The sequence below is a fragment of the Bidens hawaiensis genome, unplaced genomic scaffold, assembly GCF_021521415.1.
Source record: "Bidens hawaiensis isolate Kalapana, Puna unplaced genomic scaffold, B.hawaiensis_p1.1 tig00014849_1, whole genome shotgun sequence".
NCBI classification, from domain to species: domain Eukaryota; kingdom Viridiplantae; phylum Streptophyta; class Magnoliopsida; order Asterales; family Asteraceae; genus Bidens; species Bidens hawaiensis.
In genome coordinates, this window is record NW_027492314.1 from 301,993 (window position 1) to 373,573 (window position 71,581).

Here is a 71,581-nt window from a genome sequence, read left to right on the forward strand (position 1 = left end):
ATAGGTGCGATTTCGAAATACACGAATATATAACACTATGTTTTTTTGTACAAGTTTAACCGAACTCGTTCCCCTACGCATAGTATTGCAAAAATCCGACTAGGTGTCGATTAACCCCTATTAATCGCTACTCCCAATTTCATTGTTTAATTTTGGGCTAATCGGCCAATTAATGAGTCAATGATAAAATCCGACAAAAATAAAGATTAATTTGACTTAATCGGCTTTTTCTGATGAGGTTCTAGCCCAAATCGGCAGTTTCCGGCAGAAACTAACGGTTTACACCGAGATTCCAGCCACTTTCCGGGCAACATATGTTTGTGTATGTATAAAACTGGAAATTACATATAAACACGCGCGCGCATATATAAAACTGAAAAACATACATTAAAGTTCGATCTAATTAATCGCTAGTCCCCATCTTACTGCTAGACTTGCGATATTTACAACACCGACTATGCCTATGTGAGCAACCACCGATCACAGTATGATATGTTTCATTTTCTTCTTTGCTTTATCAATTTGAGTCTTGTTTAAATTTCATTCCCCATAAAAAATTTTAAAAGTTAGCAAAGCAAGCGCACGCTTAGTATAGTTAATAAAAGAAGAAGCAAAGTCAAGTCACGTTCAAAACTACTGCAAAAAAAAAATAAATTATAATAATAATAATATTTCTCGAAGATCGTATATTAACGTACACGCGTAGGTCTATGATTCGTTTGACTTTTCCAGACCAGTGAATGTGTGAATTTACAATAAGACCCTCGGCCTAATAAGCAAGCGGTATGATTATGATTTATGAATGACTGACTCCGGATCTCCGGTCCATTTCTATTTCAACGTCAAATTAGGGCTTTAATTTCTCCCCCAAATTCCCGGAGCCGCCATCTTAATCTGCACCAATATTCCACTCCGCCGTCAATTGGCGGCCGATCAGTTCTCCACATCACTACCTCAACAAGGTATTCTATACTCTATTCATGTTTTTTATTCAAATTATTATTTTTCTCTATAACCTGATCTCTGTATCTGTGGAGTGTGTTCAGCTGGAATGAATTTCAATCGATTAGTTAGTTTGATACTGTTGTTTTTTATGCATATAAGATACTATCTCAAATTTCTTGGGTTAAGTATTTGTGATTTTCAGAATAAGTAGGATTTTAGTGTTGTTAATTTTATGGACATAAGGTGATTTACTAATTGTAATAAGTTAGATTAGGAGAGCAAAAAACGAGATTTAGAAATAGTTATAGAATCTAATCATCTATCGCCATCACAGAAAGGGATTGGCCATGAGAGTTAGGTCACAAGTATACGCATGATCTTAAAATACCTGTGATTTGACTGGTTTTTTTCTCACGTTCTTTAGAACTTCTGTGTAAATACTTTTCTTTCGTTTACTAAGTCGAGTCTAAAAGGAAATGATAGATGCATGCTAAGGTGTTCACAGTTTGATAAATTATGGGGTGAATCGGTAACTATGGTTTCGGGGATTGGGTGGTCAAACGGACCGTTTGGTTTTACCTGTTTTGCAGTTGAACCGATTTTTTTTTCTTTCGAAATCATCAGTTTGTAACTTTGTATAAAAAGTTTGAAGTGTTGAAGTTGGTTTTTGATTATAAATACGTACACATAATCACATGTTTCAAAAGTGAAAAAAATATTAATAAAGGTTAAACGGCCGGTTCGGTTTACATAGTGTCAAGTTCCAAACTGGATCAAGTGTTAAACTGTTAAACTGAACAGTGAACTGAAGGGTTTGGATCTCAAACAACCCTACCTGCTTTGGTTTGGGGGGGGGGGGGTTGGTCAGTTTCAGCAGTTTGTTAAGACCCTTTTATAATTAAGAACACATTAAGGACACACACTGGGCACTTGAGCACATCTATGAGACACTTTGTCGAGGGCATGTTCCAAAAGAAATTGTTAACAACCATCATACTGTATGTATTGAAATATATATTTTTTTATTTTTTCTCTATTAATTACTATCATCATCATGAAAGATTGAAAGCGATTGCAGACATTTTCTATCCAAAAGTCAGAGCAAAGGAATGAGATTTAAACTTGCACGCTTGTCACAATCTTAACAACCATCATACTGTATGCTATAGAATTATATATTTTTTATTTTCTTCTCCTTTGCTATTACTGCATCATCATGAAAGATTTAAAGCGATTACAGACATTTTCTATCAAAAAGTTAGAGCAAAGGAATGAGATTTAAACTGCACGTTTATCACAATCGTAATTCCAAAATTTGTTTCTAGTGCTTGACTAGTCTGCACTCTTATATATTTCTATTTTTTAACTCGATTGTTACTTCAGCAGTAAGTGCAAAACTGTTTTTCGAGCCAGGTTTTTGTGTATATGTTGATGAAATTGATTGGATTGAATCTGACAGATAAATGTGCATGAAGTTATGAGATTATCCCTCGAATGCTGTGAGACTGCAAGGGCAAGATGCCATACATGTATTTCTCAAAACTGAGAGGTATATTCAAACAGGGGATTCAAAGAACCAGTATTGGCCCAGAAGCTATCTTTCAGGACTCATTGGAAGTTCTAATTGGTCATGGGAAACTTTTGTTTGGTAAACCTAAGTTCTACTATAGTGATCTGAATATTCTACTCCAGCAATATTCCCCATGTGCTGCTCAATTGAACTTACAACCCGCTAGTAAAAAGAAGAATCTTTCTGTTATGGGAGCTGTTTCACGTACATTTTCCACTCCGTCTGTGTCAGGACCATCATTTCAAGTTTGTGGGTATCATGTTGGTAATCTGCTGTCCGGGTCTGGTCAAATATACTCTGGTAATAGCAATCTTAAGATGCCTATGGCTCTTTGCAGCTCTAAAGCGTTAATCAGAGGAAGTTATTTAAGTAACAATATCATAACCTCCACACGTGAGAACCTTATGGGCTATATTGATAATTTTTGTAGGAGTTTCCATAGTTTTGGGAAGATTAGTATGAATTCAAGAAATAAGGAACAATCGGATAGTAATTCTATGTATGGATACTTTATTTATCATGTTGCCAAGACAAACAATGGTTTCAATCCGTTTCTAGGGTTTCAATGGAAGAGCTTTCTTATGTCAGTTCAAGCATGCTTAACTGCTGGAACAGCCTCTGATGTGTTCTCAGATAATCGTGTTCATGATGATCAGATAACAAAATCTGCAGGCTCTTCTGATAGGTAATATTTATAGTGTCTTAGTTCGTTTTGGAGATCGTTAAAACTTAAAAGTATCTAAAATCTTTTATTTTGTTGACTACAGTAAAATTTTATCAGACCGACCATTGAAGCTGCTTTCAGGATCATGTTATCTGCCTCATCCTGATAAGGAGGACACAGGCGGTGAAGATGCACATTTTATCTGTTCTGATGAACAAGCTATAGGTGTGGCAGATGGTGTAGGCGGTTGGGCTGATCTTGGTATTGATGCTGGGAAATATGCACGTGAACTCATGTCTAATTCAGTAAGTGCGGTTCAAGATGAGCCTAAGGGTTCTGTTGATCCTGCTAGGGTTTTGGAGAAAGCTTACATCAAAACTAAAGCCAAAGGATCCTCTACTGCTTGCATTATTGCACTCACAAATCAAGTAATAATAATTTGTTAATTTAATTACCCATTTTTGGGGCTGTTAGCAATTCATGTTCTTTTTGCAGGGTCTTAATGCCATTAATTTGGGTGATAGTGGGTTCATGGTAGTTAGAGATGGATGTACTGTTTTCCGGTCTCCTGCTCAACAACATGATTTTAATTTCACATACCAACTTGAGAATGGAAGCAATAGTGATCTGCCCAGTTCTGGCCAGGTATTATATATAATTGTATTATATAATTTATTGATTAGAGATGTATGATGAAAAAGGTGGTTTAAATAGGCATGTGATACAATGATGCAGGTGTTTTCAATTCCTGTTGCACCAGGAGATGTGATAATAGCGGGCACTGATGGACTGTTTGATAATTTGTACAACAATGATATCACTGCGATTGTGGTTCATGCGGTGCGAGCTGGTTTGGAACCGCAGGTGACGGCTCAAAAGATAGCGGCTTTGGCTCGACAACGAGCACAGGAAAAGGATAGACAGACACCTTTTTCTGCTGCAGCTCAAGAAGCCGGGTTTAGGTATTATGGTGGGAAACTTGACGATATTACTGTTGTTGTCTCATACATCACCACTTCAAAAGATGTAAGCATCTCTCTCTCACACACACAGCAAGTGATTTTTGTAAATTGGACAGGTTTTCTGACACATGGTCTGTATCTGTGATGCAGGAGGACCCTTCGTCATCGAGCTCTTCATAGGTGATTTCGTGGATCAGTTTAGTCATACGTGATGGCGTTTCTGTTTGGTGCTTGTGTGGTCTCGTGTTTTGATAAAATACGAACGGGATAGTGAAGTCTGTACATAGCAGGACATTAGTATTTTGTATGTGAAGGCATGATAATGTGCTCTTGGAAGGATAAAGCAAACTGGGAGTTCTTTTTGTTAAAATATCTTATTTGACGCTCCTTAGTCCTTACTAAAAAAAAATTGGTCAATAAATTCTCATATATTATTTTGGGGGTACCTGCTAAATAATATATTAAAAAGTTAAATTATTTTTATGAAAACAAGCCAAATATTTTTTAAACGTTTAATCTCTTATACTTCTGTTAAATTTAGCTACCATCTTGGGCATACGTTCATCTTTCTGTGTTGAAGATGCAGATTGGGATGAAAAGTTGGTAAATCAAACTACTTGTGTCATGAGTTTATGATTGTGGTAAAAATATAATAAAAGAATATTTTTCTGTTTAGAAGATATTTTTTCGTTAGAAGCAATCTTACAGATTTAATCATAGTTATGTATCTTTTAATTTTTTTTTCTAACGGTAATATTCCTAATGACGGGCTCTAGCAAATAACTAGACTCAAATTAAAGAGGCGATTAACAACACAATCAACAAATTTAAAATACGGTGCTCATTGCCAACTAAGGCCAAGAACAATTAAATATACACCAGCTAGACCACTCTAAACTTTCCATTTTAGCATGGTGTTTGATCCACGAGGACGAGCCAACTTCAATTTGTTTAGAGTTTTCTCCACTCTAGTCGTTTCACTTATGAATATCTTTGCATTTCTAGCCTTTCATGTCCACCAACAAGTAGAAAGAATCACTGCATAAACTGTGTTCCTCAACTTTCCATTAAAATCGCATTCAAGCATAATAAAAACCACCTGACTGAGCGAGTTACGCTCAGCCACCCTGTGCTTGATCCACTGCTGGATATCAAGCCAAACTCTTCTCGCCATTCCACACTCAAAACAGTCCTAAGTCCTCATTCGGTCTCCCACAAAATTTGCACAATTTCACCAAAAAATTTCAAATTTTTTGATTAGTCCGGCCAAACGCTCACTAACTCCCGTTATCCCCGATGAATCAACGAGCAACAACACGTAGAAAGGGTTGAAGGTCAAGACAACTGACAACCGGCTCTGTTTTTTTGTTTCTGTTTTTGCGCTAGATCAATCTATCCTAGCAAGTTTACGGGATTAAATAACTAATCATAGTTAACCATACATTGCCATTCCAGCCTTCGCGGCTCTTGCCTTTGGGAGTGAAGACCTGGGGTCAAAACCTATTATGAAAGTAGATTTTATCTTGGAGTAATTTAAAAGTATAAGTAAAAATAGATGAGTGTGTATAGACATTAAAGAAAAAAAATAGTTAACTATAGATTAAATAAAGGTATACTTTTATATCTTTTAGTTACCTTCGTGAGTCCTAACCTCTTTAACGGTATTAATAGATATTAAAGTACCAAAAGACTTTTAACACAATTGTAGTAACATGTATTAAAGTTTATTTACGATCATTCTTCTATGAATTTAAAAATGCTTGAAATTCATGCCCCTTAATAGTAAGTTATCAACTTATTAGAGTTAATTGTTTGGTTAGTCATTGCGTTTTTCAGATGTTACACAATTACTTAATAATTAAAGAATTGGTCCTAATGGTTGTAAACTTATTACTTTAGTAACTAGGCTGCATAAATATTGTAACTACGGTGGCCGTTGCCCCTAAAAGTCGTGAAATTTCTTTGATAAGTGAGCTAGGATTAATCTATCCTAGCAATTTATAGGATTAAATATTTAATCGCTATTAACCATACATTGCCACTCCAATCATGAGGGCTCTTGCCTTTGGAGTGAAGACCAGATGTCAAAACCTAGCATGAAAGTAGATATTATCTTGTAGTAGTTTAGGAGTAGTAGTATGAGTAGATGCGCTTGTATAACTAAAAAAAAGTTAAGCATACATTAAATTAAATTAAAGTATTTTTATGTATCATTTAGGCACCTTCGTAAGTCATGACCGCTTTAACGGTATTAATAGGTATTAAGTGACCAAAAGACTTTCAACCCAACTGGATTAATAGGTATTAAAGTTTGTTTACAATCATTCTTATATGAATTTAAAAATACTTGAAATCCATGCATCCTAAATAATAAGTTATTACTTCCTCCGTTTCATTAAAAGTGTCATGGTTTGAAAAATATAAAGTTTAAAGAAGATTAAATGATTACCTTTTTTGTTTACAAAATGACAATAATGCCCTTAAAAACTGGGTCCATCAACATTGATTATTAATGCTAGTTATTTGTGTTTAAGAGTAAACTTGGAAATTGACTAATAAATTTTGAAAGTGAACATTTATAATGGGACAACTAAAAATGAAAATATGAACACTTCTAATGAGATGAAGGAAGTAACTCATTAGAAAATCGTTTGGTTAGTCACTATGCTTTTCAGATATTGCACCATTGCTCCCCATTATTAAAAATTACACAAGTGATCCTAATGGTTATAAACTTATTATATAGTGGTCAAGTTGTATAAATTTTGTAATTACGATGGCCCTTTCCCTTAATAACCGTTAAATTTCATTTTTAAGTGAGCGCGTAGTGTATTAATGAAGAAATTTAACGATGCCAAGAACCCCCTTTGTACAATAGTTACCTATTGTACAAACTCATTTAATGAAGAAATTTAACGGTGTCAAAAACCCCATATTTACATAATTCATACATTGATTAGTGAGCATGCAATTTCTATTTTACACGCTCACTTAATGGCCGTTAAAGACAATAACCACCATAGTTATAAAATTCATACATCTTGGTCAACATAATACTAAGTTTATTACCATTAGATCAATTTTATAACTATTACACTATAGGGTTGGATAAAACACAAATGACTTCTATCGTGAGAATTGTATAAATAACTAAAGTAACTATGCTAACACTAAAGTAATTATTATTATAATATATTATTTATATATGATAGCTGATCACACGTTTAAACAATAAATAGCAGTAATACGAACACTTAACTCTTTAACTTATTATAAGAGTAGAAAAATCAAACATGAAAGAATCAGCCACCTCAAAAGTCAACAAGCACACCACCAACTACTACAAGCAGTCGTGGTTTATATATATCAAGTGACAGGCAATTATGCAGGCAAGTCAATAGATCGCAATGGCGGGTCCTGTGGGTCGCAGAGACAAGAACACAGCTCAATCCATACGCGGATCACGAATCGCAATCGCAATTGTCATCGGCATCTTATTCGGAGGCCTTTTTGCTTTTTTCTCCCCCCATGGTTTCTTCTCTAACACTAATGCTTCTCAGTTTCAAGGTCGTCGTCTTGCCAAATCCATTCTCCAGGTTAGGTTGATCTTCAATGTCTGTTATAGTTGCTTTATTGGGTTGTTACTTGTTAGGGTTTAACTTTTATTTGTTTATATTATGCCCACCATGTGTTCGACGTAATGTTTGTTGCATCAAATAAGAGTTTAGCTTTGTAGTTAAATATAATTGCGTTATGATTAATTGATTGATTGCTTATTACTTACTCATTTTGGTTGTCTAGTTTTAGAAGCTACCAAACATCATATTCTTGTCAAAGTCAAATACCAACTTTTTAATCACATGGTTTGCAAATTGAAATTAAGATTCTTTAGTTGCTTGACTTACGTTGTGTTACCGAGTTTAATAAATGGAAGAAAAGAAGGGAAAGAGTATGAAGAAACACTAATCGACCCCGGACAGATTACGGATAATCTGGGGGTTAAATAGATGTTTCCCACGAGGGGTTATGTTCGGCAAAGATGGTTCTTCTGGTGACCTGCAAAACAGACACCGTGAGCTCGTCACTTAGAAGGGGGGGTACCTCCTTGTGACCACCCTCCGGCGTGAGAATTAGACTAGATTGCTCTTGAATATAAGTGTATATTAAGAGATTGCTAGAACAGATAAGATGTGATCAGGTAATGTAATGTAATGTGATGTGTCCATACCATTTCAAGGTGTTGGAGTATTTATAGCCGAAGGTAGGTTTCCAAGCAGGTACAGCCGGCTGAATAGTATTCCTGTTCTGCCAACTGTGGCTATGCACGTGCCATGCTGGTGGTTGGTGGGTAGGCAGCGGCTGATAGTGACCAGGCTGGCTGTGTACTATTCCTGTTCCACCAACTGCAGGCTATGCACGTCCTCCGACAGGTTGGTGAGTAGGCAGCGGCTGATAGTGACATACAGTACAAGAGCGTGCTGCTCGTCATACTGTTGTCAGTGAGCTGTCGTATCTTTGGTCAGATCTTTTGTCCATACCTCGTCAGGTACAGTACAAAAGATCCTCCAGTATCGTACGGACTGGCTCATTTGTGCGGGAGTGTTCCCGGCTTGCTCACTCCTTCTTCAGGTGACATTACTGAATTATTTAAGAGTTAAGTGCCTTGTGCGTGTAGCCTTGCTGCGCGGGTAGCCTTCCCTGATGGCTAGTATCCGTTGCTGCGGGAACAGGCGGAGTACGTCGACCATTGGGAGGCTTTTCCTGCGGGAACAGCTTGCGTACTGCGCGTAAGGACGTCACGTCTCTGAGCATGGTGGGTCATGCGGATCCAGTTGGTTTCTGCGCAGACGTCTCTTCAAGGTGAGTCTTGCGAGTTTAGCCTTTGCGCAGACGTCCCTGTTGAAGGTGAGTCTTGCGGGTTTAACTGCGCAGACGTCCCTCTTTGAGGTGAGTCTTGCGGGTCCAACTGGGCTCTACTGGGACCTACCTCTTCAAGTCCCCCCAGTCCAATGTTCTTCTCATGAATTGTTAATAAGTGAGGTGAACTTTTGGATTTAAGCAAAGGGTTTTGAAAAGGGTTTAGTTTTAAGGTTTTCCATGAGGATTCTTCCCGCGGAAGTCCTAATGTCATGTGCAGAAATTCCCGACTTTTTTGCTTGATCTTTGGGTATGATGCGGGTAGATCTGTAACCTCCTCGCAAGTCAGGAGCGTTGAGTTCCACTTTTATAGATTCTCCATGAGGTTTTGGTAGTTTTGAACATAGTGATCAATTATGTTAAAACAACCAATTCCATCTTGGAGCTTCAAACAATCTAGTTCTCGACGTTCCCGCTATGCGGGGATGTTATTTCCGTTTCCGCAAGCATGGCCCAGAAGATCCTTCTTGGTTTCAATTCCCTGCGGAGTGCTAGGTATGTGAAGGGTTTCGCCTTGACACTGTACCCGCACTCGTCTTATAGTTACTTTACTTCCAAGGTATTCCTTGCTACAATTCCCTGCGGGTGCTAAGTATGTGAAGGGTTTTGCCTTGACACTGTACCCGCACCTGTGTTATAGTTACTTGGTCGCCGAGGTATTCTTGGCTTCAATTCCCTGCAGGTGCTAAGTATGTGAAGGGTTTTGCCTTAACACTATACTCGCACCTGTCTTATAGTTACTTGGTTGCCAAGGTAAGGGGTATAGTCCCGCTTACTTTTGAATCTTTTTGAATCTTTTTGAAATTCGAAGAGTTGGTGAAATGATAAGAACAGTCCAAACTGTTGAAACGTCGTCCGACGGTTTCTTCTGGCAGTGTCAGGACGTGCAGGAAGTTATGGCGACGTGACAGTATACGGTCATTCCAGACGCTTTTTCAGGCGCGTGGGCGCGAGTTTTCGGGCGCGTGGCCGCGAAGTTTACGGCACGCGTCCTGTCAACAGCTGTTGCCAGTTTGCTTTTTCCACGTGTCATAGTTTCATTGCACCAGTGTTTTCCTCTCTCTTCCGCATTAAATTCATCGCATTCATTGCGATGAGTATATAAAGGGAGGAGAGGTTGCATCTCAACTCACAGTTTCACCTCTCTTCTTCTTCTAAGCGATTTCCGGCGAATACTCTAACTTTTCTGTCGAGCATTCTCCTGAAATCGTTCTTCTTTACATCCAAAACATGTCTTCTCATGATCCTGAGGTTACTGTCGAGGAGTCCGATGTATACCTCGAGAATCCGTCGTCCACGTCGGACAAGGATGACAAGAGTATTGCTGGCGAGTGCCAGTGTGCTCTTCCGGTCGACCTCTATCAGTACGTCGTCAGGAAGTTCATGCTCGAGCCTTTCGAGCCTGAGTTTTCTGCACCTCATCAGACGGTATACGATGCCCCCAAGGGCAAGATAGGGGTGTACGCTGCATTCTTCGTCTATGGGAATCTCAGGTTCCCATTGACGAAGTTCGTATACCGTGTTCTGAAGAGACACGGTGTGCATCTGACTGAGGTACACCCAATGGCGATCGCCAAGATCCGCCATTTCGAGTGGGTGTGTCTCATTCTGGGTGTGGAGCCCCATGTTGACCGCCTGATGACCTTCTATTCCTGGAGGTGCATCCAGGGGTGGTATACCTTGGTCAATCGGATCAAGGGTTTGAAGATCTGCGCTACCGAGCGCAGTCTTCGATCTTGGAAGCGGGAGTTCTTCTATATCTCCGCTCGCGTCATCCCCATAGCGATGACGTTCAAGAATGGGAGAGCTCTCCCGAACCTTCACGCCTCCAACTACCAGGAGGCGGAATGGTTCTCCAAAGTTTCCCGGATCCAGTCTCCGGTTTACCGCTTTGCGGAGTCCGAGATGGTGATGCTCGGGATGAGCCGGGTGTGGAAGGAGGCGTCACAGATTCCCATCGTCCTCGAATACGGTTTGAACTCTGTCCCTTACGATATGCTTCATATTATCCGTTAATTTAGGGTTTTTGTTCTAACCGTTTTTTCTTTTTGTTTTCAGAGGGAAACGACTTACAGTCTCTCCTGCAGCCGCGGGAGAGTGATGGCCCCGCTCGGATGGGTACTCGTGCTCTAGATGAGAACGAGTTGCCCATCCTTGAGCAAACGGCGGATCGGTTCGTGGAGGTCTACCCGCCGGGCCACCCGATTTTAAGCGCCACGCGGCCAGGTAAGGAGTTTAACCCTCGACCTGTCAATGCTCAAACCTCTGCTGGAATTCCTCTAATCTTGTCATCTTCTGACGAGGAATTCGCAGATGGTCCATTCTTCGTGAGGAAGAAGAAGGCTGCTGGCGGGAAGGGGAAGGCGAAGGTTGCCTCCACTGCCGATCCGGTGAATCGGTCTGACTCAGAGACCGAAAGCGAGGTGGTGGCGGGGAACCCTGGTGGTGTTGAGATCACTGCTCCGGAGGTTGAGACGGCTGTCACCTCCCGGCAGCCCAGTACAGCGACGGTGACCGGCGTAAAGAGGCCGGTTCCATCGGGTTCGTCCCCGCCTGTTCGTACCTTCAAGCTCAAGAGGACTCGTAAGTACAAACTTCCTTTACTTTTAACTTCATATCTTTCCGCCATTATACTTATATATCTTGTCTTCGTGTAGGCGTGGATGCTACCGCATTCCAGGGTGGAGCGGGGAGGAGCACCTCCGGACCCATGATGGTAGGTTTGGTCAACCTACCTGAGGCGATGACCCAGGCGGCTGCGCCTGCTTCAGTTGGTTCAGTTGCTCACTCGGTTGAGGCAACTGCTCCAACTGTGACGACGTCTCCGCCGGTTGTCAGTGCCATATTCACTGATTCTTTCACTGAGCCGGTGGTGAGTTTTTCTGTGGTCTCTTCCGCAGCAACGACCGCGGTTGTGAGTTCACCTCCGGTGAGTTCACCTCCGTTGGTCTCTACCACGGCGGCCTCCGCCATGCCTCTCCGGCGCCGACGACTACGGCCGGTCCTTCAGGTATGTCCGGGGTTGCGGCGTCTAGCCAATCTCTGCCTCCTTCCCATCTGCCTGACCTCTTGGATGGATATCCGTTAGGTTCGGGTGATGGGTTTGGCGGCTACAGGCCTGTCGTCGACCCTACAGGTGCGTAGGGTTATTTTGGCCTGTTATTTTTTTTTTTATCATCTTTTCCTAACTGCTTTTTGTTTTTGCAGTGTCTGATTCGAATGAGGTGTTTGTTCCGCGGTGGAACATCCGCCGGGGAACCACCCTTCGGACGGCTGTGGACTGCGTCGAGTGGGCGCGCTACGCCGCCCCCTGTGGTGCACTGGGAGAAGCTATGTCAAGCTACCAGGAGGGTAGGCTGACAAACGAGCTTCGAATTCTCCTTGCCCGGATGCAGCCGCGCGTCGAGCTGCTTTGTCGTGAAAACGACAAGTTAAAAGCAGCTCGTATCCAAGAAGTAGCTCAAGCGCGGGCTGTCCGGGAGGAGAACAGGAGGCTCTCCGTCGTTGCTGCGGAGAAGGAGAAGGCCTTCAAGGCCCTTGAGGTTGAAGTTCAGGCCCGTCTCGAGGCCCGTTCTAAGGTTGCCCAAGCTGTTAACGAACAGCTTCGGTTAGCTAAGGAAACCGCTCGGAACGCAACTGAAAGGGCCACCAGGGCTGAAGCTGTTGCTGAGCCTCTACGCACCGAGAATGAGGAGCTCAAAGCCAAATTAGAGAGGCTCCAGCAGGCTCATGACGCCTTGGCCATGGAAGACGCCAAGAAGCTTCAAGAAATCTTGGACCAGAGGGGTATGCTTGACCATACTGAGCGTAAGCTAAAGGGCGTTGAAGAGGCTGCTGCTAAGGAAGTGTTGCTTGCCAACCTTAACAAAAGTGAAGCCGAACGCGCCCGTAACCAAGCTCAAGCTGCCCTCCAGGAGGCTCTGGTTACCAAGGAATGGCTTCTACGAGAAGCGTTGTCGCAGGTAAGCTTAGCTTCATAATGTCTTCACGCTTTTCTTTATACTTAGAAAAGGTTTTGATACTTGTATTTTTGTTTTGTAGGTTGTGCATCGGGTCTTCACGGACACATCATATGACGATGCCATGAGCGCAGCCCTCAACGCTTCTCATGAGGATGGGGAAAAGGCTGGCTTCCTGCTTGGTCTAGGGTTCGTTGAGAAGGGCATCCCGCCTTCCAACTTCCCTTTATATGATGTGGATACTGAAGCTGCTTATGACCAAGCAGTGAACCAGTATGCTGCCTTCCCGCATCCAGTGGTGGAGAAGGTGAACGAAGTTGCTGCTGCTGATGATGGGTTAACCATTCTCAAAACCTTCCTTGAACCGCCATAGCCAACTGATGGTGCGGGTACAAGTGGGTTTGGAGGGAGTGGTCTTGAAGCTTGAACCTTTAGATCCCTTCCCACTGTTAGGATAGGTTTATGTTTTTGTATAGATTTACACTCTTGTAGGCGGGTAGATACCTGGCCATTCTTGTAATACTTGAATTTTTATGGAATGTAAATCTTTTGTGCGGGTAGGACCGTCACTCTTGCTTTATAAACATTATACGACTTGCTCGTGCATATTATAGTTTAATTTGGCACTTGTTTTGCCGCATAAACAATATATGATTCACTTGTGCATACTTTAGTTTAACTTAGCAATTTCTTAAGTACTTTGGATAAGTTAACCTTTCAACGTGGCAGATAATAGGTTAAAGTTTTGCTTCCTCTTTCGTGATTGTGCGGGTAAGACCGTCACTTTCACTTAGTAGGATGGCTAAACTTTACCTCTATCTGACCTGCGTGGAGGTTTTCCTCATTTTTTCCTTAAGAGATTTTCTAAGTGTTCTGAATAAGTTAACCTTTCGACGCGCGGTTGTCAATAGGTTAATGTTCCGTTTCCTCTATCATGATTGTGCGGGTAAGACCGTCACTTGCATTTAGTAGGATGACCAACTTTACCTATGACTGACCTGCGTGAAGGTTTTCCTCATCTTTTCCTTAGAAATTGTTGCCGTTTTTTGTGTTTATGCGGGTTTTACCGCCTTCCACACGCAACGACTTCTCTTCACACTTATTTATGCGGTGAAAACCGGCATCAGTGTTTTGAATAATTAACCGTTCGACGCGCGGTTGTCAATAGGTTAGTTCGGTTTCCTCTATCATGATTTGTGCGGGTAGGACCGGCACTTTCATTTAGTGGGATGACCCAACTTTACCTATGACTGACCTGCGTGAAGGCTTTCCTTATATTTTCTTTAGAAATTTGTCGTTCTGTGTTTATGCGGGTTTTGCCGCCTTCCACATGCAACGACTTGTTTTCCCACTTATGTATGCGGTGAAGACCGGCATATCAGTGTGGAAAGTTCATTAAGTATAAATGTAAGACCATCAGCGTCAATGTGATAAGGAGAATCATTTCCATTAGAAGTGGCTCTGGGCCTTTTCTTTTACAAGTTTGGAATTGATCTACATGCAGACTGTGTAATTGAGCTCCCTTCCATGTTCTTGGGAGTGTCATCGAGCCTTTCGAGCCGATATGCACTTGGTTCGGAATCTCGTTGTTTACGCAGTATGTTGTCTCCGACATTGAAGCTGTAGTTTCGTGTTTTTCCCAACTGGGGTTCTACACGCGTTGGCCTGCTCAGCATCCTTTACGCCACGAGGTGTGCGAGTTCTCCATCTCTGACGAATGTCTCGATGATGTCTTTTAAGTCTATGCATTCGTCGGTGTTGTGGCCTCTTGTCCTGTGGAAGTCACAGAATTTGCTCTGATCAGCGTTGTGATGCTCTCGGATTATTGGAGCCTTTGGCCATGGGAGTCTCTCGGTGTCGAATATCTTGGTGACGCTTTTGGTGAGTGGCGTCCATCTGGAGTTCCAGTTTGACGATGGCATGTTCCAGTTTGACGATGGCATGTTATCCTTTTCGCCTAACCGAGGGTGCGAGCCGGATGAGGTGTCAAAGTTTACCCTTGACTGCCAAATGCCTAGCTTCCTCTTTTTGTTTAGTCGGGCGGTAAGGACATTGTTTTCTCTTGTTTTCTGGGTGTAGAGATTTGTGCTCTGGGGAAGATCTCTACCCAGTTGCTTTTCCGTTTCCGCGAAGCGTTTAGCTGCTGTTATGATGGTATCCCATGTGGATGGCATGCCATCTTTACCCGTTAAGGTGCGGATGAGCTCTGGGTCTTTTGTGCCCTGGATGAAAGCAGCGCAAACAAGATCTTCGCTAATATTACCCAGACTTAGCTTCTTTGAGTTGAAGCAAGTGATGAAGTCTAGCAAAGATTCATCTTCCTCTCGAATGCAATTGAGGATTGTCCATTGCTCTTCGGTATACTTTCTTTGTTGGCTGAAGTGTTGGCTAAACTTCTGTTGGAAGTCTGCCCAATCATAGATGTGGTGGACCGGTAGACGGTCAAACCACGCTCTAGCTGCTCCAACCAACGTCATCTGGAACATATAACACCATGTGGGTTCAGTCCAGTTGCTGACGGTTGCCCCCGCTATGAATCTGTTCAAATGATCGTCTGGGTCGGATATACCATCATAGGTGCCGATGTTGGACATCTGTTTGGCACTTCTTGGGGCGATTGCTTCCGCAATGTCCCTTGCAAACTTGGAGGTTCCCGCATTTGCAGCGGTTGGTTTGAAGGTTTTAGAGAAGTCACGTGGGTTTCCACCCGCGTTTTTTGGTTTGAAGGTTTCTCCAAAATTCCTTCTTGGTTGGAAGTCCGTTTCCTTACGCTTCCCTTTCGCCTTATGGCGAGGGTTTACGTCGGTGTCGGATTCCTCCGAATCATCGTCCAAGTACTCGCACTCATTGCTCATGTTGAGCTGTTGTCGAGTGCTTCCGAATTCGTCAGCCTGTTGGAGTGAACGTAAGCGTTCATCCAACTCAGCTTGGAATTCCCTTTGACGTTTTTCCGCCCACGCTTTAACTTGTTCAAGTGTTTGGCGGGGGGGCCTCGTCTGTTGTCTTTCCACCTGGGTATCAATGAATCCCAGGGAGGATTGTTTACTGCACTTGCCCCGGGGTAGTGTTCGTAAAATTTACTGCACTTGCCCCGGCTTGGGTAATCGGGGTAGTGTTCGTAAAATGTGTGTATTCGCCGGTGTTCCCCCCAGTAGCTGGGGTTGTGGTTACCGGGGTTTCTTGGTTACTCCCTGGCCTGGGGACTGGAGTAACGTTAACCATCTTTTCGGAGGTTTTGAAAAAACTGAGAATTAGTTCTAGCTTTTATGCACGGATGGCGCTAATGAAGAAACACTAATCGACCCCGGGCAGATTACGGATAATCTGGGGGTTAAATAGATGTTTCCCACGAGGGGTTATGTCCGGCAAAGATGGTTCTTCTGGTGACCTGCAAAACAGACACCGTGAGCTCGTCACTTAGAAGGGGGGGGGTACCTCCTTGTGACCACCCTTCGGCGTGAGAATCAGACTAGATTGCTCTTGAATATAAGTGTATATTAAGAGATTGCTAGAAAAGATAAGATGTGATTAGGTAATGTAATGTAATGTGATGTGTCCATACCATTTCAAGGTGTTGGAGTATTTATAGCCGAAGGTAGGTTTCCAAGCAGGTACAGCCGGCTGAATAGTATTCCTGTTCTGCCAACTGTGGGCTATGCACGTGCCATGCTGGTGGTTGGTGGGTAGGCAGCGGCTGATAGTGACCAGGCCGGCTGTGTACTATTCCTGTTCCACCAACTGCAGGCTATGCACGTCCTCCGACAGGTTGGTGAGTAGGCAGCGGCTGATAGTGACATACAGTACAAGAGCGTGCTGCTCGTCATACTGTTGTCAGTGAGCTGTCGTATCTTTGGTCAGATCTTTTGTCCATACCTCGTCAGGTACAGTACAAAAGATCCTCCAGTATCGTACGGACTGGCTCATTTGTGCGGGAGTGTTACCGGCTTTGTGCGGGAGTGTTCCCGGCTTGCTCACTCCTTCAGGTGACATTACTGAATTATTTAAGAGTTAAGTGCCTTGTGCGTGTAGCCTTGCTGCGCGGGTAGCCTTCCCTGATGGCTAGTATCCGTTGCTGCGGGAACAGGCGGAGTACGTCGACCATTGGGAGGCTTTTCCTGCGGGAACAGCTTGCAAACTGCGCGTAAGGACGTCACGTCTCTGAGCATGGTGGGTCATGCGGATCCAGTTGGTTTCTGCGCAGACGTCTCTTCAAGGTGAGTCTTGCGAGTTTAGCCTTTGCGCAGACGTCCCTGTTGAAGGTGAGTCTTGCGGGTTTAACTGCGCAGACGTCCCTCTTTGAGGTGAGTCTTGCGGGTCCAACTGGGCTCTACTGGGACCTACCTCTTCAGAGTATTAAGGAGAGAAAAGATGTAGTTAACTTCCGTGTTCTCAAGTTTGATGGAAATGGAAAGGAAAGTTAAGATTTTTTGTGTTAAAAATACTTTCGTTCCCGATCTCTCCAATTTGGAAGGATTTGGAAGAAATAAAATAAGAATCAGTTTTCGTTCCTTTTATTAAAAAAACTGTGGAAGACGATTTTTCTATTTCCCTCGTTAAATGAGACTTAGGAAATAAGTGTAATCTTTTTAACCAATTTTTCACTTTTCTTTCCCAATCTCTCTGATTTGGAAGAAAGAAAATTAGAATGAATTTTCTTTCCTTTTGCCTTTATTTCTTTCGTTAAAAAACCATGGAACACAATTTTTCCTGGCATTCTCCTATTTCCCCTCATTTCCTTCGTTAAGTGAGACCCGGGAACACAGCGTAATCTTTTTAACCAAATTTTCACTTTACCATAATCAAAGAATCTTGTTTCAAGTTTCAACAGATTGGATCAGCTTCATGTGACTCATCAGAGCGAGTCAACATGTTAAAATCGGACCTTGCAGATCTATCAACTAAAAATGATGAATTAAAGAACAAGTTAGAGATTTAACCAATAAGTTAATGGCAGCAGAACAGAAAAACGGTAATGCTGAGAAACAAGTTGTAGTGGTAGGCGAGCCACAAAAAGCCGGGCCTTTTGGTACCGTAAAGGGTATAAGAACCAACCCTGTAGTCCTTCCAGATGAAACCGTTAACCCAAGACTATCAAAAATATTAAAAAAGATCGCGGTTCAAAATGAGGTTACAGTTGCACTTGCAAATTCTAATGTTAAAGAGATGTTAGAAGTGTGGTTCACTAGCATCAAGAAAGTAGGCATACCTAATTATCTAGTTGTGGCGTTAGACGACGGGATTGCTGATTTTTGCAAAGAAAATGATGTGCCTTTTTATACTAGAGACCCAGATGAAGATATCGATTCAGTTGGTAAAACAGGAGGTAATCACGCGGTTTCGGGTCTAAAATTCAGAATCTTGAGGGAGTTTTTTCAGTTGGGTTACAGTGTGCTTTTGTCAGATGTTGATATTGTGTACTTACAAAACCCGTTTGACCATATATACCGCGATTCAGATGTGGAATCTATGTCTGATGGACATGATAACATGACTGCTTATGGGTATAGTGATGTGTTTGATGAGCCATCTATGGGGTGGTCTAGATATGTTTATACATTTAGAATATGGGTTTATAATTCTGGGTTTTTTTATTTAAGGCCTACTTTAGCTGCAATTGAGCTTTTGGATCGCGTGGCTGACAGGCTGGCCCACCCGCCGCCTGCGTGGGACCAAGCGGTTTTTAATGAAGAGCTTTTCTATCCTTCTTATCCTGGTTATGTTGGGCTTCATGCTTCAAAGAGAACGATGGACCGTTATATGTTTATGAACAGCAAGACTCTGTTCAAACAGGTGAGAAAAGATGGCAAGTTGAAGAAGTTGAAACCTGTGATTGTTCATTTGAATTATCACCCTGATAAATTGCCCAGAATGAAAGCAGTCATGGAGTTTTATGTTGACGGGAAGCAAGATGCGTTGGAACCGTTTCCTGATGGTTCTGATTGGTAACGTTTAAGGTGTATTTTGATGTTGTATTGTCATCTAAATATGGTTTTCCTTACTTTCTATCATCTATATTTAACTTCATACTTTCAGCAACTTGTAAAATGCCTCTTCTGAATGAGGTTTGTGTTTGATCTTAATATTATATGAACAATTATTTTATTGTATCTTGTTCTTGTTAGGGGTGTGAACTAACCGATTGTGAGCTACTCTTGATCGGCTTGTTAAAAACTTGAACCGAGCTGAGCTTAAACGAGCTCGAGGTTGAGATCATTTAGATATTGTCTCGAACATATTTGGTACCAGTAGCGAATAATGGTAGCTAACAAATTTGATACAATTATTATACTTAACTTTATGTTTCAAAGGATAATTGTAAGTTAAGAGATCAAAAGAATTTAAAGTCCATAACAAACAAAAGTGGGCTGAAGGCAGATTTGCTGTCGGGAACAAATAAAGATGTTTTTTTTTTAAAGGCGGAATAAAGGAACAAGTAAAGATTACGTATGATACAAGAAGGAATTATCTTTTATGAGAGCAATATTGTCTTATTTGTATTACAGTTAATTTAATTAATTTTCTTCATTATTTATCTTGTAAACAGTTTAACAAAATAAACTAGTACTTTACCCGTCCTGTGAACGGCACATTAATGCGGGAATGTGATGACAACATTAATTCAGTAAGGGGACGAAGTGTTCTCGGGGAGGTGTTCGGTGTCAAACTTAAAAAGGTAACATGGAGTTAATTTTAAAAAAAAAAACATGCATACATTTTTAAGTCGAAGAATGTGAAATATAACCTGTTGACCTAAGATATGTGTTAACAACTCTTTGTCTCTTGGATTGGAATTTAAATAAGTCAAAATCATTGTTAAACATACTTTCAAAAAGGCGACAACTTTTCCCACTAACTGCTGCTCAGCTGTAATGTGGTTTCCATAATCCATACTATGTAAGAACTGATGTAGCACATTGTAGGATAAATCACCCGTATGAGTTTAAAGACGTGGCCTGCATGAGATCATATGCACGTTGTCAAGTTCCAGCTGAACAAAATCCATAAATGATATCACTCTAAATAATTCCATAACATATACATCCAAAACCATACCATGTCTACTTGAAGAGTTGTATCATTATGCACTGAAGTTCCCGTTATTTCAATTAGAGCAGAAGTATTTGGACTATAAGTCACATCCTTCAATCATCTTTCTGCAATGTAGCTTTTGTAACCCGAGTTCAATCCACCCTAGTAAAATAACTAAAACTATAAGATGTATATAATCACCAGTGCAATTTTATAAAATATTGTACTTTGAGAACAATCATAGGTTAAAAGATGGCAACAAATTATGGTGGCTCTCTTTCTTGATGTGCCTGACCCTATAGAAAGAAAGATACTGTTTATAAAGAAATAATAATTTGTATTTAACACTCCAAAACACTTTATTATAAAATTATGGTACCTGTAGTGTTTTGCACTTGAGAGATTTGAACACTGATGGAGCCAGCTGGCAAGCCGATGTTTGGTCCTCCTGAGGCGTAAAATGCTAATTAACAAAGATGTAAATCATTTGCATAGATAAATTTAATTTATATTACATGGATGCTATCCTTGCCAATCCAACAACAGAGATAATGATCTTTTGTATCATTAAAATCATAAGAGTATTGAATAATATAGCAATCTCCATTGTAATACTTGCCAATATCTTCCTTGGTTAATGATGTTTTAGATTCTCCACCAATATGCCATACCTAAAAATGTTAAATAATATTAGATCGTTTTACCCAAAAGTTATGAAGAAAAAGTTAACAATCAAACCTCGAGTTCTCCATTTTCAGGAAGCAAAGGTGGAACTTCCTCCTCCACATGAGAAGTTTTTGCCTGTCATTTGAGAACCACACCTTGTTGCTCCATCATAGCTAGTTTTTATTGAAAAAATAAAAATATAATAAATAACACCATTGGTACCCTATTATGAATATTATATGTGGAAAAATGGGTGGGTTGTTAATGGATCGACAAATTCAAAACGGGTTGAGTCTGCAAATGAACCGGAAGTTCAGTGTGATTTCTTGAACTATTCGGTAGTAAGTTTGTTTATTTAATAAACGAACAAACATGAACACATGTGCAGTTCGTTCATTTATGTTTGTGAATGTTCGTTCTTTCAAATTTGCTAATCTTTGTTCATTTATGTTTGTTTAAGTTCGTTAGTTTACGTTTGTTAACAAAATCATTTTTAAGTTTTAGACCCGACACATTTTCTTCACACAACTTTTAACTCGTTATGTTCAGGTTATGTCCGTTCATTAATGTTCATGAACTGTTCGTTTATACTGTTAACGAACTAACATTAACAAACACATACATGTTCATTAACAAATGAACACAAAAGCCTCGTTTGTTTAAATGTTCGTATTCAATCGTTTGTTCAGTTAAAGTTGAACGAACAAACACAAAAATGCTCCGTTCGTGTTCGTTTAAAAGCCTATCGGGTTGAAATGTCAAAACAAACCATTATGACATCAAATCATCAAAAATAAAAATATTTGAAAATACCAATTTAGGAGGTTTTTCAACCCGTTCAGCCTGTTTGAGATAACAAACAAATAGGGTCAAATTAATACAAATTACAATTTTTGCTACAATTGTCACGATCTTAAAAAAACTAAATATGCCCATAACTCCCCTGTAAAGTGTATATCTTGGTAAAACATACTTAAAATGAATCTATGATAATCAAAAAGAACAACCTCACCTGCAAAGTGTATGTCTTGGTAAAATATCCCTAGATAGAATACGAGTTCTGACCACTCTGCATCAGCCTCAATTGTAGATGTAGGCAGGTTGACCATGTAGCGTGCCACATCATCAACACCACCATGATATGGGAAGATAGCCACCTACTCAACTATACTGGGCCCGATTCGGTGGTGTTACTTCTCTATGCACCAGATCCCTGAAAATCAACTCAAATATAAACATAACAATAAAAAAGGTAACATCTTATATTTAATATGCAACTTAAGTAGACTTACAGAGGGTCTACTAAATTGCTTGTGATAGTAATACAATATCCCTCGGTTATAAAGCACGAAAAATCTTATTTTCCAATCGCCCCTTAAACTTGAAAAGCGTTTACAGAGATATCCTTGTTTGATGTTTGAACCTAAACTATTGAAGTATTAGCCATCAAAGAGGATTTGGAAGACGATTTCGTGTTATGAGTCATCTATAATGGGTCAGAAAGAAGAAAAATACTTGACTCAAAAGTGGAACTCCAATAAGTTGGATGATTTCAGACTAAAAGTATTTTTGGTTGACCCGACCTGTTTATTTAAAGCGGTTCGATTTCATCTTATGATTCATCTTTAACGGGTTCATAAGAAAAAAAAAGAACTTGGCTCAAAAGTGTATCTACAATAAATTTGATGATTTCAGACAAAAGTATTTTGGATTGACCCTACCCGTTATGGGTCGATTTCAGACAAAAGAACTTGATTTCAAACAATAAGAATGGGTCGATTTCGTGTTATGAGTCATCTCTACAACTTAGAAAGAAAAAAAAAATACCTGACTCAAAAGTGGAACTCCCAAAAGTTTGATGATTTCAGACTAAATATATTTTTGGTTGACCCAAGCACCCGACCCGTTTATTTAAAAACGGGTCGATTTCTTGTTATGAGTCATCTTTAGCAGGCCCATAAGAAAAAATAGGAACTTGGCTCAAAAGTGTAACTACAATAAGTTTGATGATTTCAAACAAAGTATTTTGGGTTGACCCGATCCGTTTATTTAAAAACGGGCGTGTTATGAGTCATCTTTAACAGGTCTACAAGAAAAAAAGAACTTGGCTCAAGAGTGTTACTACAATAAGTTTGATGATTTCAGACAAAGTATGTTGGGTTGACCCGATCCGTTGATTTTTAGACATAAAGTACTTTGGGTGTACCCGGCCCCTTTTGAACTGCAAAAATATACAAAAGGAGTACCTTCCCCTTTGCACCAGACTGCATAACAGCTTGCACTAATTTATGAGAGTTTTGAGAAGGTTGGGGTGTTAAATTTCGGTTACCAACCAAAACACTACAGGCACTTTTCTTTTTAAAATCTACATGCCTTATGCTCTTGGATCCTTTCACTTAGTGCTAGTTTCTCAGAATAATAGCTTTCTCTAAATTTTTATGCATTACATGTAAAATAAAGCAAATAATGTAAGCTTTTAAATCTAACACAAGCAAATTGATAAAAAGATATACATAACAAAACTTAGTGGATACAAGGCTCCATTGAAGTAATAGTTTATAACCCTGCTTGAAGATGAGCATCCATTGCTTCACGCCTTCACCAACAGATTCCAGAAACTCAAATATCTTTTTAGTCTCAATATTTGAAAAAGCACAAACCTGAGGTTTTATTGTAAAGTTATGTTATTACCCTTGATGGTCAACTTTAATCACACACAAAAAAAAAATAATCAATCTTTAAACTTTTAAAACATCTATCATATCACAAAAATTATCAGGTCATTTGATTACTTTAAAACTTTTTGTTTCATGAATCAACCGAATTGGGTCAATTAGGTCAAAGAAAGATACACCTTGATTAGTGTAGCAAATTAGAACCATGATTGTTTCAACTGACTGACAGAGGTTTGTAATTTCTTCCTTAACAAAATTAGGGTGAAAGCAGATTTGAATAGACATAATAATTATGAACACCCAAAGTAATGATACCTGAATGTGTGAGAACTGAGAACATAATTAGAATTAGAACTTTAATTTCATGTTCCTCCTCTTTTGCATCATCACTCAAAATATATCACACAGGAGGATTGGAAATACCTTTAAAGACCGATCCATCGAGTGTAGGTTAAATATCAGAATCATCAAACAAACACATAGCCCAAAATCAAATGGTTGTTTTCGATTGACGGCGGTTAAAGCAATCACCTTCCGGCCGCAATTCGGGTTAGCTATGAAATTGAAGGACTGATGCGAAAACTAAATTTGAAAGATGAATGAATGTGATTGTACGTTGTTTAAGATTCTGAGATATGAATATGTGTTGCCACCCATGTATGTCGGAACAAAATCGGAGGGGAAAATCGCTGGCAACTACAGTAAGATTGAGCAGAAGGTAACTGCTTTTTAATCTTATCGGAGGCTGAGAATCAATTTTTGTTCTTATCAAACGGTCAGATTTAATCTTCCCTGCAGGCTTATCGAAGGGCTGAAAATCAATCTTGGATTCTTATCCAACGGTCAGTTTTGAATCATACCCTATGGTAACCTATTAGTATAATTTATGATCTTGAGAGTAAGAGTTTGTGAGATTTGGGAAAGTAAAGAGTGCGTGTAAGACAAATGCAACAACTAGTTGTACAACAAGTAGATTGAATTGTATATTGATGAATAGTAGATTTTGTGAGTGATGATGAAGATGAAGATGATCTTTGACATAAATATATATAATGCAAAGTCTTTACATTTGACCTGATTTTCATTAGACGTCCATTAATGAAAGAAATAGCAAAAGGCATAACTTATGTTTCAAATTTGTTTCACGTTACGTCCTTTGTCACTAACCCAGTTAATTTTTCTTGTTAAATATGATCATGTGCCTTGCACATGATGGCAGTGTGGTCATTTTACCCCTTTAAAGTACCGTTTGTGTAATTAGACTAAACGTAAAACACTTTTTCTTTATTCCATCAATCTCTCTCTCTCTCTCTAATCTGCAACACCACCATTATCATCACCAAGCACAAACCCAACCTCTCCCCCGTTTCTTCTCTCACATCTCTCTCTCTCTCTCTTGATCCACACTCCAAACATCCTCTTCCAATTCAAATCCACCATTGTTCAAATCCATCCCATCCGGTTCAAGGCCGCCACCACCATCATCATTCAAATCCACCCCAGCGTAAAAAAAAAACCTCGCCCCAAACCTCCCTCACTCGCCAGAGTCTTTTTCCTCAACAAACCCCCACCACAACACAATCCCAATCAACTAATACCATCCACCCACTATCACCAAAGATCTCAAAATCCACCACAACACCATCTATTGACAACCCATATTAGGGCGAATTCACCAGATGAATACTTACCAGTGGCAGTTGCGACCCCTTTTTTCGAGTTGAGCAGTAGATAATCGGATATAGCGGCCTTAGGGATATTGATATTATTAGGGTTTTTAGGGATATGTTTGTGGCCGTCATGGTGGTGTGCAGTCTGGTTCTCAATTTGGTTCACGGTCAAGCACATGAGGGTTCTGATTGAAGAATGACAAATTGGGGTGTGAAGTAGGGAGAGTCGAATTTGTGGAAATGGGACTTAATCGTTTGGTTGGTAATTTTCAGGCGATGGTGGTTTTCAGATCTACAATTTGATTGGGCGATCGGCAACGGCGATGATGGTTAGGGTCTGGTGGTGGTGCTCTTCATCTGAATGGACGGTGGTTCGTTGGCGGTCCTGTGCAATGGTGGGCGGCCGTTAGAGAAGGTGGAGTTGAGAAGGTTTGGGGAAGAAGACCAACGGTGTGGTTAGTACAGAAGTTTATTTGGTAGAGATGGTGGGTGCAGTGGTGGTTTCGATGGTTGGTGCAATAGTGGTTCGGGAAGGTCGGAGGTTAGGGAGGAGATGGTGGTGATAACAACCGACGGCCGGAGTTTAGGTGGAGGCGGTGGTTGTTGAGTGAGAGGGACGGGAAGAGAGAGAGAGAGAGCGTGTGTGTATATTTTATTTTTTTTAGTTTAATTATTAAAAGATTTTTATTCTTTTTGTTTTATTTATCAGATAATGTGTAAAATTACTATACTACCCTCATGTGCCTTGCACATGTCCATATTTAACGAGAAAAATTAACTGGGTTGGTGACAAAGGACGTAACGTGAAACAAATTTGAAACATGAGTTATGCCTTTTGTTATTTCTTTCATTAAAATACGTCTAATGAAAATCAGGTCAAACATAAAGAAAGTCTTTTGCCATTTTGTATTTAATTAATTTTCTTCATTATTTATCTTGTAAACAGTTTAACAAAATAAATTTATGATCCAGGATGAAACCAAAACAAAACACTTTTATCTTGCAATAACAATTTAGAAAAGAACTTTTGAGAGAGAGAGAGAGAGAGAGAGAGAGTTTGTGAGATTTGGGAAAGTAAAGAGTGTGTGTAAGACAAATGCAACAACGAGTTGTACAACAACTAGATTGAATTGCATATTGATGAATATTAGATTTTGTGAGTGACGATGAAGATGAAGATGATCTTTGACATAAATATATATAATGCAAAGTCTTTACATGCCATCTTAACTTAGAGCTAATATATTCTTCTACAAGGTCTATTTTTGTTATTTCATGATTAAACGAGAGAAATAAACCGTTTAAATCATAACAAAATTAACCTTTGTATGTTGCATGCCCCCAACAGCTAAGCAAACAACATGTTCCAAACATATGCTTGAAAATTGATCTAATCACCTTCTAGTTATTAGCATGAATCATTGACGTCTACATACTATCTAAACATATAACATGCCATAACACAAAGTTTTCCCTTAAACTTAAACATCCATAACAGTCTAGATAACTTCGTATAAGCGTATAACCAAACATTATTCCAAGTCGAATCCTTATTAAGGTTACACGTGGTTAAAATTTTTTTAGAAAGGTCAACAAATCCTTCAAACGGGCCACTGACTAAACTCACCACATTGGGATATAAGCGCGTTTCAATCCGGGGAAAATCCTCACCTAAGGCCAACGCCCGTGAACACTTGCTTGAAAGCACGACAGTGCGCTGCGATAAAACTCATTCAGTTGAAGGATCCAACTAGTGAACCCCACCTGCTTGTATAGTCTACCCGGTACTGCTGAAACTAAATGATTGAAACATAAAACGAACCTGGGTCCACCACCCGCTCATTGTCATATGTATTAAAATTAGAATATGACTTAAGTTATGTCAAATAAAAGCCAGCCTCAAATTTATGTATTGGAGAGTAAATAATTTGTGGCAACTAATTGGCGCCAAGAGAAATTGTTTATACAAAATCAAACAGACCAAAAGTAACACCAAACTAGCCGCCGCTATCACCCTTATCCACCCGGTCCAGTCCGAAGCCATCTTGTGGCTTCCATTGTAACTTAACTAAACCGTATACCCCACATTCGTTTGTTCTTTGTCTCATTCCACCACCCGAATTTCATCATCCGCTCATACAATTCATTTCAACCAATTGAGAACAACTTCAGTAAACTAAACTAATGGAGAAACTTAGCCGGACGGCGAATCTATCACTCCGATACAGCCTCTCTCAGAGATCATTAGAGAACCTAGCCAGTTCTTCTTCTGTCAGGAACTCTGACAATGATGTTGATTTTGATGACGTCTTCGGCGGACCTCCAACGCGGACGAGGTACAGTTTCGGCGGTGGTAGGTCCGACTCGTCCAGCTCTCAGTCTGGATTGGGCGAACGGCCGGTGTTTGGTGAGTCGTATGGTTCGCCGAGAACGCGGACGAGTGATGATTTTTATGATGATATTTTTAGGCGGAGTGATGAGTCGGTTCGCTCGCCGAGGTGGCGCTCTCCGACGACGTTAAGTCCTGCGAAAACCGACACGTTTTCGAGTTCGGTTCCGTCTGATTTCAGGTTCTGATCAATTCTGTTCATAACGAAACTAGCAGAAGCTATGAAAGAAAAAGAGTGCACGAAACTAGCAGAAGCTATCAATTCTGTTCATAATAAGAAAATGATTTTTATCCACTAGGCCCGTGATAGAACTCCGAAATTAAAACAAACAAGAAATTAAAGGATAGTTGTCCCGATTCGAGATGGGTTAGTCTCTGGTTAGTCGATTCGAGATGGAAATTCTCCAAATAAAAGGTTAATGAACCCAAATATTTCTAATACATAAACATGGATGATCAATAAACTAAAATACCAGCATATAAATAGACCTAACTATATTAATAATGATGGGGTTACTTAGACCCTTCAGCATCTCACTCATTTATTTCCCTTGGACCCTTCTAATTCTTTGGATCTGGCTCTAACACCCACCCGTAGAGAAAACGGGTTCGTATCAATACATCCCGCCGGGCAAAACGACTTGTCCTCAAGTCAAGAAGGAAGTTGACCAGTTAGTTGCTTGTAGTTTGCCCAAGCGATAAGCAGCTCCAAAACCGGGTAACCAGCTGCTGAAACCCACTGATGAGCAGCAACCACCAATCCCGTAGTACGGTCAGGACCATTTAAACACCTCTTTTCTCACGGAAGCTTGCCAGAAAGTGAGCCTTCGAAATACACACCAGTTTGAATTTGATCTTTAAACTGCCCCATGATTGCACGTCTCTCCTCAGAAACCCAAGGCAACATAAACTTCTCTTCACCGATTTCACCTTCAAGTATGCTCGTCCCGCTGCTCAAAATACCAATCTCCAACCTTTTTCGATTAAACCCCGCCAAGCGATGCTCGATGGTCTCTTGGAGCTGAATCACGTTGAGTGATTGCAAATTGTGAAGTTTCTTGGAAACGACATCATCCATGGTTTCATGTTGATCTTTAGAGGGGTTGATGTTTTGGCTTGCTTTCATTATCACCACCATACTATCCTCCGCCACCGTGTCCTTTTCATCATCATCTACTTCTTTACAGTTATAGTCATCTCCCATCACCTCATCAACCGTCAGACTGATCCCATCAACCTCCATATCCAAATTGGATCTGATATGGTCCCCCTTGTGAAGGCACTCATGGTTACAGGTAGTCGGCACTTCTGACTTTATGGGAATGGCTTCATGTTTGTGGCACCTGCAGGGTGTTCCATACATCCGAGCCTTGATTGCTTCAACATCGTCCTTCAAGGTTCCAAAACTAGCATCTAATCTTGCTGCAATTTCAGCTAATTGAACAGCAATCAGATCATCTTTTGAACCTCCCATTTTGATTTGACTGTTCCGGGTATGAGCCATCTTTGCTTCGTTTCCCGGCAATGGAACCAAATGATAGAACCTCGAAATTTGATAGGTTAAAATAAACAAGAACAAGGATAGTTGACCTGATTCGAGATGGGCTAGTCTCCGGTTAGCCGATTCGAGATGGCAATTCTCCAAATACAAGGTTAAGAACCCTAATATTTTTAATATATAAAACGTGAATATCCTATAAACCAGAACAAGCACATATATATAAACTTAATTGCCTAATAAATGCTGCATTTATTTTTAAACTTTAGCTCTTCATCTCCCGACTACCTTTATTCCTCATTAACTGCATTGACCCATTTGATTTAGCCTTTTGGCCCACCCATATTGATCTGGGTATGTATCAATACATCCCGCCCGTACAATCGACTTGTCCTCAAGTAGAGAATCCGATATTTGTTTTACCAAGCGATTAGCCATTCAATTGTAACTTGACCAGCTTCTTGGACCCAGTAACGATCTGGAACTGATTGAAGGACCCAGAAATAACCTTGGATGGAACGCGGTTGCTGATTGATATCCCCATATTTAGTTGTCGGAAGAGGCATAGGTGTGGTGTGATTACTAGTTGAAGCACAAAGAACCATTGCTTGTGACTTAATTCCACTCATGGTTGCTGGCATTAGGTTGCACAGAACACTAGCCTTTTGGTTCTGTCCTTCTTCAAGTCTAGGTTGTTCTTCATAGACATGAAATTTTTTAACATACAAAGAATCAACATCAGAATGCTTCTGAATTTCCTCAGTGACCCCAACACGTATATCAAGGCTACTTAGTGTTACTTCTTGTTCAAACTCCTTTTGACTGGTTTCGTTTATCAAAATTTTCGACCTTCAATTTAACACCGAAAGACTGATCTTCAATTTTCGATTGAACATCTGAAACATGCTTAGACAGATCTTCGGTCTTCGATTGAAGATCTAAAGCTTGCTCAAATCGATCTTCGTCAACGCTAGGGCTGTTGTCTAGGATTTCTTCGTTGACTAGATCTTGATTGTTGCACGGGAGGGGTGCTCCAAACATCACGGATTTGATTTCTGCAACATAACCCCTCATTTGGGAGACTATGGCGTCGAGCTTGGTAGCGATGGCTGCCAACTGAGCGGCGATTTGATTGGATGTATTACTGCTGCCATCGTTACCCTCCTTCTGGTTATTCCGGGCATGCACCATCGTGTTTCCCGGCAAGGAACCAAATGATAGAACTCCGAAATTAAAACAAACAAGAAATTAAAGTATAGTTGACCCGATTCGAGATGGGTTAGTCTCCGGTTAGCCGATTCGAGATGGCAATTCTCCAAATAAAAGGTTAATGAACCCAAATATTTTTAATACATAAACATGGATGATCAATAAATGATGGGGTTACTTAGACCCTTTAGCATCCTCACCCATTTATTTCCCTTGGACCCTTCTACTTCTTTGGATCTGGCTCTAATACCCACCCGTAGAGAAAACGGGTTCGTATCAGTCCAACTAACGAAACTTTTACTATCTCTATTTGTAATCCACGAAAACAAGTAATTAAGAGTAGAGTCGAAAATGAAATATTCTATTTATGCTGACAAATACCGCTTCATTCCGAGCGCACTAAATAATCCACCACGCAGAAATTTATCAATGTATTCTTTAAATTGCTAGTTTTAAAGCTTGTTATGTATACGCGTTAGATGAAATTAGGATTTGCTTATGATCAGGCTGCTATTTTTGCAATTTTGTCCTTCAATGATCAGGCTGCTATTTTTGCAATTTTGCCTATGCCTGAAGTTTTGGGGTTTCTGCATATATTATATTTAGGGCTGTAAACTAACCAAACCTTTGGCGAGCTGTTCGTAACGGTTCGGTAGGAAGTTCGTTTATGTTCTCCATTCGATTATTAATGAGCACGAACAGCTGTCGTTCGGTTGCGTTCAATGTGTTCATTTATGTTCGCTAATGTTTGCTCATTAAAAGTTTTCAATACTTTTTAATGACTTTTCTAATTTGTCATATAGATTTAAGTAAAATTATTAACTGTACAATAAAAATGTATACCACACACTTCATAGTTCATAGCCGGACCATACGGTTGATACCGACCATTCTCGGTTAGCCAAATCAAAAATAACATTGTTTGTGTCCGTTCGTTTGTGTTTGTGAACAGTTCATGAACAAGTTCATTTCCTTAATGAACGAACCCAAACACGAAGTTTCGTTCGGTTAGCTGTTCGTGAACCGTTCACTTGTTTGATAAAAGCTTAACAGACGAACATGAACAGGGCCTTGTTCAGTTCGTTTACAGCCCTAGATATGATGTATGTTTATACTATTGTTTAAATGCTCTCAGCCTGCCTCCAAAGATGACAGAAGATGCAGGCATTCCTGTGTTTGGTTCAAATGTGCATACACAAAACGTTCATCTGTCCAGATTTTCAAATCCAGCAGCACAAATATCCAGGAGTAATTCAGGCCAATCTGCTGGTAAAACATTGTTATCGCGTGAATCATCTAGTGCTAAGGAGTCACTACACTCGACACAATCAACAGAAACTGAAGTTGGCTACAAGTCAAAGGCTAAAACTACTGGAACAAGATCTCCAAGCACTGAGTTTCACTTTTCTATACACAAATGGCCCAATGTGGGAGTACCATTACTCATGTCTCTTCGTGGGGGCAAACATCATACTTTGAAAGGAAGTAGTAAAGTTAGCGCGGTGTCAATGGATAATATGCAAGAATCTGGATTTCCTAATGAAGATTTGCCTGCAAAGAAAGAAGATACGAAGCCTGTTTCCGGAGTTAGTTTAATGGACGTTATTGAAAAAGAAACTTTAGCAGTCAAACCGGAAAACAATATGCAGGATGAGGTCATAGCTCCAAGTTCATTATTACATGATGAGCTTGAAAGAAAAGGTAATTTGTGGTTTCAAAGTAGATATTAAATCAGATTATTGTGAAAGTTATAACATCTGTAAAGTGAATTTTTATTTTCTTGTGGTTCAGGTTATGAAGAGGCTGGCAAAGAGGCTGAAACTAAAGAAAAAATGGAGACAACTAGTGGTAAGAAAAAACCTGTGGCGAAAAAGACAAATAAGCCTAGTGTCGGGTCACCTAAAAACCGAGTCAAAGGTATGGTCAAAGATTTTTTCAAGATTTCTAATCAAGATAGTCCTCCAAAGGCCAAAACTAATGTGAGCTCTAGATGGAAAACTGGTGGTAAAAGCAAAACACAAGAAGAAGTCGATAGTATCATTTCAAATCTTGATACTAATCCAAAAATCAAGACAGATGCTTCAAAACCAACGAACTTGGCAAGTGAATTGCCTTCAGAAAATGTGAAAATGGCACCCGATGCTTCAAACACAACCCCGTTGCATGGTAAAATGCCTGCAGAAAATGTAAATAAGATGCCAGATTCTTCATTCATGGTAAATGCATATCTATTTTAACTTCACATTATTTATTATTACACAAACTAGTTATAAAGTTTTACAATATTTTTTGTTTCTAAGGCGAAGGAAGAAACCGTGAAGTCCACCAAGCAGAAATCTGCACCGCATCGTACCATTAGAAAACTTGAGGATATAAACTTTCAGCAGGATACCACACCATCTTCTGGTTAGTTAATTACCCGAAAATAATAACTAGTAAGCTGTTTTTAGCTTAATATTGGCTTATGACATGTGGTTTTGTATCTCAGAATCAGTTCCTAACGGTTCCAAGGCTAGTGTTGAAAATATAGACGAAATAGATAACTTCCAGGTATTCAATTTCTTGTCTTTTGGTAATTCTTATTCGGATCACACGTCTTATTAAATGAGGACTTGACACAGGTGCAAGAATTGGCTACTGTGGATGATTCAAAAACTCAAGAAGAATCCGAGGCCATTATGGTAAGTACATTTGTTATGATCACTTATTATTATTAGTTAATTGTTTTATTTACGCATATTACATAAACTAGGCTTTGGATTCAAAGATCCACACATGGTCAAATGGAAGAAAAGGAAACATTCGCTCATTACTCTCTACTTTACAACTTGTAAGTCCAACCGCATAATTATGTTTAATGTCATGTTTCGAGTTCAAAACTTTATATATGCGTTGACACAGGTGCTTTGGGCCGAGAGTGGATGGAAACCGGTTGCACTCGTTGATATAATAGAGGCAAATGCAGTGAAAAAAGCTTATAACCGAGCAATGCTATGCTTGCACCCTGATAAGTTGCAACAAAAAGGCGCTGATTCGCATAAAAAATACATTGCCGAGAAGGTCTTCGATATACTTCAGGTACATTAAAATATTATGACTATATTATACTAAAAAAATAATTTTTTTGATTATATGTGATGTGGTACAGGAGGCGTGGGATCATTATAATACTCTTGGTACACTTCTTTGACCATTCTGTGACATGTTATCAATTATCATGATTGCCCCCACCACCACACAAGACAGACAATGTTTGAATTGTAAGCATCACTCTGCATAAAGGACTTAGCTTTTCTATGTTTTGAATACAAAACTAGTTATATTATATACCACACTTTTTGTTTTATTTTTCTTCTAGATACATTTTGAGATATATGCATTGTAAGTTGTATATTTTGTAATAATATTAGTTCATGTGTATGAAATGAATGCAATTCTTCATTTATCATATATTTTTTTTGCAAAATATAAATGAAGTTTATGGCCATGATTGCAGGAATGTCTTGTTGTAGCATCTGAAACAATAGTCAGTTATTTGTACATTACATGTGATCATTTGAGTATCCATGTTCGTTTATTTGGCAATAGTCAAATAATAATATTATTCGTCCACTTCAATAATTACATTACTTTTATCAGAATTGATGATTGTACTTCGATTTGATTTTGTATTATACTTCAGTAATTATAACCTTTTGAATCTGTTAATTGCTGACATGATTTTAGTTATTATTGTTTTCATTATTATACCGACCGTTGCAGGGCTTCAAAGGGGCGGCAAAAGCTGATGTGGCCCGTCTTAACGCCGCGCACACCGCGCCTGGGTGGCAAGGGGGATTTTGGTAACGTGCTATGGGGCTTTAAAAAGGAACTTGTGGGGCTTTGACGTGGCAACGGTGCTTTAAACCCACACCGTGGTGTTAAAGGGGGTGTGCTGGTTAAAATTTTATTGCCTACGTGACATTGACGTAGTGTTTTAACTTAAGTGTTTGAGCATATGAAACTAGGGAGTAAATCATGTTAGGTTGATGCTTTACGGATTGGCATGTTCAAGTCTTCAATTGTTCAACCTGAACATGACCCGTATATTTTATACATGTCAAGAACATTTAAAATCATGTAACACGAACACAACCCGCTTAACTCATTATATAAAAACGTGTCAAACGGGTTGGTGGGTAGCAGACTAGCAGTCAAGCTATAAATGTGTTAATCCGTTGATGGGTTGTGAAACAATATGTTATATGAGTTAGAGGGTTGGCCTACTTAACTAAACAGGTTAAACTGGTTAACATAACCAATGAATTACCTAATAAATGCTAAAAATGGATAACCCGTCCAATATAGATGAGGTCCTAAAAACACCCAATGGATGTCCCTCTCCTATGGCTAATAACGTCGACAAGAGCTAAAAACTCTCCACTAGGACCACCCATTGGTGGAATATTTTTCCATAAGTGGGTACATTAAGATATGACTATAACGGCAATGGACCTCTTGGTCTAATAGCATGGGAGGTGATGGTTAAGTCTTAGGATTTTATGATCTTAGATTTGAAACCTGATTTAAGGGGGTTCTTTTCATAGTGGTGTGCTTCCTTCTTGATAGTGTTCATGGATGACTCACGCATGGGGCGCCAAAATCAGTATGGACGGTTCACATCCCGTCACCGGAAGACTCACTCGAGTATTGATGGTAATTTCAAACGTTCTTAAAAAAAAAAAAGACGTGACTACAGTGAGATGTTACCGTGCTATGAACAAATTTTTATTAAATATAGACGGATCTGATTTCTATGATGGGCGGTTTATAAGACTCATCCAAACACAAATACTAAGAACAAGATCACCCGTATAACCTTTTTTTTTTTTTTCTGAAGTATATTAAGAAAACAAAAACCCATATGGATGAAAATAATGTTTTCCCATTCGTGGTGTGACTATAGTGAGTTTTGTTAAAGAAAAAAAAATCTTTGCTTTATTTATGTAAACATATTTATATAATTTTAAACTAGTTTTCTTAATTTGTTCTCACTTGTAAATTTGTTTAATTTAACCTATATTTTTACAAACCCAATACAAAGTATAACCATAAGAAAAACTTTATTCTAGTCAAAACTCATGTGTAAGAATCATGTTGAATCCAGCCAAATCTCATCGCAAGAACTTAACTTAATTAAATTTTTTGTATACTTAATTAAATATTTTTTAACTTTTATTTTTTGAAGAAAGTGATCATGAACAAGGGCCAAAAGTAAAAAAGGACAAATATCCTGTCGCAAATATTTAACTCTTACTTCACACACACACTTCCACTTCAACTTTTAAAGCATTCCTAAGCCTTGTATGTTACTCTATTAATCCAATTTCAAATGTTTCAAAACATGGATCCTCCAATCAGGGGCGGAACCATGGCAAAGAGGTCTTCTAAATCCTATCATCAGAAACTTTGTTACAGAAATTAATATTAAAGAAAACATAAGTTGGACCATAATGAATTGAAGTCAATGGTCAAGTTTAGTAACATAGATTTTTCATTTGAGAAATTTTTGTGCGCCAAAGATTTATATATACGACTCAATATAATTTTATGATACAAATACTTAAGTTTGTTTCAATTTTCTTTCATCTCTTAAATACCTAATAATTAATCTCGTCTAAAATATTTTTAACTGTATTCCAGTAAAGAAGGGCAAACCGTTGCCCAACTCTCTCCATGTGCAGGTTCTAGGGTGTCAAGCCAACTTGAGCCTGATGTACATATCCTTACGATATTAAAACACATTTTTACAAATGGTCGTTTCCACGTAGCTAGTAAAGAAGAGAACACATACATAGTTTGTCGTAGTATATATTTTCCACTCTTAAAAAACATTAAATTTAATTATTTTTAATAAAACTATAACATAGTTTGTCGTAATACGTATTCTCCACCCTCATATTAACCATTGTTGTCTATCTTATTCTTAAAAAGATCTATAATTTGAAAATTTATTAGGATATAACCCATAACGGATTTCTCCTAGCCAAACACGTCTAATTGTTGAGCTCTCATCTCATCCATAGTCAATGCGTTCAGAACACGTTGGTGATATTTGAAACGAAACATTTTCAAGGAAGTTGTATTTATTACGTGGATAGAGCATAACAAAACGACTTATAATTTTTCTAAGACTTAAAAAAAGAATTAGTGAAAAATCACATGTAAATAAAATAGAAGTTGATATTCACCCAATTAGATATAAGATATATGAAAAGATAGTTTAATAATAATAATTTATGTGGAAGAGAGATTTTAGATACATTCCTGTTATCGATATTTAAAACCAAAAAAAGAAATATGAAAATAATAATAATAATAATAATAATAATAATAAGGAGAAAAGAAAAGAGTGGACCAGGCGTCCGTTTTCCATGGCTGATTAGAGGTTAGGCTGTCACTGTCCTTTACCTCTGGTCTCTGTCTCTCCCACACACATACAATACAATCACACGCCCACTTGTCTCTAAGCTAGCTCATACCTCAAACTCAAACTTTCCCTGCCTACTTGCTTTCTGTTAATTTGCAGCTGGAATAACCTGCAATTTCTAATTTGCTCTTCTGTAAGTAACTTCTACTCAATTTCTGTTACTAGTTTCATCTGCCTTCGTCTTCTTTTCAACCGTATTTTGTAGATCTCAACTCATTTACCTTCTAATATGTCAACTTTTTTCTTTTCCAAAGGCAAAAGAAACAACTTACAGAAAGAGAAGTTACTCCATCTATTTTTAAACCATAAGAAGATTAATATATTTTTTGCTTGATGACTGCAGGTTACTTTATGCTGAGCTTATTATTGCGTGGTCGCTCCTATTGACATTCACAAGCACTGTGTGATAGATATATTTAACAAGTTTTCTTTTCTGGTAGAATAATAATATTTTGATTTGTTTTTATCCCTTTGTAATTTGCTAAACATAAATTCGGAATTTGTTTTGTCTTATTTAATTTTGTTTTATATTGATATCCAGAATATTATGGAAAATTTGATATTATAATTTATATGTGAGTTGTTGCACACTGGAAACACTATAATATATTATTAACTTGCCTAGCTGGATATGTTTGAATATTCTACATGCTAATAATTAAGATAGCTTTTATTTGAGACATGTGTAGACAGGCACATATGAATTATGTGATCATAGTCGGCACCATGACATGAAAATATATATTCATCTGGTTTATTTGTTGTTTTAAATGTACCAAACTAATGTTTTATATCTATGATGATATGATTAATATATTTTGTACATTTATAGGATGAGTTATGCTTCACATTGGAGCAAAATGAAATTCGTAACGAAGAAGGGTCCGTTTCATTTTAAAGGAAAATCAACCGCTTGTTTTTGTTTATTCCCCAAAGTTAAATCTGGATACGGCCCGGGAAAGTCACCCGTTTATCTCAACGTCTATGACTTAACACCCATGAACGGTTATGCTTATTGGGCCGGTGTTGGCATCTTTCATTCTGGTGTAGAAGGTAAAATTTTTTATTGAGTAAACTGCTATTTTCGTCCCATGAAATCATGAACGGTCATGCTTATTGGGCCGATTATGCATTTTACTCTTTTCTGTTTTAATTTAGCATATTATTTTAACAATTTAATTAACTAAACAGCTATACTTTTAAATGACAGTTCATGGTGTAGAATATGCATTTGGAGCACATGACTACCAGAGTAGCGGTGTCTTTGAGGTCGAACCCCGCCAATGCCCGGGGTTCAAATTTAGAAGGTCGATATTAATCGGGACCACGTGTCTTGACCCGGTCCAGGTCCGGGAGTTCATGGAGCATCATGCTGCTAACTACTACGGCGACACGTACCACCTCATTGTCAAAAACTGCAACCATTTCTGCAACGACATTTGTTACTATTTAACTGGGAAGCGGATCCCTGGATGGGTTAACCGACTTGCTAGACTCGGTAACATAACATTTCTTGCATATTGATCATTGACGGTTTTAACTTTTAATACTAGAAATGTTGTTTTATATGATTTTATATATGTATGCGTAGGTTCGATCTTTAGCTGTGTTTTACCGGAAGCACTTAGAATTACAGCTGTGCAACATGATCCTAGTTTGATACCGTATGAACACGAGAAGCAAAAGCTTAGAAGTAATAGTTTTAGTTTCTTGTCTTCGAGGCAGAGACAGTTATCGGTTTCTTCGTTGCTTCTACAATCGCCACTAAAGGGATGCTTAAGGCCGTGGGAGTTGAGGCGATCCAGAACCGTTGTGGTAGACGGGTAAATTGTATAATAATGGAAGATTTCGGTTGCTTAAACCTTGTTTTTATGCATGGAAAGTGCATTGTACACTATTGAAGTTCTAAGAATATCTTCAAAATCTTTGAAGTTTACCGTTATATACATATTCTAATTACAAAAGGGAAGACAACAAAAACAAGGAAGGAATAACTTTTAATGTTCAAAATCTTTCTTACTTTTTTAAAAGGTATTGTAAAGGTAAATTGAGTATTATAAAAATGAAAGAACTTATATATAAAATCAAACTTGTGTTAGTGGAAAGAAGTTAATGTGTGACAACATTCCAATAGAGTTGGTATAAGCGTAAGGTATGAAAATTGTAATTTTTTTAACAGCAAAGAATGTAATAATAAGCTTAAAACCAATATGATACACAACCTCATTAGAGAGAGGAAAAGAAAAGAAAAGGAAAAAAAGCTTACAAAGCTAAAATTACAATGGAAAAAAGTTATCACTGTCTCTCGCGTTTCGCTTGCTACGGCTTATCACATACCCATCGTACTGTCGTATATACAACATACTACCTTCACATGTTGCGTATTGTCGCCTAGCACATCTCACCACCTATTGACATGTCGGCATCTATGGCATGTCAGTTGGTGCATGTGAAAAATTGGTCGGCATATGACCGTTTGTTAGGGGTGATAAATGATTTAATTTACATGTCATGATCTAGTTGACATGGCTAGTTTAATCAAACGAGTAATGCTTGTATTGACATGTCCACCTATTAAGTAAGAGGGGTTGTGTTCGGGGTTGGGCTGAAACATGTTTGATTAAAGAGGTTGGCCCACCATTTAACGCATTTATTACAGTCTACCAACCTATTTAACATGTTTAAAGCCAATTACAACTAGGGTGTGAATAAGTCGAGTTGCTAGCCATTCGAGATCAGCTAGTTAAAAGTTCAACATGAGTCGAGCTTAAACAAGCTCAAGCTCAAGCCTACATAGTATCCACATACCAGCTATTTGATGATTTTTTTTCTTATTTGTGCTTGAACGCTTGGGTTTGTTGGCTAATCCTAAATTTCATCAAATTAATGGCAATAAATGACACGTACATTCGTAGTTGTGCTTGCACAATGAGCACATATTGCCGCTCGCCTGATGAGTTCAGGACAGAATGCACTGGCTGGCTCTACATACTGTAATACATAGAGTCAGAAAGATTGTTTCGTGAATAGGCTCACAACTCACAAACTCAAACAAGTCTATTATTTGTGTTAATTTATCTATATTTGTATATCTATATACTGTATAAAGCATAAGTTAGGGACTTTTTAATTTTTAAGAAGTACCAAACTTGTTGATTTAGGTACAATAAGTGATGCATAAAAATTTTAAATTCCATGGGCAATTTGTTATTTATCCACAATCATCGTGTACGGTTCATTTTAATTCATTTAAAAATAGTTACAAGCGTGCTACTTTAACTTTAATCACATTGTTAATTTATAAAATAATTATAATATTTACCTCTTATTTTAAATAAACTACCCCCACGATATTTAAATGACTGTAACTTTTTCACACTTTCATAATTTTTTTTTAAAAAAAATTACACAATAAACACAAGCATTTTATTATCTTTAATTTGAGTATGATATTGCTATAATTTAGCGTGTTATGTGATTACCAGTAAGGCAGTAAGGACCGACAAATGGATCGGGTCAGGCGGGTTCGGATCACGGGTCTAAAAGGGTCAAGGTCGGAACAAATTGATACAAAAAAGATTAGTTTGGTTCAGGTCAGTCGGGACGGGCTCGGGTCAAAAGCGGTCAAGTCAAAAGGGATTTTGTGTTAGAACTGTGTTGACTTAGAACATGTTTTGGGTCGAAACGCGTTCAATGTAGCGTTACACGTGCATCGACGCTAGATTGTGTGGGTACAGTCGTTGTATTTAGCGTTTATATAAAGGCATGATAATTTTGTTAGGGTTACAGAAGAAGTAACAAAGAAATGAGGCAGCGGGTGGAAGAGAGGTTTCTAAGGGTGGTTGCCGCCTCCTGCTGCAGATCTGAGCCTCAATTATTATTCATTTCAAAACTACTTCATCATTAATTCATTATTATTATTATTATTATTATTTAGAGTAGTAATTTTGCTTTCTAATCTAGAGATGAATCTGCATTTTAAGTTGAGCTGTGACCTTGGAACATAAAAGCACAAAACCATGTTTTTCAAAGCCAATTTCGAGAAGGCTTTCGATACAATAAATTGGGAGTTCCTGGACTCGGTTATCGCCCAAATGAACTTCCCGGTTCTTTGGCGGATGTGGATTAGGGGCTGCCTTGTCTTAAGCCACTCTTCGGTTACATTACACCTTCAAAGGAATTGTTTGTTCAAGGCAACCTTTTGTTTGACTAGATTAATTGGAAACTTCTTTGCATGGAGGGCAGGTTTAGACACAACCCCATCAAAAATTGCATTGGCTAAAAGAAACATTCGGTTGCGGGTTACGACTAGAATCATCTGACCATTTGATGGTTGGATGTAATTTTGCTAAACAAATCTATCTGTGGGTGACTGAACTGATGTAAGCCAGGGATATTTGCTGGAAATTCCATTGTTGAAAGATTATCTTTTCCCAGGCGGAATCCGAGCAGCAATCGTTTTAAAAAAACAAGGGTATAGTATTCACTTTGGTCAGTTAGGGTTAATGTCTTGGACAAGTATAAATTTGCATGTCGTGTTCGGGTTTAAGATTCGGCCAAACTGATATACTAAAACTAAAATGGTGGAAGAGAAGTTTATTACTACTATTTATGTTTTCCTTACATTGCAATACAAACCAAAGAGGCAAATCATAAAAGAAGATCAAACTAGTACTAGCAACTCAAGAGATACACCATGAATGCATAACATAAATTTGGAATGCATAACATAATATGCCCCCTCAAGCTAATTAAACGGCTGCAGTGATGTGAAGTTTGGACCGAAAGTGTCAAACTGAGAATATATTATGCTAATTAACGCATAACATATGTTGTATATTACGAAAGCACTTTTACTCAAATGCCTGTTTGGAGTTTAAAATATACGATTATTTATATATGAATCAAAATTTCATGTATGATATGTGATAGTTTTGACAAATATGAAAATAAATAAAAATAGGGAAAATGCAAACTTGTAATTTGTAAAACACCAAAAAAGAAGACAAAAGCATTAACAGAAACATGCTACAAAATGCCATTGTTCTTAAACTCTACAGAACAAAATCCTAACAGAAAAAATCTAAATTAATGCAAACTAATCCTAGCAAGTCATCTACTGACAATATTGTTCGTGTCAGAAAAACTAACTCCGGTTTAAGAAGCGGAAATCATGGGATCATCATGTTCAACAATGCACCACTTCCCCACCGCTTCCACACAACAAAGAATAAAAAAAATCATATTATTTTCCCTTTTACTCTCTTTCTTTCGGGCCAAAAGAATAATGAATGCGTATACATGTAACACGACGTTTCTGAGTTTATCTTTCAGTAAACAAACCTGCATAAACACAAAAGATAAGACTCTGGGTTCATTATGATGATATTCTTGATACCATTTTATGTCACAAATTAACAAAACTATTCTGATACGTTTCATAATGTTGGTGTACCATGGACGGCTGCATGATATATTCGTTTTTCTGGCAACCCAATATCAGACATTTTTAGGTCTCCCTGCACACATTAACAAATAACACATCAACTTTTTTCAAAACAGTTAGATATATAATAACTATTATGCTAATAACTATACCCAAAGTAACCCGGCTTTTGTTGATTTGGCCAATTTGGTTTGCTCAATCGTCAAACCATGGTTCGGTTTACATTTTAAACTTCAACCATAATTATAAAAGCCATCTCAAATTTTAACCATAATAATAATCAAGCTGGACACATAATAATAGCCAAAATGGACACATAATTATCAAACAAAAACTTTGCTATTTCAGATTTTCTATAAAAGCTTGAATGAATATTATATACCTCACGAGCCATCAATCTGCGAACATTTTCTGCATACAGTTTAGGATCTTCCTTTTCTTCTTGTGAAGGGTAATAAAGTGGTAACCTCACTACAGTTATATAATTTACAAATTGACACAGCAACAAAATCACATGACGTCTCTGCAAGTCCAGTAAAAATTAAACGAAGCGCATACATATTAAACCCTATCATACAAATTCAATTATACTCACTCCAGAAATGGTATCCCATGCTGGGCTGAATCTCTGATACGGATATCTCAAAATAACAGGAAGAACTGGAGCTTTTGACAAAAACGCACCGGTTTTAAACGGAAGAATATAATCCCCATTTGTAGTTGTCCCTTCTGTATCAGCATGTTAAAAACACAAATTAAATAGACGATAAATATTTCCCAAGGGACAAAGCGAAATAAAGATTATAACCTGGAAAAAGCATCACCATGGGTGCCGACTTATCTTGCCGAGAATTATTAATTCTATCATTCACAACGCCTGCAACCAACCCAACATATTCAAGATGCTACTACATGATATTCAATAAATATGCATTTTATAAGTTCTCAAGAAAGATCTATGTAGTCAATATACACTAACAAGATATATATGAGTGTACATACTGCTGATGATACATGAAAAATACCTGAAACGCCCTTGAAATCCGCTGATTTTGACTCCCGCTGAACATATATACACCCGAGGCACTTGCTTGAAAACACAAAGCAAATTCAATGCAATAGCCTAAGTAATAATTTATAACATAAACTGCTTTGTAGATTAAACCAACCTTATAAGACCAATAAGAGGAAGTTTTCCCACTGATCTCTTCACCATAACAGACAACACATCATGTCAGTCATAAACCAAACACACAAACATAAACATAAACATCAACGTTTTTTTATAATACAAACCTTAGCAACAAAGCTTGGGAAAGAAGAAGACATATGGTATAATATATCCAAATGCGAAACATGATTCGATATAATCGCTCCAGGTCTTTCAACTTCCTCAGACTTCCCACTCGCATCCACCTTACCATTAACATAAATCAATTAACAATAGAAAGTTGATTTTATAAATAATACTTTTTCTTAAAAAAAATTTCATCTGATTTAACTATCAATGCTATGACCCCACAATCTATTAATGTTATTTTTAAGCGACTTAGTTTTGCTATGCAAAAAGGTCTAGTAGCGCAGTTTGTTTCCGGTGGTCTTCTGTATCAATGTAAACACTACTTTTTAACGGAATAAAAGTAAAAAAAAAAATAACTATAAAAGTTATACTTAACTAAGTTGTTTAAAAAAATTACATTCATAGATCGTCGGGTGATAATATAACATAACATTAGTATCAAATAACAAAAGCTACCTCATTATTGAATTTGCTATCAATATCGGGGTTCCTATACGTCTCCGTAATCCAATAAAAGCCGAAAACAAACAGCAACAACCTCGCAAGAACCCTACCGAACCAAAAAATAACGTTGCGTCTCCAGCCACCAATATGCGCGTAATCCTCCTGCTCGTGTTGTTGATTTGGTGCCAAAAAGAGGGTGCACGCCTTACAAATCAAGTAATAGAGAAGCACAACCAATGCAGAAAACAATAAACGTAGTGGGAAGAGAGTGATGAGTGCAATGAATAGTAATATCTTCTGGGTCCAGGGTAAGGGGCCTCGTCCCATGGTGCCGTAGGAATCACGTCGGACGAATGCGGGGTATCTGATTTCGAGCTCTTGGATGTCGGAGTGGGACGTGGAGGCCGCGTGTGATTTGTCGTTGGAAGTGACGGTGGTGGAGGAGCTGGGGATGTTGGGATCGGTGGGCTGGTGGTGGTAATTGGATTCGGAACGTGGGGATAGAGGATGGGAGGACATGTCTTTGTTGCGGTCGGAATCCATGTTATTGATGAGGATGTTTCATGTGTATGTTGATGGATGAAATGAAATCAAATGTGTGAGACAGGAGTGGAGAGGAGGATGTTGTGTTTCGTAACTGATAATAATAATAATGATGATGATGATGATGATGATCGGATGATTGATGGATCCGGGTAGTGTATGTGAAGGCGATTGGTGTCGTGGTGTTGCGGGAATATTTTCAGTTTGCTCCCATGAAATACTTAAATTTCTGTTTTTGAATTATTGTTTTAACGAACTTTAGTTTCTAGTTGCACCCATATATGATAATAAACACTTTTATATTCCTGTTTAACAGTTTTACTTTTATACTTCATTTAAAATATTAACAAGTGATATTGAGAGAATCAAGGAGTACAAAAGCGAGCATAAATTGAAGTGGCAATGGAAAAGGTGCCTCACATCGGAGATCAAGAACGCTTTACAGAAAACGTAATTCTAATTGAAGTCATTTTTGGGTCATCGTGATATCGTTGGTAGTTGTATGGAGACAGAGCAGAAACAAAGATATCTTATAAGCATTTCTCTTCCTCTTCGGTCTACCCCCCCCCCCCCCCCTTCTCTCCTCCCCTCATTGATGGGCAAAACACACCATAGGAGCGGAGTGAGGTGTAGAATTTTATAGTTTGTTATTTAAGAAAAAAATGAACTGGTCATTTGATATGAAATTGATATAACTTTTAATGTTAGCAAGCAAAAAAGTGTCATGTTTCCATAGTAGCAAACATTTATGATTATGCATCAGTATAAGATTAATTAAAATTGAAGAAAGTCTTAAATGGTGATAAATTCAGTAACTCACGATGTTTTGGATTTGCAGTACTATGGTAATATGTTATGATTTTGAGACATGAGATACCTGGCTTTTTGTTTAGTTTCGTCTAGGACTGCAAGCGAGCCGAGTCGCTCACTAGCCACTCAAGATCATATTAATAAAAGGCTTGAAATGTATCGAGCCTCATCAAGCCCGAGTCAAGTTTCGGCCTCAAATATAACTCATTTAGTCATCAAACCTAACCTCAAGCCTTGTATGAAAAAATCATATAGACTCGTCAAGCTTTATCGAGCTCAAGTTGACTCATTTATACCTCCAGTTTTGCTTTTGCCTTGTGTCTCTTCTATTAAACAAGTCACCAATTTTCTAGTATTATTATTTCTTGATTAGCGCGTGAATTCTTACGTTGCAATCAATCCATTGGTTTGGAAACAAAAACTTTAATATGGACATCCCGTGGTCAAAAGATGACATGGCAAATCAAGTTCAATTTTTGAATTAGTGCTCCAAAACATCAAGATTCATCCATATTCTCAAGTTCATTTTAGCAACTTATACAGAACCAATTATAATTATTATAATTAAAATTCATGTATACTCAACAAATTTCACAACTCCTCTTGTTTAACAAATTTCACAACTCATCAGCAAGACAACCAATTCTTATGAGTACTAATAACCGCGGACACCATCCCGGCACACGCCAACAACAAAGGCCCCGAAAGCGGGCCCTTCCCATCCCGAACATCCGCCACAGCCATCAATCCATCAGCCGCATCTTGCACCAACGACAGCCTCTTCATCAACTTCTTCTCCCTCAACTTCTTCAACTTCCCCTCTTCAACTCGCACCGAATCGCCTCTCGCAACCGTAATCTCAATCGTCGATAGCAAACACGCCTCTTCCTTCGCAATCGCCTTCAATTCGATAACCTTCAAACCAATACTCCCAACATACCCAACCAACTCGGCCCACACACCAACTTTTTGTAAAACACGTATCCGTTTGGAGTCTATCAGCCCTGATTTGGACAGCCACACGTACTGCTAGATGAAGTAATACAAGCCCTCGCCCCCGTATGCGGCCAGGGCGAGTATAATATTAATATGTTGTTTGGAATCAAGTTTTGCTTTTGATGTTGCTGAGCGGAGTGAATTGACGTCTTGGATGAATTTGCCAAGGCGGAAGGCTTTACGGCTGAGACCCACGTTGGAGTCGAAGGTTTTGAGGCGGTGGTGGAACGGGTGGGTGGCGGGAACGGCGTCGGAGGAGAGGATGATTTTGGCGGCGTAACGGGAGATTTTAAGGAGCTTGTCGACGCCGTCGCGTTTGGCGAGGTAGGATTCCAGGTGGATCAGGAAGTCACGGTTGTCTTTGGATGACATGGCGGCGGAGATGCGACGGAGGTTATGGTGGTTGGTGTTGTTGTTTATTGACTTGCGTGCCGGATTTGGTTGTAGTTTGGTAGTTGATGACTTGGTGGTGGTTTTAGTTTTATGGGTAAATGATGAGACGGGTGGTTAACTAATTAACCAATTTTTTAAGTTTAAAAAGATTGACTTGATATATAAGGCCGGGCTGCATGGCGTATAGATTATGTTATTTTTCTTGATTTGTTATTAGTTAATTACGCGGGTGATGATGTGTGACTGGTTTGATTTGTTATTAGTTAATTATGCGGGTGATGATGTGTGATTGGTTTGTTTACTAATAACTAATTGGTTTGGTGTTATGGGTTTGAATTCTTACAAATAAACTAAAAGAAAAAAGATATAGATGAAATTTTATTGTTAAAAAAAGTCGTACGTGGTTTGTAATTCTTTTGGTCAAGAGGAACTTTTGGTATAATTTTCGGTCATTCATAGAATTGGGAGAATACGCGATAAAATACAAGCCAAGGCCAGCTATAAAAGGCCAGGTCTTGGCCGACTTTATTGCTGAAGTCCCCGCATCGAGGGAGAAAGAGTGCCAGGACGAGGCTCAACCCTCTCCAGCACTAGACATCGATGAAGTCTGGCGACTTTACACTGATGGAGCGGCCAGCAGCGAGGGCTCAGGCGCAGAGTTAAAACTTACCAACCCAGCAGGCCAAGAATACACTTACGCTATTCGACTAGACTTCCCAAGTACGAATAACGAAGCTGAATACGAAGCATTCTTGGCCGGGTTGAGGATTGCGCGTAAAATGGGAGTAAAGAACTTGGAAGCCCATGTGGATTCCATGTTAGTTGCCAATCAGATAAACGGGACGTACACGGCCGTAAACGACACAATGGCCCTGTACCTCGCTCAAGCAAAAACCCTCATGCGCGATTTTAACGATTGTAAAGTCATACACGTCAAGCGTAGCGAAAACAAATCTGCGGATGCGTTAAGCAAGCTTGCGTCATTAGCTTTCACTCACTTGGGAAAGGACATCCGCATTGAACTCCTTGGAGCACCATCAGTCCCACACAAGGAAGTCTGTGTCATCCAAACCGGCACAGAAACGTGGATGACACCAATAATAAATTACCTTGCGGCGGGCATACTACCAGAGTCAAAAACAAAGGCAAGAAAACTACGCTGTAAAGCACTGAACTATCAACTCATCGATGACATCCTTTACAGACGTAACTTTCTTGGCCCCCTCCTCAGATGCGTTGACGACCAAGATGCCAACTACCTCCTAAGGGAAGTACACGAAGGCATCTGTGGGATACATGCAGGTCCACGCGCAGTTGTAGCTAAGCTAAACAACGCGGGATACTTTTGGCCGGGGATGCATACGGATGCGCTGGCGTACATCAGAAAGTGCAGGTCTTGTCAGCTCTACGCACCCAACACGCATCGCCCGAAGAATGAACTTGTTCCAGTCACCTCTGCATGGCCATTTCAGAAATGGGCCATCGACGTGACAGGCTCATTTCCCACAGCAGCAGGGAACGTCCAGTTTCTAGTGGTCGCCATCGACTACTTCACCAAGTGGATAGAGGCAAAACCCTTAGCCCAAACGACCGCAAAACATATCAAAAAATTCATTTGGGAATTTATCATTTGTCGTTTCGGGCTTCCACAGAATTTGGTGAGCGATAACGGCACCAACTTTGCTGACAAGAAGCTACAACAGTGGCTTAAAGAACTTCAAATCACCCACACATTTACCTCGGTGGCGCACCCGCAGGGTAATGGTGAGGTAGAAAGAGCAAATAGGAGCATCGTCGACGGCATAAAGAGAAGACTATTGGAACACAGATCCGGCTGGGTGGACGAAGTTCCACACGTACTTTGGGCACACAGAACGATGAAAAAGGCAAGTACGGGAGAAACCCCGTTCAGCCTCACTTATGGCACTGAAGCCATGGTCCCGGTCGAAATTGGTTTACCCTCACCAAGGGTCATGATTCAACCAGAGGACAATAATGCGGAAAGACGGTTAGACCTTATGCTAACCGAGGAACGCAGAGACTTAGCCGCAATGCGTGAGGAGAACTACAAACGACAAATGCAAAAGTACTACAACACGCGGGTAAAACTCTGCAACTTCAATGTAGGAGACTACATATTGCGTAACAACGAGGCTTCGAACCAAGATCGCCCAGGAAAGCTGACCCCTGTCTGGGAAGGTCCGTACGTTATCAAACAAGTGCTGGGAAAGGGCGCATACCGGCTCGAAAGGCTCGATGGCACTCCCGTCCCAAGAACATGGAATGGAGCTCAATTACGCAAATGTTACATGTAGATCAATTCCAAATTTGTAAAGAAAATGCCCAGAGCCACTTCTAATGGAAATGATTCTCCTTAGAACATTGACGCTGATGATTTTACATTTATACTTATAAACTTTCCACACGGATATGCCGGTCTTCACCGCATAATTACGAGGAAAGTCGTTGCGTGGGGAAGGCGGCAAAACCCGCATAAACCCAAAAAACGGCAAACCTTCACGCAGGTCAGTCATAGGTAAACTTTGGTCATTCCACTAAATGAAAGTGCCGGTCCTAACCGCACAAATCATAAGAAGAAACCGAACCTATTGACAACCGCGCGTCGAACGGTTAACTTATCCAAAGCACTGGGAAAATTGCTAAAATAAACTAAAATATGCATGCTGTGACAACCGGTAAATTCCCAAACCCATAAGCTAAGTAATCAACCTAATAATTAGGTGATTGTAAAAATTAAGCGCGTGCATTTGTTATGTGCGCCCTGCGCGAGCGCGCCATGTTAGTCAGCGCGTGCAGTTATGTGCAACCTGCGCGAGCGCACCATGTTAAGAACCAGCGTGAGCATTTGTTATATGCGCCATGCGTGAACGTTTTGGCCTTATGTTTTTCATGAAACTTTATGTTGCCTAAATGGGTTGACCGTCACGCATGGGGCTAAGGCGGGTGCATCCCAAAACCAATTATGCGCGTGCGGGAGGGGAACTAACCTACCCGCATGGCGGGAACGTTGAGAGCTAGTTTGTCTGAAGCTCCAAGATGGAATTGACTTCAACATGACTGATCACTATGTTGAAATACCAAGACCACCTGGAGAATCTACAAATGAAACTCAAATGTCCCTAACTGCGAGAAGGTTACGCACCTACCCGCAGCAAAGAAATGTCCTACACGCAGAAAGCTATGCGCACAAAGTTATACGCGCAGAACACTTAGTCTATTCTCCAGTCATAAGGAGATTACTCCCGCCCAAAAGGAAACAGTAGCGTGTTTCAGAGATTTTCCACTTTTTACTATACACTGACAAAAGTACCTGAAAAAGCACACTGTAACATGAAAAGTCAACTGTCAGCCACCCTATTCTCACCAACCCCAGACCTGCATGTCCTGTCCAAATCAAATCAAGATCTTTTATCCACTCCTCCACTTTTAAGTAAACAATAAACAATAATAGTTTCCATACTTTATCATCATTACACCTAGATATGAAAAGATTTCAATCCCCTAAAGCAAGGGATTGTGTTCCCTTGAGTTTGCCTATAAATTTGTAACCTAAATTATCACCCAAAACACACTTCAAAGAACTACAAACTTGCACTAATCCTCTCCCAAGCATCCGTTGTTTCCAGCTCCGATCCTGTTACTAGGTAAGCCGAGAATATAACCTTGAGACCTACTATCCAACCCTTATATTCTCCTATTTCTTGATCTTAATATATATACTTGTTATTTAATCGTATTCTAGACCTTCGATTCCGAGGCCAACACCAAGAAAACCCGAATCTCGATTAATCCCTTAACAAGAACCACAGGTGAGTCTCACAGCCCCTATTTTCACTGTTTTCACTATTTTTTTAAACTGTTTTCGGGGCGAGGGACACGTACTTAAATAATGTTTATCATGGTATACTTACAAGCTATGCAAGCGATTATGTGTTTAAGTTATGTTTCATGATGAGTAATGCAAACGGTTATCTAAGGTTTTCGATGTATGTGCGCTAGAACTCGAGTAAGTGATCACTTTACCATTGGAACTCTAAGGGTAGGGACTGCTGGTTTGATCCACCCACTCGTAGGGGTCGCACCTCTTTGCATGGACGAGTGCCTAGTATGGTCATGGGGCAGTACTATGGGTTTGAGCCCGCTCGTAGGGGTCGCGCCTCTTTGCATGGACGAGCGCCTTGTTTTCCGGCACAACGTCCGCGCGTAACCCGCGGGACGGAATTATTGATTAGCTCGTAGTGGCAGCGCCACTTTGCATGGACGAGCACATCTTCCTGAAACGTTCGCGCGTAACCCGCGGGACGGTATTACTTATTTTAGCTCGTAGTGGCAGCGCCACTTTGCATAGACGAGCACAGTTCCCAGAAATGTTCGCGCGTAACCCGCGGAACGATTTTATCAGAATATGTTGATATAACTATGTTTTACCAAGCTTGTGCTTTAATGATGCTACCAGAATTATGTTTCAGAATGATTATGATGCAATACGATTTATCAAGTTACTAAAACTTGTGAACTCACTCAGTTTATACTGATTCAAATATTTTTACGTGTCTTTCAGGAGATAATTAGGTAGCGCATGGAGTCACACTTAGAGCACCTCACGCTGAACATCTAAACTAGCTTTTTGGAAGATTTTAGTTCTATCCCTTCGATGCGCGTGGTTGTTCCCGCCGCGCATGGGGATATGGCGTGGAAATCTTCAACAGTTTTTATACTTGGATGTTCTTATGTAATTTTTAAACAATGTAATGTATTTGTATTAAACTTTTCATGCGCAATGAAAATCTTACTTTGAATGTTTGCAATGGCCCGTGCTTAAGTATCAATTCCCACTCGCGCGCGCCCGGCTGTTTCCGCCGCTCAGGGCCGGGTGTGACAGATTGGTATCAGAGCACTGGTTATAGCGAACTAGGAAAAGAAGTTTTAACCTAGACTATAACCGTTGGGGAATCGCATGAAATATTTTTCAAAGAAAATATTTTCAAAAGAAACTATACACACACTTAGGAACACGGGTCACACTGTCTAGTAAATAATGATAACATTATGTGCTCAGAGTACATGCGCTAAGTTTAATATATTTCCATTCTCTTTTAAAGCGAGAATGCCTCCAACTAAAGCCAAAGGAATTACCATGACACCCGAGGAACTCGCGGAAATAATCGCGCAAGCAATCGCAACACATGAGGCCAGCAAGGCCGAATCAAGTCAGGGTCGTCAGAATGAGACCCCAGAACCCGAATCAGGAGCCTTGGACAAAGGATGCTCCTATAAGACATTCATGGCCTGTAAGCCTTGGTCATTCAAGGGAACCGAAGGGGCCATTGGGCTCTACAACTGGATTGACAAGATGGAGACAGTTCTCTCCATTAGCGGATGTAGTGAGAACCAGAAGGTCCTTTACGCGACCTGCATGTTCCAAGAAGCAGCTTCGTCTTGGTGGAAGCTTCAAACGAAAACATTGGGGCGAGAAGTTGCTCTCCACAAGACCTGGGAGGAACTGAAGGAAATGATGATGAGAAAGTTCTGCTCTCGCGCAGAAATCCAGAGTCTGCAGCAGGAATTCTGGAACCACACCATGGTAGGAACGGATATCGACGCCTACAACAACCGGTTCAATGAGCTTTGCCAGTTGGTGCCAGACATGGCAAACACGGAGGAAAAGAAGATCGAGAGGTATATTTTTGGGTTACCTCCTGTTGTTAGGGTTCCGCTCAACGCCGCAGCGCCTCCAACCTTTGATGAGGCGGTAGCGCGGGCCATCACCCTTACAAGGGATACGGTCCGTGCGGGTATGTTAACTACGCGCGGAATCGAGCAGCGAACCTCTGATCCCAAGAGGAAGTGGAACTCTCACCACCGAGGGTCCGACTCCAAGCAGCCACCGTTCAAGAAGCAGGAAAGCGCAAGGGTTTACGCGATTCAGGCCGCGGAGCCACCACGAAAAGGATACAGCGGGCCTCGCCCATGGTGCAACAAATGCAAGTACCACCACGAGGGTGAATGCGCAAGAATCGAATGTGCCAAATGTGGCAGACCAGGGCACAAGACGATGAATTGCCGTGTCAGAGACGCTGGAGCAAGCGACAACTGCTACGCATGCGGGAAGCCAGGGCATTTTAGTCGGGATTGCCCGCAAAAGGGGAACCAAGCTCGCGGGAGAGCTTTTGTGATCGGCGCAGGCGAAGCTAAAGAAGAGCCGAATGTGGTAACCGGTACGTTTTTGCTTAACGGACATTTTGCATCTGTCTTATTTGATACTGGCGCTGACCTAAGTTTTATATCCGCTGAGTTTAAAGACTCCCTAGGCCTAGCAACCAGTAGACTAGACACGCCTTATACTATAGAACTAGCCAATGGTAGGCAGTTATGCGCGAACGAAAGAACTGAACAATGTGTAATAGTCATGGGAGGTCACGGGTTCAATATTAACTTGTTGCCAATAGACTTGGGAAGTTTTGACATTGTGGTAGGTATGGATTGGTTAGTCGAGAACCGCGCGGAAGTTATTTGCCATGAGAAGCAGGTTCGGATCCCACTGTTGAACGGAGAAACCTTGGTAATTCAAGGGGAAAGAAGGGGAGTTGCGACGAAACTGATTTCGTGCCTAAAGGCGCGTAAGTGCCTAAGGAAAGGGTGCTACGCCTTCCTGGCGCATGTAGTAGAGAAGAAAGGAGATGAGCGAAGAATTGAAGACTTACCAGTAGTGCGCGAATTTCCAGAAGTTTTTCCTGAAGATTTGCCCGGATTACCGCCGCCGCGACAAGTTGAGTTTCGTATTGATTTGGTCCCAGGAGCTGCGCCAGTAGCTCGAGCGCCTTATCGATTAGCTCCATCTGAGATGCAAGAGCTATCCAATCAGTTACAGGAACTATTGGATAAGGGTTTCATACGCCCAAGCTTTTCACCTTGGGGAGCTCCAGTACTGTTTGTTAAGAAGAAGGATGGTTCGTTCAGAATGTGTATTGACTACAGGGAGCTGAACAAGCTGACAGTCAAGAATCGGTACCCCTTACCGAGGATTGACGACTTATTTGACCAGTTGCAGGGATCCAGTTATTATTCGAAGATAGATCTACGGTCAGGATACCACCAACTTAGGGTCCATGAGGAAGATGTGCCGAAAACAGCCTTCCGAACTAGATACGGCCATTATGAGTTCTTAGTGATGCCTTTCGGGCTAACTAATGCGCCGGCTGTATTCATGGATCTGATGAACCGCGTATGCAAACCATATTTGGACAAGTTTGTGATTGTGTTTATAGATGATATTCTGATTTACTCTCGGACCAAGGCCGAGCATGAGCAACACTTGAGATCGATTTTGGAATTGTTGAGGAAAGAAAAGTTGTATGCGAAGTTTTCCAAGTGCGAGTTTTGGCTTAGAGAAGTTCACTTTCTCGGTCACGTTGTAAACGAGAAAGGAATTCACGTTGATCCTTCCAAAGTCAAGGCCATCGAAAACTGGGAAGCGCCAAAAACCCCAACCGAGGTGAGGCAATTCCTAGGACTAGCTGGCTACTATCGACGCTTCATTGAGAACTTCTCCAAGATAGCTCTACCTCTGACCGCGCTAACTCAGAAAGACAAGAAGTTTGTTTGGGGCGAAAGTTAGGAAACAGCATTTCAATTGTTGAAACAGAAATTATGTAGTGCGCCAATTTTGTCTTTACCCGAGGGGACGGATGACATCGTCGTTTACTGCGACGCTTCACATCAGGGACTCGGATGTGTCCTCATGCAGCGAGACAAAGTCATAGCGTATGCCTCACGCCAACTCAAGACCAATGAGAAGAACTACACAACGCATGATTTAGAACTTGGAGCGGTTGTCTTCGCGCTAAAGATTTGGCGCTATTACCTCTATGGTACAAAGTGTGTAATCTTTACGGATCACAAGAGCCTTCAACATATATTTGATCAAAGGGATTTAAACATGAGGCAACGAAGATGGGTGGAGTTGTTGAATGATTATGATTGTGAAATTAAGTACCACCCTGGAAAGGCGAATGTGGTAGCAGACGCGCTAAGTAGGAAGGAGCGAATAAAAACGCTACGAGTCAAGGCTCTAAGGTTGACCATTCACGCAGATCTCTCTACCCGCATCCGAGACGCTCAGCAAGAAGCCTTGAAACCAGAGTTTGTTAAAAACGAATGCCTTGGGGGTATGGTTAAGAATTTGGAACTGAAAGAGAACGGCAATCTATATTTCGCTAACCGCATATGGGTCCCTCTCAAGGGAGGATTGCGCGAGCAAGTTTTAAACGAAGCTCACAAGACGCGGTATTCCGTACATCCTGGCGCAGACAAGATGTACCAAGATGTTAAAACGCTGTATTGGTGGCCCAATCTTAAAGGCGCCATCGCGGCGTATGTCAGTAAGTGCCTGACGTGTTCGAAGGTGAAGGCTGAATACCAGAAACCGTCAGGGTTGCTTCAGCAGCCAGAAATTCCCATGTGGAAGTGGGAACAAATCTCTATGGACTTCATCACCAAACTGCCAAGGACACCTGGGGGCTATGACACAATATGGGTTATTGTGGATCGGCTAACTAAGTCAGCGCACTTCCTGCCGATCAAGGAAACCGATAGGATGGAAAAGTTAGCCCGATTGTATATTCGAGAAGTAGTTTCAAAACATGGAATCCCAGTGTCCATCATTTCTGATAGAGATAGTCGGTTCACCTCAAGGTTTTGGAGATCGTTACAAGGAACTTTAGGTACTCGTCTGGACATGAGTACGGCTTATCATCCTCAAACGGATGGGCAAAGCGAGCGAACAATCCAGACATTGGAAGATATGCTACGCGCGTGCGCAATCGATTTCGAAGGTAGCTGGGATACTCATCTTCCATTGGTTGAATTTTCTTACAACAATAGCTATCACACAAGCATTAAGGCTGCGCCGTTCGAAGCTTTGTATGGGCGCAAGTGTAGATCCCCACTATGCTGGGCTGAAGTAGGTGACAAGCAAATGACTGGTCCAGAATTGATCTAGGAAACAACAGACAAGATTTTTCAGATAAGGGATCGCCTTAAGACAGCGCGCGACAGACAGAAGAGCTACGCAGATGTGCGAAGGAAACCATTGGAATTTCATGTAGGGGATAAAGTACTTTTGAAAGTCTCTCCATGGAAAGGAGTCCCCCGTTTCGGCAAGCGAGGAAAGTTGAATCCACGCTACATTGGACCATTTGAGATCCTGGAAAGGATCGGTCCGGTTGCTTATAAGCTCCGTTTACCCGCCGAACTCAGTGGAGTTCATAATACGTTCCATGTGTCCAACCTCAAAAAGTGCTTATCTGACGAAACGTTGATTTTGCCGTTGGAAGAGATTCACATCGACAAACAGCTGCACTTCGTAGAAGAACCTATAGCAGTAACCGATTGGAAAGAACAAAAGTTACGCAGAAGCAAAATCAAGTTAGTAAAGGTTCAATGGAACTCGAGGCGTGGGCCTGAATTCACTTGGGAAAGAGAAGACCAGATGCGCACGAAATACCCACACCTCTTCCAGAACATGGCTTCTGCCAGCAACGTCTCCTAAAATTTCGGGACGAAATTCGTTTAACGAGGGGAGAATGTGACAACCGGTAAATTCCCAAACCCATAAGCTAAGTAATCAACCTAATAATTAGGTGATTGTAAAAATTAAGCGCGTGCATTTGTTATGTGCGCCCTGCGCGAGCGCGCCATGTTAGTCAGCGCGTGCAGTTATGTGCAACCTGCGCGAGCGCACCATGTTAAGAACCAGCGTGAGCATTTGTTATATGCGCCATGCGTGAACGTTTTGGCCTTATGTTTTTCATGAAACTTTATGTTGCCTAAATGGGTTGACCGTCACGCATGGGGCTAAGGCGGGTGCATCCCAAAACCAATTATGCGCGTGCGGGAGGGGAACTAACCTACCCGCATGGCGGGAACGTTGAGAGCTAGTTTGTCTGAAGCTCCAAGATGGAATTGACTTCAACATGACTGATCACTATGTTGAAATACCAAGACCACCTGGAGAATCTACAAATGAAACTCAAATGTCCCTAACTGCGAGAAGGTTACGCACCTACCCGCAGCAAAGAAATGTCCTACACGCAGAAAGCTATGCGCACAAAGTTATACGCGCAGAACACTTAGTCTATTCTCCAGTCATAAGGAGATTACTCCCGCCCAAAAGGAAACAGTAGCGTGTTTCAGAGATTTTCCACTTTTTACTGTACACTGACAAAAGTACCTGAAAAAGCACACTGTAACATGAAAAGTCAACTGTCAGCCACCCTATTCTCACCAACCCCAGACCTGCATGTCCTGTCCAAATCAAATCAAGATCTTTTATCCACTCCTCCACTTTTAAGTAAACAATAAACAATAATAGTTTCCATACTTTATCATCATTACACCTAGATATGAAAAGATTTCAATCCCCTAAAGCAAGGGATTGTGTTCCCTTGAGTTTGCCTATAAATTTGTAACCTAAATTATCACCCAAAACACACTTCAAAGAACTACAAACTTGCACTAATCCTCTCCCAAGCATCCGTTGTTTCCAGCTCCGATCCTGTTACTAGGTAAGCCGAGAATATAACCTTGAGACCTACTATCCAACCCTTATATTCTCCTATTTCTTGATCTTAATATATATACTTGTTATTTAATCGTATTCTAGACCTTCGATTCCGAGGCCAACACCAAGAAAACCCGAATCTCGATTAATCCCTTAACAAGAACCACAGGTGAGTCTCACAGCCCCTATTTTCACTGTTTTCACTATTTTTTTAAACTGTTTTCGGGGCGAGGGACACGTACTTAAATAATGTTTATCATGGTATACTTACAAGCTATGCAAGCGATTATGTGTTTAAGTTATGTTTCATGATGAGTAATGCAAACGGTTATCTAAGGTTTTCGATGTATGTGCGCTAGAACTCGAGTAAGTGATCACTTTACCATTGGAACTCTAAGGGTAGGGACTGCTGGTTTGATCCACCCACTCGTAGGGGTCGCACCTCTTTGCATGGACGAGTGCCTAGTATGGTCATGGGGCAGTACTATGGGTTTGAGCCCGCTCGTAGGGGTCGCGCCTCTTTGCATGGACGAGCGCCTTGTTTTCCGGCACAACGTCCGCGCGTAACCCGCGGGACGGAATTATTGATTAGCTCGTAGTGGCAGCGCCACTTTGCATGGACGAGCACATCTTCCTGAAACGTTCGCGCGTAACCCGCGGGACGGTATTACTTATTTTAGCTCGTAGTGGCAGCGCCACTTTGCATAGACGAGCACAGTTCCCAGAAATGTTCGCGCGTAACCCGCGGAACGATTTTATCAGAATATGTTGATATAACTATGTTTTACCAAGCTTGTGCTTTAATGATGCTACCAGAATTATGTTTCAGAATGATTATGATGCAATACGATTTATCAAGTTACTAAAACTTGTGAACTCACTCAGTTTATACTGATTCAAATGTTTTTACGTGTCTTTCAGGAGATAATTAGGTAGCGCATGGAGTCACACTTAGAGCACCTCACGCTGAACATCTAAACTAGCTTTTTGGAAGATTTTAGTTCTATCCCTTCGATGCGCGTGGTTGTTCCCGCCGCGCATGGGGATATGGCTTGGAAATCTTCAACAGTTTTTATACTTGGATGTTCTTATGTAATTTTTAAACAATGTAATGTATTTGTATTAAACTTTTCATGCGCAATGAAAATCTTACTTTGAATGTTTGCAATGGCCCGTGCTTAAGTATCAATTCCCACTCGCGCGCGCCCGGCTGTTTCCGCCGCTCAGGGCCGGGTGTGACACATGCGCAATTCATGTAACGTTTATAACGCAAGTCTCAAAGATTCAAAAGTAAGCGGGAATATACCCCTTACCTTGGCAACCAAGTAACTATAAGACGGGTGCGGGTACAGTGTCAAGGCAAAACCCTTCACATACTTAGCATCCGCAGGGAATTGAAGCCAAGAATACCTCGGCAACCAAGTAACTATAAGACGGGTGCGGGTACAGTGTTAAGGCAAAACCCTTCACATACCTAGCACCTGCAGGGAATTGACGCCAGGAATACCTCGGCAACCAAGTAACTATAAGACGGGTGCGGGTACAGTGTTAAGGCAAAACCCTTCACATACCTAGCACCTGCAGGGAATTGACGCCAGGAATACCTTGGGAGTAAAGTAACTATAAGACGAGTGCGGGTACAGTGTCAAGGCAAAACCCTTCACATACCTAGCACTCCGCAGGGAAATGAAACCAAGAAGGATCTTCTGGGCCATGCTTGCGCAAACGGGAATAACATCCCCGCATAGCGGGAACGTCAAGAACTACATTGTTTGAAACTTCAAGATGGAATTGGTGGTTTTAACATAATTGATCACTATGTTCAAAACTACCAAAACCTCATGGAGAATCTACACAAGAGGTACTCAACGCTTCTGACTTGCGAGGAGGTTACAGACCTACCCGCATCATACCCAAAGATCAAGCAGAACAGTGGGAAATTCTGCGTGACATTAGGACTTCCGCGGGAAGAATCCCCATGGAAAACCTTAAAACTAAACCCTTTTCAAAAACCCTTTGCTTAAGTCTAAAAGTTCACCTCACTTTATTAAACATTCATGAGAAGAACATTGGACTGGGGGGACTTGAAGAGGTAGGTCCCAGCAGAGCCCAGTTGGACCCGCAGACTCACCTTGAAAAGGGACGTCTGCGCAGTTCAACCCGCAGGACTCCTTAACGGACGTCTGCGCAGTTGAACCCGCAAAACTTAACTAAAGGAACGTCTGCGCAGAAACCAACTGGATCAGCAGGACCCACCACGCTCAGAGACGTGACGTCCTCACGTGCGGTACGCAAGCTGTCCCCGCAGGAAACGCCTCCCAATGGTTTCCAGGTACTCCGCCTGTTCCCGCAGTTACGGATACCGGCCATCAGGGAAGGCTACCCGCGCAGCATGGCTACACGCACAAGGCTTAACTCTCATAATAATTCAGCAGTCACCTGAAGAAGGAATGAGCAAGCCGGGAACAGTCCCGCACAAAGGCGGGAGGGGGAATACTCCCGCCCAAATGAGCCAGTCCGTACGATAGTGAGGATCTTTTGTACTGTACCTGACGAGGTATGGGCAAAAGATCTGACCAAAGATACGACAGCTCACTGACAATAGTATGGCGAGCAGCATGCTCTTGTACTGTATGTCACTATTAGCCGCTACCTACTCACCAACTCCTGACATACCACGTGCATAGCCTGTAGTTGGTGGAAAAGGAATAGTACACAGCAGGCATGGTCACTATCAGCCGCTGCCTACCCACCAACTACCAGCATGGCACGTGCGTAGGCCACAGTTGGTTGAACAGGAATACTATTCAGCCGGCTACACCTCCTTGGAAACCTACCTTCGGCTATAAATACCCCAAATGGTATGATCATCTCATCTTATCATATACTATCTCGTATTACATATTATACCTGATATCTGCTCTAGCAATCTCTTAATATACATTTATATTTAAAGAGCAATCTAGTCTGATTCTCACGCCGGAGGGTGGTCACAAGGAGGAACCCCCCCCCCTTCTCAGTGACGAGCTCACGGTGTCTGTTTTGCAGGTTATCAGAAGAACCATCTTTGCCGGGTCCAACCCCTCGTGGGAAACATCTACCTAACCCCCAGGTTACCCGTAATCTACCCCGGGGTCCGGTTAGTGTTTCTTCAGAATTCTTACAAATAAACTAAAAGAAAAAAGATATAGATGAAATTTTATTGTTAAAATAAGTCGTACGTGGTTTGTAATCCTTTTGGTCAAGAGGAACTTTTGGTATAATTTTCGGTCATTCATGAAAGGAAAAGAAAAGCCTTCAAAGCCCCTCGAGAATTATAACAAATCAAGATAAGCGCCTAGGTAAGTATGCAGTTTCTAGGATGAGGTATGAGACCGTGTATGCAATTAGTTTTAAAATTTTCTCTTATATGAGATTAGGTGATCCCCGATTGATTCGATTGCCTGAAAACACATACGCCCTTGTCCAAACCATAACCCGAAAGCTTGTAATTTTTTATTAACTCTAGCCTTGTAATGGTTCGTTCTAGTAGTTTTATTATGTGAAATGAGCTTTTTCTTTAAATATGTAATTGATTATATATTCTAGAACAACTAATTTGTCTTTTGAGATTTATAGCTAACAAATTTTACATCTGGTTAACCACTTAACCAACTCTTTAAGATAAAAAATTGACTTAGTATATACATGTATATGGCTTGTTAGTGTCCTAATATTATGTGTTCTCACCTATAAATGTAAATGAAAGGTTATGGATTTAAAGGTTAGATTAAAATGCAAATGAAGGAAAAAGATAAAATATTTGAGAATAAGATTTGTGGTCCAGAAAAACCCGTAAAAAGATAATAAAAGTTAATAAAAAAAGTCATAGCTTAAATATAAATAAAAGACAAAAAAAAAGTAAAAAAAAAAAAAAAATCTAAAATGTTTTTCCCGTCTTTCTCATACAAAAAAAGAAAAAAAAAAGACACAATGACGAAAAAAGATCACTGTCTTTTTATGTATTGTATTTTTTTTTTGTTTATTTTCGTTTTTGATTATATCATTTTTTTTCTTGACATTGTATGTTTAATCCTCGATATTATGTTATATTACTCAACACTGTGGTATGTTTTGCAATCTCTTGTGTCTTTATTTGTTTATCATTGTGGGTTTTTTTTTTGTTTTTTCCGTCACTATGTTTTTTTTCCTCGATATTGTGTCTTTTGTTTTTGAACGAGGATGACAGGGGAAACATATTAGTTTTTTTTAACCTTTTTTGTTTTTGATTTATATTTTGAGTTATGATTTTTTTAATTATTTTTTTGAATTTTTTTAGACCAAAAATCCTTTCCGCACCTCTTATTTTTGTCCCCTTTATATTTTAACCTAATCCATGGATTTAAATCCTTGTAGCTACAAGAAAAGGTAAAATGGAATTTTGTTGCTAAACAAATTGTCTGATGTTATGTCTCCCCTTTTTTTTTCTTTTCATTTTTTTTATGATTTTCGGTCACTTAAAGTAATTTCACATCTAAAGGACTAATTATGTAAATTACTAAGATAGTTTAGTAAACAAAGGTTTTTTCTTGTTTGTAAAATACTTAAAATAAAGACTATTGTCTATTTTAATTAAAATAATAAAAATGTTTAAAAGAAAACCAACTCCCTCCTTGATATGCGCATTTTGTGAGCTCAAACCATTTGTAACGAGTGGGACTATAAACGAACTGAACGAATATAAAAAAAAACCTTGTTTATGTTTGTTTGTTAAGGAAATAATGTGTTTACGAACACTTACCGAACGAGATTTTATGTTTGTGGCCGTTTATTAAGGAAATGAGTGTGTTCACTAACGGTTTACGAACACAAATAAAATAGGCAGAGCCTAGAGATTGAGACCAGTTTGTTTATCAACGTGAATAATGAAAGCATGCAAATGAATCAAATGAACACGAAAAAGGGCATGCTCGTGTTTGTTCATTTAACTTTAAACGAACATGAACACTTAATCAAACAAATATTTATGTTAATGTTCGTTTATTTAAAATATGACCATTAGTGTTCGTTTATGTTCGTTGTTTAAAATCTAAACGAACATATATGAACAAATGTAAATGAACACAAAAACAAACGAACATAATGAAAACATTTGCACAAATTAACAAATATAAAATCTTTAAGTAGATGATTAATCCAGACAATATTTAATTATTTTCTATTAATACATAAACGAATATAAATAAACAGACATAAACAAACATAAATGAATGTTCATGAACATAAATGAACGAACGAGACATGTGTTCATGTTCATTCGCTTAATTAAACGAACACAAATTTTTTGTTCATGTTCATTCGTTTATTAAATAAACAAACATAAACGAACTTTTCGCCGAACGGTTCACGAATAGTTCATCAAGCGTTCGGTTCATTTACAAACCTAGTAATGAGACATTATAGGGATGAATAAAGCCTACACCGTAACCCTGGGATTTATAAGATGATGTAGAGGTATGGATGTTTCTATAATACTTAAAATGATAACAAAATAGCAAAAGACGTCCTTTATGTTTGAACATTTTTTCAATGGACGTCCTTTAGCAAAAGAAATGACAGAAAACATACTTCATGTATTAAATCCCTTTCACGTTAAGTCCTTTGACCCTTGCCCGGTTAATTATTTCTGTTAAATCTGATCATGTGCAAGACACATGAGGGTAGTTTTGTAATTTTACAATTTATTTAATAATGAAAACTAACAAATAAACATATATAACACTCTCTCTCTCTCTCCCGTCTTTCTCTCTCAAATCCCTCTCTCTCCCTCTGCTCTAATCATCTCCTTCACACTTTTCATCTCATTTTCATATTCTCATCAACAATTTCAACCAGAAATCAAGCTCTAGATAGGATCAAAATGTATTACACCACTAATAAGCATATCAACTCTTTGACCACCACCTCTTCTTCCATAACGGCCGCCATATCCGCCTCTTCTTCTGTGACCGCCACCGTATCCACCTCTTCTTCCGACCACCGCTACAGCACCAGACAGCCACCAACTCTTACACACCACTCCGACCACCATTTCCACCAACTATAACCCCCAAATCCAAATTCGGGCATATCAGATCTGAAATTCTGAACTGACCCGCCACCAAACCGACCACAAACCCTCTCTTCCCACTTTAGATCAACGGGCCACCTCTTCAACGATTTCAGCTATGAATCACACTGCTAATGTTCAACAGAAGTCAATTGGGGTTGTTGCTCAACCAAAATTGTTGTATTTTGGTTTAATTTATGGACTACGGCGCCATCGCGTATGAAGGCATATATATATATATAGGATTAGGTTTATTTCAGAAGTGATTCTTATGGCGAGAAGTGCGAGAAATGATCTCAACCATTAGATTATTAATCAATGGTTGAAACATTTTTGCATTTATTGTAATTAATAAAATTTGAAAGACATTAAAATAAATAAGAAAAGGGTAGTTTAGGTATAATAAAATAATTAATCATTTAATTTATTTTATCTATCCCTAAATAAAAGCTCAAAGCATAAATATCACTAATTTATAATTTGTAAGTTACAATTTATTTATTTTATTATATGTTAGTGTAAGATTAAATTTTGTTCTTTTTTCATCAATAAACAGTTTTTAATTTATAAGATTTAAGTAAAATAGTATTTTCATCTTTGATTACTCATTTGAAAAAAAAAATAGTTCGAAGATGTGTAAAATGGAAAAAAAAAATATGTACGAATAAATTGAAAATGTGTAGGAAAAAAATAAGATGTGTATGAGAAAATTAAAGATCTGTAGGGAAAAAAATTAAGATGTGTATGAGAAATTAAAGATGTGTAGGAAAAATTTAAAGCTATGTAGGAAGAAATTAAATATGCGTAGGAAAAAATTGAAGATGTGTAGGAAGAAAAAAAAAGTGTACGACGAATGTAGATGTGTAAGAAAAAGAATATGTTGTGCATGAGAAAATTAAAGATGTGTAGGGAAAAAAATTAAGATGTTTATGAGAAAATTAAAGATGTGTAGGAAAAATTTGAAGCTGTGTAGGAAGAAATTAAATATGCGTAGGAAAAAATTGAAGATGTGTAGGAAGAAAAAAAAAGTGTATGACGAATATAGATGTGTAGGAAAAAAAATATGTTGTGCCTGAGAAAATTAAATATGTGTAGGGGAAAAAATTAACATGTGTATGAGAAAATTAAATATGTGTAGGAAGAAATTAAAGATGTCTATGAATAAATTAAATATGCGTAGGAAACATAAGAAGATATGTAGGACGAAAAACATACGTATGAAGATAATTGAAAATGAGTAGGAAAAAAATTGAGATGTGTATGAAAAATATTAAAGATATGTAGGAAACATTTGAAGGGGTGTAAGAAAAAATTATAGTTGTGTAGAATGAACTCAAGATATAAGGTGAAAAATTATAAAGATAAATTTATTGTTTTATGAATTTATTGATTTTTTAAATTATTTTAGTTATTTTGATTATATTAATTGTATTAGTTAGAAATCTAACTCATATGGTTTAATTATATATATTAATTGAAGAGAGAATAAATTTATATTACTTTAATATCATTTTCATATATTTTTAATTATGTAAGATTGAAAATTAAATGAGTGACCTAGATTGACTTCTCACTGTAACTTAACTTCTTGTATGATCCATCTTTTATATATATATATATATATAGAGAGAGAGAGAGAGATAGTAGAGAGAAAGAACGATGTGGTTTTGGGTTTTAAGGGTTTGATTTGAGTAAAATTTGAGTGATTAGGTGAATTGTGTTTTTTAGGGTTTAATTTAGGGGAATCTTGGTTTGATTTGCAGGTAGGGCAAGAAAGAGACGAGAAAGGGAGAGAGAGGAGAGAGAAAGAGAGAGTGGCTTTTATATATCTTTATTCTTTTACTTTTATTTATTAGATAATGTGTAAAATTACTATACTACTCTCACATACCTTGCACATGTCCAGATTTAACGAGAAAAATTAACTGGGTTAGTTTCAAAGGACGTAACGTGAAAGGAATTTGAAACATGAAGTACGTTTTCTACTATTTCTTTTGCTAAAGGACGTCCACTGAAAAAACGAGCAAACATAAAGGATGTCTTTTGCTATTTTTTCTAAAATGGTAATGATTAAAGGGGCTTAACCATTACACATGTTTTTACCTAAAAAGAGAGATGAAGATGTGACAGAAAATACTCATTTAAGGTACTAATATGTTTACAAAATATATAAGTTTGCAATGTGTTAATATTTTGTAAGGAATTTGAAACATGAAGTACGTTTTCTGCTATTTCTTTTGCTAAAGGACGTCCACTGAAAAAACGAGCAAACATAAAGGATGTCTTTTGCTATTTTTTCTAAAATGGTAATGATTAAAGGGGCTTAACCATTACACATGTTTTTACCTAAAAAGAGAGATGAAGATGTGACAGAAAATACTCATTTAAGGTACTAATATGTTTACAAAATATATAAGTTTGCAATGTGTTAATATTTTGTAAGTTTCATGAGGATGGAGACTTGACTACCTAATTGTTGAGGCATACATATGGAGGGTCAAGTTATTCTATAAATGGGGACAAAATTGAAGATTTGTAGCCGAAAAAAACCCCTAAAATAATAATGAAAAAATTAATAAAAAAAATCATAACTCAAATTTTAATAGAAAATGAAAAATGTAAAAACACAAAAATGTTTCCAGCGTCACTCATTCTCAAAAAAATAATAATAATAAAATAAAAAAAATAACAATGTTGAGTGAGAAAGATCATTGTGTCTTTTTATTTATCATTGTGTTTTGTGTTTATTTTCGTCATCGATTGTGTCTTTTTTTTCTTGATATTGTGTTATATTACTCAGCATTGTGAGAAAGCCTGCTTAGCTCGAGCCGGATCTAGATCGGTGATAACATCGTGTTGTTCATGGTGATTATACTATTAGAATATAGGATTACGTTAAAGTGTGTTTGTGTGTGTTTTCTGAGAGGATTTGGACAGAGTAATGAGGCTATATGATTATCAAAAGACTTGTTACTTTAGGAATAATTACAGAGTATATAGGGATGACACATTCATTAAGTTAACACTTTAACGAATGGTGTCATTCGTTACATTAAGATCAGACGAATGAGCATACTCATTCGTTATACATTTCATAAACGAAAGGCCCCACATTCGTTATGTTCCATTCGTTAAGCAAGGTTAACGAATGGGACTTACATTAAGACGAATGTGATACATTCGTTACGGGGTAACGAATGTATCTCACAATGGAGAAAATGGGCTTATATTACCAAAATGCCCTTACATTAATTAAACTAATATAATAATAAGATAAAGACTGAAACGCTCGTTTGATGTATCAGCAAACTCCCCCTCGTCTCGAGCTCTTTATACTTTATTTCTGGAACATCTTCGTCTCCCAGTCAATGAAACTATGGATCTTGAATGCATAACTAACACGAACAACGCGTTGAAACTGCATCGCCAGATCATAGTCGCTTACGTTAGCAAATCGGATCTGATTATGGAATAAAGCATCGTTATCAGACTCCGATAAGTTAACGAGCCACATAGGATCAATAACATGTATAAACTTCGTTTTTAATCCCGAACCCAATACCATAACCGCTTCACCCTTCTTGTTATCATAATACCATCTGTTGAACATGGTGAACAGACTTTGAGGGAAGATCTTCATTGGTGCCCTCTTCATAGTCTTTGGCGGCTTGACTTGTAATATCATCTTTCACCAGTCGATGCCAGGATCTATCTCATCTATATAATTGTGAGTCGGCACCTGTGGCTTGAAGAACTTGAAACCATAACGGGTTTCATACAGGAGATGATCATAGAACCATGAAGCCTATTGGTCTTTTCCCCGATTAACAAAGGTTCTCATATCCCATCGAGGCATTGTCAGCACATCATGAATACGCTTATAGTAATAAATACCATGCTCCCACTTAACAATTTATACTTTAAGCTCAGCATCATACTGCCATGCAACCAAATCACCCTTCACATCTTACGAGCTCTTGTACTTCTTCATTTGGTATGCAGATGCTCGGACCTTCGCTTGTTTTACTTCTTCCTGTTCGTTGTATCGAAAGGTCTCGATCATCTTGTTCATACGTTTGACATCGTGTCCAAACATACCATCAAAGCACGCTTTCTTTTCTTCTCTTTAGTAGACAAATGACTGGTTTCTGCCTCTTTGTTCCATCTCTCTCTTTCTTTTCTGAGACGTTGTTCTGCTGCTTCTAAATGCTCTGTCGTGAAAAATGGAATACCCGAATCATTGTTGTTCGTAGCATACGTATCGGGATACTCCTCAGTAGTTACATCTTCTAACTCTACCTCATCATACTCCGGTGCATTCCTGCGTGGAATGCCTGAATTATTCCTCAAATTGGATATCAACATCCACCGTCTTTCCCAATTCGTCGACCTCATCCTCATTTAGATCCAGAAGCAGGGCAATTTGTTCTTTTGTAAGTGAATGAACAACAAATTCACCCTCTTCGATCTCATCTGCGTTCACCATGCTGTAAACAATCCCGTCCATCCCCACAAAAATAATCATATTTGCCGGAATCGTATCAATCGGTTTCACTCTTGTGTAGTCTTTGTAGGGAATGACCTACAAATTGTTTCCCTCACCACTATCACCACCACTCAACCCAGCCTGATTACCTGCCAACGATGTATTACCACCGCCCGGTTGCTAGTCACCTACACCACCTTCATCAGGTTCTTGATCGTCGTTATTCAACTTCTTCACGTAAGTTGAAGAATGACCTCATCCACATTCGTTATGTTCAATTCGTTAAGCAAGGTTAACGAACGGGACTTACATTAAGACGAATGTGTTACATTCGTTACGGGGTAGCGAATGTATCTCACAATGGAGCAAATGGTCTTATATTACCAAAATGCCCTTACATTAATTACACTAATATAATAATAAGATAAAGACCAAGACGCTCGTTTGATGTATCAACACATTGTGTCATATTTGTTCGGCATTGTGTTATATTTTGCGATCTATTGAGTCTTTTTTTTGTTTATCAATGTGTTGTTTGTTCATTTTTGGTATTGTGTCTTTTTCTCGGCATTGTGCCTTTTCGGCCTTTTTTTTGGAACGGGAATGGCGAGGGAAACATTTTGGTTTTTTAAATTTTTTTTTGTTTTTTATTTATATAGAAAAAATGACTGTTTTAGTCCCTATGGTTTTTAGACGGAGTCACTTTGTGTCACTGATAAAAACTATGAACCGTTTGCATCCCCGTGTTTTAAAAGTTGAACCATTTTCGTCCCTCAATCTAACATCTGTTAAGTTCAAGGGTAAAATAAGGGGCATACATATAATTTTGTACCACACTATATTTACCCTAGATGAACTAAACTTCAATATTACAGACATACATATCGCCTTTCACGTTCACCAGTCTCCACCGCCGGTATCCACTGCCGGTCTCTACCGCCATTCCAAGTTCGCCGGTCCACCGCCACCGGTCACCCTCTCCGCTCACAATCTGCCGTTCACCCTCTTCGTTTCCTGTCAATCTCCCGGTCAATCTATATCGCCGTTCACATTCGATGACCCGTGTGTGGAGGCTACGTCTTCCCGACGAGGAATTTTATATACAAACTTCCTGTATGCTCAAATTAGGTTTTTCTTCTTTATTGTTATTAGTTCAAATTATAATGAAAGATTGATTTTTTTTCGTGTTAATTATAGATGATAGCAGCTTCTTTACGTTTAATATTTTCCATTGTGGTGAGTTTTCTCAATTTCCGGGTAGAGCTTACGGGAGAGGCCGATCGGTTTTCATCGACAATGTCGAGGTTGGAAAAATTGGTAAAGGTGATTTGGTGGATATGGCCAGGAATTTAGGATATCCACCTAGCGAGGTACTTTACTTTCATTTTAGAGAACCAAATATGTGTATGGATTGGGGTATACGTCCATTGTGTGACAATCTCGATTTTAAGAAAATATTTGATATTGTAAGAGGTGGAATTAAGGTGGTTGAGATATATGTTGAACATGGGCATTCACGTGTGATAAACAATGTATTGTCCTTTTCATGTTTTGACTTTGCAAATGAAAACGGGCATGAGGTTGATGTTGATATAGAATACACATCAAATAGGTTAAATTAGGAAGATGATAATGAAACTAATTCACATGATTCAGATTCATCTGAAACAGAGGATGATACAGATTATGTTGTTGAAGAAAATGGTTCTGACTATTTGGAAGATGTAGAAGTGGACATGAGTGTCTTCAAATATAATGTTGATGTCGATATGGTTGAAGTTTATAATGCCACAGATAATGCTCTGGATGATTATGAAGGTGATGAACAGGAGAAGAGTATTGAAGTTGACCATGTGTATAGTGATGAAGATAACTCCACTGTGTTGAATATCGTGAAACAGAGGATAAGAAGGAAAGCAATTTGTCCTGGGCCTAGGAGTGATGTATGCCCATTCTATGTCGGTCAGTTAATTGAAGATAAGGATACGTTGAATGAAATGGTTAAAGCATATGCGGTGGCATCAAGAAGAGATCTTTTCATTTAGAAAAATGACAATATAAGGTATAGAGTTGTGTGCTTGGGTAAGAATCCTACTTTGATTAGTGGTGAGGGTTCAAACTTGCCAACTAGGGAAAACCTTAAGGCTCAAAAGTGTAAAAAAAACATTAAACCCACTTGCCCTTGGGTAATTCAAATCTCAAGACCATCCATTTCAGATCAGTGGTGTGTGAAGACAATCTCCCACCAACATCAATGTCTCCAAACTAGGGTTGTTAGTTTATACACTATGGGCACTATAGCTAGGGAGATGGAGTCAGAAATTGAAACCAATCCTACAATCCCAGTGAAATCACTTAAAGATAAAATCCAGAAAAAGTACCAGATCCACGTTTTGGAAATAAAAGTGAGAAGAGCAAAGAAGTTTGCTAATGATAAAAAGGATGGTGATTTTATTCAACAGTACAGTATGCTAAGAGCCTACCTTGAACAACTGGTAAAAGCCAACCCTGGTAGCCATGTCAAAGTAGATGTTGAACCATGCCATGACCCTAACAGTCCTACTAGGCAATTCAGGAGAGTTTATATATGTTATGATGCTACAAAGAGAGGTTTTCAAATGTTGGGAAGAGAAATTTTAGGGCTAGATGGGTGTTTTATGAAAGGTCCATTTCTAGGTCAAATCTTGACTTCAGTAAGTATTGACGCTAACAAGTGTATTTATCCGGTTGCTTTTGCACTCGTGGAAAGTGAAACTATGTACTCATTGTCACGCCCCGACTAGCACAATGCGGAAGCGTAAAACGGGAATGTAACAGACACCTCTGGTATCAACACATTGTTTATAAAGAAACATTACAAACTAATTTACAATATATTACATTTCTTTGTTCTGTCATTGTTTTACAGTCTAGGTGGTACAAACAAAGCTAGTTCGTTAACTAAACGTTCTTACTACTAACACCCTTGCTTATATTCACATAGCATCGACCACACACTTCAGGCAAGTAACAGATCACCAAATTACTCCGATTTAGGTACACCTGAAAAGCAGTTTAAAACGGGTCAACTACTAGAGTTGGTGAGTTTCATGAGTTTCAAGAAAACAGTAATGAGTATTCACAAGTTAACACTTGTAATTATGAAATAAGTATGTATGTATGTAAATGATGTAATTATGCTAAGCTACAGTGAAGCCTTGACTGTATGTGCTGCGTGCATCCATTTCCTACGCTCAATCAACCACTGTGGCTCCCCTTCCGCCCACAACATGCCCCGGTAGCTATGTCTAACACTACATAGCCTGTTTGTATAAATATGGTCATGTGCAAACGGCGCTATGTGACACGGCAACCAGGCCGATTCCGTTTGGGTTTGTCAAACCAATAGTACTATTCACAAGCCACCGGCTCGAAGTTAATCACTGTGATCGTGGGGACTTTCGTATGTTAGCACTTAGATAATTCACATCAATACATGTTTCAGGTATGTATTTGTAATCAAACATGCTTTTCACCCCAAAAGTTCGTAAAACTGTTTAAAGAGTGGGGTCATGAGACTCACGGTTTAGTAGATATTCAGTACTGTATCAGCTCGTGATTTGTTCGGTCCGCTATCAGTAGTTCCTATAATCAATATTATAATAATATTAATATTTTAATATTATTATAATCTCAATACTAAACTGGGCTGTATAACTAGAAAGTGGCAATAGGCTTAGGTTGTGATGTTGTTCAATGTCTAATACTTAAAACCGAACTTGGCTCAGACTCCTGTTTTCCCAGCTGGGCCAAGTTGCTCGTTTACGCGTTCAGAAAACAGTTATGGGAAAATAAGCTTGGGTAAATGTATTGGTTAACAAAATGATTAAGT

At 39.3% G+C, this 71,581-nt stretch overlaps 5 protein-coding genes and 2 pseudogenes across 6 annotated transcripts; 5 read left to right on the forward strand and 2 right to left on the reverse strand.

The window, feature by feature from the left end:
- The first annotated feature begins 2,383 nt into the window (after positions 1-2,383).
- Positions 2,384-4,446, forward strand: LOC143547901 (putative protein phosphatase 2C 55). The gene is made up of 5 exons (XM_077039205.1): positions 2,384-3,200; positions 3,283-3,607; positions 3,675-3,824; positions 3,915-4,205; positions 4,292-4,446. The coding sequence occupies exons 1-5, from the start codon at positions 2,464-2,466 to the stop codon at positions 4,319-4,321; spliced, it is 1,533 nt and encodes a 510-aa protein (XP_076895320.1). The 5' UTR covers positions 2,384-2,463; the 3' UTR covers positions 4,322-4,446.
- Positions 4,447-7,545: 3,099 nt separating this feature from the next.
- LOC143547874 (arabinosyltransferase RRA3-like) lies at positions 7,546-19,069 on the forward strand (annotated as a pseudogene). The gene is made up of 2 exons (XR_013137856.1): positions 7,546-7,737; positions 17,846-19,069. The product of XR_013137856.1 is annotated as an arabinosyltransferase RRA3-like (transcript).
- Positions 19,070-27,241: 8,172 nt separating this feature from the next.
- On the forward strand, positions 27,242-33,577 carry LOC143547875 (J domain-containing protein required for chloroplast accumulation response 1-like). Its single transcript, XM_077039184.1, has 9 exons — positions 27,242-27,627; positions 31,289-31,854; positions 31,945-32,369; positions 32,454-32,559; positions 32,642-32,703; positions 32,775-32,834; positions 32,906-32,983; positions 33,055-33,231; positions 33,302-33,577. Exons 1-9 carry the CDS (start codon positions 27,242-27,244, stop codon positions 33,341-33,343), a joined length of 1,902 nt encoding a protein of 633 aa, XP_076895299.1. The 3' UTR covers positions 33,344-33,577.
- Positions 33,578-36,737: 3,160 nt separating this feature from the next.
- Positions 36,738-38,485, forward strand: LOC143547877 (deSI-like protein At4g17486). The gene is made up of 4 exons (XM_077039186.1): positions 36,738-36,755; positions 37,455-37,675; positions 37,833-38,120; positions 38,214-38,485. Exons 2-4 carry the CDS (start codon positions 37,456-37,458, stop codon positions 38,447-38,449), a joined length of 744 nt encoding a protein of 247 aa, XP_076895301.1. The 5' UTR covers positions 36,738-36,755; position 37,455; the 3' UTR covers positions 38,450-38,485.
- Positions 38,486-41,779: 3,294 nt separating this feature from the next.
- On the reverse strand, positions 41,780-44,355 carry LOC143547876 (lysophospholipid acyltransferase LPEAT1-like). Its single transcript, XM_077039185.1, has 9 exons — positions 43,825-44,355; positions 43,365-43,484; positions 43,238-43,275; positions 43,094-43,158; positions 42,877-42,945; positions 42,664-42,797; positions 42,451-42,591; positions 42,078-42,141; positions 41,780-41,965 (listed from the first exon to the last, which is right to left on the reverse strand). The coding sequence occupies exons 1-9, from the start codon at positions 44,353-44,355 to the stop codon at positions 41,946-41,948; spliced, it is 1,182 nt and encodes a 393-aa protein (XP_076895300.1). The 3' UTR covers positions 41,780-41,945.
- Positions 44,356-45,792: 1,437 nt separating this feature from the next.
- LOC143547878 (peroxisomal membrane protein 11A pseudogene) lies at positions 45,793-46,582 on the reverse strand (annotated as a pseudogene).
- Positions 46,583-69,998: 23,416 nt separating this feature from the next.
- On the forward strand, positions 69,999-70,493 carry LOC143547893 (uncharacterized). Its single transcript, XM_077039198.1, has one exon. It carries the CDS (start codon positions 69,999-70,001, stop codon positions 70,491-70,493), a length of 495 nt encoding a protein of 164 aa, XP_076895313.1.
- Positions 70,494-71,581: the final 1,088 nt, after the last annotated feature.

What these genes read in the sequence shown, in the direction of transcription:
- LOC143547901 (XM_077039205.1), top strand. Translation starts at nt 2,464, where the DNA reads ATGCCATACATGTATTTCTCAAAACTGAGAGGTATATTCAAACAGGGG. An exon ending in TCTGCAGGCTCTTCTGATAG is followed by an intron (nt 3,201 to 3,282) that starts GTAATATTTATA and finishes TGTTGACTACAG; the next exon opens with TAAAATTTTATCAGACCGAC. An exon ending in TTATTGCACTCACAAATCAA is followed by an intron (nt 3,608 to 3,674) that starts GTAATAATAATT and finishes TTCTTTTTGCAG; the next exon opens with GGTCTTAATGCCATTAATTT.
- LOC143547875 (XM_077039184.1), top strand. Translation starts at nt 27,242, where the DNA reads ATGGAGAAACTTAGCCGGACGGCGAATCTATCACTCCGATACAGCCTC. An exon ending in TCGGTTCCGTCTGATTTCAG is followed by an intron (nt 27,628 to 31,288) that starts GTTCTGATCAAT and finishes AAATGCTCTCAG; the next exon opens with CCTGCCTCCAAAGATGACAG. An exon ending in TGCCAGATTCTTCATTCATG is followed by an intron (nt 32,370 to 32,453) that starts GTAAATGCATAT and finishes TTTGTTTCTAAG; the next exon opens with GCGAAGGAAGAAACCGTGAA.
- LOC143547877 (XM_077039186.1), top strand. Translation starts at nt 37,456, where the DNA reads ATGAGTTATGCTTCACATTGGAGCAAAATGAAATTCGTAACGAAGAAG. An exon ending in CTTTCATTCTGGTGTAGAAG is followed by an intron (nt 37,676 to 37,832) that starts GTAAAATTTTTT and finishes TTTAAATGACAG; the next exon opens with TTCATGGTGTAGAATATGCA. An exon ending in TAACCGACTTGCTAGACTCG is followed by an intron (nt 38,121 to 38,213) that starts GTAACATAACAT and finishes ATGTATGCGTAG; the next exon opens with GTTCGATCTTTAGCTGTGTT.
- LOC143547876 (XM_077039185.1), bottom strand. Translation starts at nt 44,355, where the DNA reads ATGGATTCCGACCGCAACAAAGACATGTCCTCCCATCCTCTATCCCCA. An exon ending in CCTCTTATTGGTCTTATAAG is followed by an intron (nt 43,159 to 43,237) that starts GTTGGTTTAATC and finishes TGTGTTTTCAAG; the next exon opens with CAAGTGCCTCGGGTGTATAT. An exon ending in ATATCATGCAGCCGTCCATG is followed by an intron (nt 41,966 to 42,077) that starts GTACACCAACAT and finishes GTGTTTATGCAG; the next exon opens with GTTTGTTTACTGAAAGATAA.
- LOC143547893 (XM_077039198.1), top strand. Translation starts at nt 69,999, where the DNA reads ATGGGCACTATAGCTAGGGAGATGGAGTCAGAAATTGAAACCAATCCT.